The following is a 71,655-nucleotide window of genomic DNA, read 5'->3' on the forward strand; positions in this document are numbered from 1 at the left end:
ATAGTATGGAAGCTTGTTAGTTGGTAGAGACTAATATCTTGCATCAATCATTGTTGTGACCATAGCCGTCGTCTTCATTCTCATGACGCTCACTCCTTCGAACGAGTGGTGCCCAGTGAAAGGAAAAGCGGGTATTTGTGGATTCCATTCTTTGTTGTGAAGGAGCTCGATCCTGGTAAGGTATTGCTGGGGAAGTGTCTTGCCAACTCGAGTGGGACAAGGAAGCAGCTCGGAGCTCGCGAGGATGTTAGTGACGGCTCCCTAGATGGTACCAATGACGACACCGGAGACATGAAAGAGTCATGGGACGTTGCAGAAGTGACGAATTTTGCCCGACGGTGATAGTGTGTGGTGTCTCTTGTGAAAGAAAGAGTCATGGCACGTTGCAAAAGCCATGTGCGAGCCGGCTGTACTAATGTGTTTTCCAGTGACTCCCAATTCTATAGAACCCGGCACAACAATGTAATGGCCCGCAACTTCCTCTTAACATTACAAATATTTTACTTGATCTTATATATCCATACAAATAATTTATACTATATGAACATCATTTAGGTGTCTCCACTTCTTTACTCAGCCAACGTCAATATATAGAGTTCAGCTATGTTGGTATTCGAAAGCACTCTCATCCCCAACCTACACTAGAGGCTCACCAACCAAATCTAGTTAGTTGACTGCATAAAGAACCATGTCCAAAAGTGGGCCACAGGTTATCAAACAAATTAAGTTTGTGCACTTACGCAGCTATTATAAAACATAATTTGCATTCCATGTATATTTATCTAGTATTGATGTCACGTACCATGGGTATTTTTGGATATATTTGGAAGATATATTCAACCAAATACTCACCTAAATATGCCAACAAGTTGGATGGACAACTTATTCATTTTGGTAGGAGTATTCATAAATTGTCTTGAAGATACGGGGTTAAGTAGTATTGTTTCTGTAAAGAAATATAAGAGTGTCTAGATTACTACTTTAGTGATCTAAACGCTTATATTTCTTTATGAAGGGAGTAGATCTAGTGATGCTCATGATTCTTACTATTATTGTTATTGTTGTTATTATTATTACAAAAATAATATTACTTTTTATATTATGTATTGGAGGCTTTCAAAAAATTGCCAAGTAAACTGGAGACAAAAAGGAAAATCATGGTCACACAATCTACATAACTAACAAAGTCTACCGCCATGAAAAAAATGTAGTCTACGATTTCCATTTATTCTGCAAACAAAAAAGTGACACCTGAATTAAAGTCATGTAGCCGAAAGAATTTAAGGATCCATATGATTGTAATCAGTCTAGTGCGGAGAATAAGATTTCATCTCAAAACAAGACAATGCTACTTTCCTGGATCACCATCTATTTCTTGCATATATGATTCCAGATTAGTTAGACTCTAGTCTTTGCTTCTCTACTCTAAAATATGTATACACTGTTCTAACACATAACGCACACGAAAGCAAAGTCCAATGCAAGAATGCTTATGTAGACACTTAAACAAATAACAATACTACATAAGGGTCACAACCTCCGCTACAAAATAAAATATTAACGGAACTTAGAAAACTAAAGGGCACTAATAGTTCACTTACTTGTCGGGCTACAATTTAAAAGTTGGCGCGGGTCTTTGAGATACGAACTAAATCCCACACAAACAAACCAACCTCATGTTTTCCTCATCACCCGCTTTTAGCACATGCATTGGAGACGGTCTTATCGATTACTGTTTTGTGATGCAAGCTTGATTACTTCTACAATAGACGAGTTGATACTCCTCACCAAGAAAAAAACGCTTCAGCCTCATGTGCTCCAGCGAGCATGACCATCCCTTTCCTCAGCTCCCTCATCCTCCCCGTCACAGTATTCTTTCTCTCATGTGCTGCGCCAAGTGGTGCTGGATGCTCAGCTGCACGGGAAGATGGATCTCGTCAGACAAGTGGCTGCTTTGGTGTCACGCGTGCCATGGCACCCAGCTTGGTGGCACGGCCGCGCCAGTCATGGCTGGTGCGTTGGGTGTGCTTCGTCGCAACATCTCGCGTGGCAGTCCAGTGAGACCGGGTGGATGAGGTGGATCGTGTGGTGATGTTGGGGTGACATTGCATTTGCGGTGTATCTCGCCGACTTGATACTCACCATCATTTTCGCTGCAGCTTGGGGCAGGACGAATCAAGCCTGCTCTGATGTTTGGTGACATCACTATGGAGGTGCGATCTATGTACTACAGCTTGAGGCAGAACGTGTAGATGTGCAGCGGCGGCGGTATATTTTCTAGTCAGGTCGGGAGTCTCTGGTGGTGGGACGCGACGGCCATCATCCCATCTACATTTACGTGGGCGGCAGCATTGGCCTGCTGTGTTCTGATATAGTGATATGGTGATTTTCTAGTCAGGACAGGCAGCTGACCACATGGTTCCGATTGACCGGCGTCCTGGAAAAGAGGGTCCGGCCTAATTCATCTAGTCCATTGGCCGGACGAATGGCCCACTACCAAAAAAAGGACTCCGGAGGCCTCAAACATATGGTGTGGGAACATCAGGCTTCTCTAAGGACATGGCGTGCACTCCAAGATTATTGATAAATTCGGCATGTATCCTGTAGATGGCAATTAACCATGTGTAACCCTAGAAACCCCGATGCCTTTATAAGCCGGAGAGTTTAGTTCGTAGAGACATAGATTCATTCAACATCATCGTTAGGGTTTAGACCACAACTCACGAATCTCAATGTAGGTCAACTATGTACTTCAATACACTCATAATACAAACAAGAGCAAGACGTAGGGTTTTACCTCCTTTAAAAGGGATCGAACATGGGTAAAAAACATTGTGTCCCTTGTTTCATGTTAGCCATCGATCTGATCTAACAGCTCGTTCCCCCTACCCGAGGTCTGCCAGCTTTCACACCCACACCCGCATTGTTGGGTGATTGCCGAGACATGGTCGGCCGGGGTCTTGGATCTTCAAATCCAGTAGCAAGGACCAGTATGTTTTGCTGGTTGGTTCTACTGCCATGGACGAGAACAATGGAGCATGACGACGGTGAGAGAATACTGGAGGGTCCCGACTCGTGAGTTGGTGGTGTCATTGTCATTCCTCCTTCAATCTCTGTTGCAATGTGCGACGGCGACATTTGTTGTTCGAAGCTATTGGTGGTGGCCGACCCTCATCTTGCTTCAACTGCCTGCTTGTGCAAGAATAGTATTTAATTTCGTGACATCTCACCTCAATATTGTGTTACGCATGTAGCTTCTGGGATCATGTAAAGTGGTGGTGACATCACATGATGACTTGGCTTTGGTGGTCCTTCTCAAGCACGGTCTCGAGCTCCGAGTGAAAACCCGAGGTCTGGCCTTTTTTATTATACCTGGCAACAACGATGTTTCTTGTGTCATTAAGTTGTTGAAGGTATTGTGCGGATCTGCTGTGGCTGGATCCAGCATGGCGATGCTTCAACGTTGTTTCCTTTTTGGAGACATTGTTGTATCTTTCACGTTGTACTGGTACTGTCAAGAGATGGTCGGTGTTGATATGGTTGTTGATGTTGAATTTTTATCATTATTGTGATCACTTTGCAGTTTTTCTTTTCTTTTTAGTCCACCAGGGTGTGACTTCAGTCTTGTTTGACTTTTTAGTTGCAGGCGTGTGTTGATGTTGGATGTGTGCTCAATGATTTTGTGTCTCCTTCATGTTCATTTTTTAGACAATAAAAAACCACCCTTTGTCTAAGAAAAACTTCTACTCCCTTCTTTTACAAATATAAGATGTTCTAAATATTTTTCTAATAATTGGATGTAGGTAGACGTATTTTGGTGTGTTTGTTCACTCATTTTAGTTCGTATGTAGTTCATATAAAAGTATTTTTCTAATTTGGATTATGCTATGACTGGTATGGAAGGAGTGATTCCAAAATGAAACGAAAAACAAAAATAAAATAACTACTTATTGTAATTAAAATTTAGGGACTCATATTTTTGGAGCCATAATCTCCAACTAGGAGTTTCTTGCTGAAGTTTATGTAAGATATTTTGAAATACTCGAACATCAGTAAAACTTTGAAACATTCTTCAAGAAAAATTCTAAAGGAAAAATAGTGTGTGTGGTTTTAACAGGTTGATGACAAGATAATGAGGGATTAATCAATATGTAAAGTAGGATTCAAGCAACAACGGCTCGGATAGGTGGCTCATTCCCCGTTCAAGTATTATCTAAAGTGGGATCTTGGTAATCACGGATTGAACATTTTTTCCAAAAAAGGAAAGAAACTCAGTACAGTTACAATAAGGATGTTATGCATATTATTTCTCCTTTAAACTATCGTCTATGTTGAAGAGGTAGAGTGTTGTCTTGTACTGCTAACCGAATGAGAGGATCTCATAGCACATATGCAATACTAGATCTTACAATTTTAGGATTAGAAGTTATGGCACATGTTTCTTGTGTCGTTACATTGTTGAAGGCATTGTTTGGATTTGCTTGGACTTGTTCTTCAAGGTGAAAACTCATGACTTTTGTCTAGGTTCGGATTTTAGTATTTTAGACTTTTGTCTACATGAAATAAGTTCCATCTTCCTTCATGTTCAACTGATGGATTTTAGGAATTTTTAACTGAAAAAGATGAGAGTCCAAGACGAGCGGAGGGGATAGGTCGGTGAGAAAATCTCATAGCACATATATATGCAAGTAGACTACATGTTTGCATGACAAAGTATGAACGAACTTCTAGCTTAATGTTATACTCTATGTTTATGTACCATACCAATGAGGAAGGATGTGTGATCTGTATTTTATAGGAGGTAAGGCACATGCCCAAGTTATCATCAGGCACTCGGTACGGTACTTTGGTGATTATAATCACGTACTACTCCCTCCGTTCCAAAATATAAGACCTTTTAGGGATTTCACTAGAAGACTACATACGGAGCAAAATGAGTGAATCTATACTCTAAAATATGTCTATGTACATCCGTATGTAATTTATAGTACAATCTTTAAAAGGTCTTATATTTAGGAACGGAGGGAGTACAAGTTATGGCTTTTCTCTTATATATAAAGAAGGACGAGATGGGCAACGGAGTCAAGTGTACCACCGTATTTAATATCACAGAATTCAACTTGGTTGAAATGAAGTATAAGCCTAAAATATTCAGTGGATCACCTCTTTGCAAGATATTAAAGATTATTCACTCCTTGCACATGTTCGAGAAACCTGACGCAAAATATCTCACAGAAGTTGGATTGGGAGGTGTTGGGAAATGTAGCAAAACGGCCAGCTGATGTGAACCTCTCCGATGGGTAGACACATGCATGGTTACTTCCCACCAGCCCACGGGTCTCTGCTTTATGTTAAGCCTTTATCTCTTTACATGGCGCTTGACCCTCCTCCTTCTTACCCCACGATCCACTCAGCTGCTCCATCTTGTGATAGCTAGAGAGATATGGAGTAGTGTGGCGATCTTTATTTTAATGGCCAGATGAATATAAACTTGTTTCCCTATGGTGTGGTTTTAATTATCTAATGTCTCTTCGTAAATAGTAAATGAGCGTCGTTCGATCAGGATTCCTAAAATGTACCCCTTTGACACCCAGTGTTAGTCACCTTATTATTTCCGGCTGCTGTTGACTCCTTCGAGGTTGAGAAGCCACCATAGTTCATGTATACTCCCTGTGGTAGCCAAGTGGCTGGCTCCATCGGCCGCATGATGAGATACCACTGTGCTGGTTGTTCTGAACATACGGGGCAGGCGTGGCAGCGCCGGTAGTTCGCAGCTGTGACGTGCATGCATGTGGTCAAACATGTAAGTACATTTTCTAATCTGTTTCTACCTTTTTTAACTAAACATGTAAGTACTTCCTTCGTTTTTAAATATAAGCTTTTTTAGAATTTTTACTAGAAAACTACATATGGATGTACATAGACATACATTAGAGTATAGATTCATTCATTTTGCTTCGTATGTAGTCCTTTAATGAAATTTCTAAAAAAGACTTATATTTAGTAACGGAGGTAGTATACTGTAGTATGCGGAGATATCATGAGTTCAATTACTATCATACAACTTCGTACAAGCACCGTATCTCTCTATCCATCTCCTATTTTAACACGTACATGACACTATATATACCACCAAGTACCATCCATCAAACCAGACCAAAGTACAGAGACTTGCCACCCTAGGTTGCATTTGTCTCTGCAGTACTATCATTGCAGTCCAGTGCCTAAACGAAGATGGCCATCCACAAGGTTTCTCTTCTTGCCATCCTCGGTTTCATCTGCCTCTCTGGCACTGTCATTGCAGCTCGTGAGCTGAACGATGACTTGTTGATGGTGGCGAAACATGAGGACTGGATGGCTCAGTACGGTCGTCTGTACAAGGACACCACTGAGAAGGCCCGTCGATTTGAGGTTTTCGAAGCCAACGTCCAATTCATTGAAGCATTCAATGCCAAGAATCACAAGTTCTGGCTCGGCGTCAACCAGTTCGCTGATATCAGCAATGACGAGTTCAAGACAACCAAAACAAACAAGGGGTTCAAAGCAAACCCCATGCGAGTCCTTTCTACAGGATTCAGGTATGAGAACTTGAGTTTTGATGCCCTTCCAACAACGATGGACTGGAGGGCCAAGGGAGCCGTCACTCCTATCAAGGATCAAGGCCAGTGTGGTAAGTCAGAAACCCATTGTGATGCATTGCATATATGTGATAGTATTTTCTTGGATAACACTATAACAACACAATTATTTCTAGGTTGTTGCTGGGCATTTTCTGCTGTTGCTGCGACAGAGGGCATTGTAAAACTAAAAACCGGGAAGTTGATCTCATTGTCAGAGCAAGAGTTGGTTGACTGTGATGTTCATGGTGAAGATCAAGGCTGCGAGGGAGGACTCATGGATGATGCCTTCAAATTCATTATCAAGAACGGAGGCCTTACTATGGAGTCCAGCTACCCATATACAGCAGCTGACGGCAAGTGCAAGGCTGGATCCAACAGTGCAGCAACCATCAGTGGCTTTGAAGATGTGCCTGCCAATAACGAGGGCGCCCTTATGAAGGCTGTGGCAAACCAGCCAGTATCTGTAGCTGTGGACGGAGGTGACATGACGTTCCAATTCTACTCTGGTGGGGTGATGACTGGGTCATGTGGCACTGACTTGGACCATGGAATTGCAGCCATTGGATATGGAAAGACTAGTGATGGCACAAGCTATTGGTTGTTGAAGAATTCATGGGGCACAACTTGGGGTGAAGATGGATACTTGAGAATGGAGAAAGACATTGCAAACAAGAAGGGCATGTGTGGTCTTGCCATGGAGCCCTCTTACCCCACAAAATAGGAAGATTGTCAAATGCCACATAGTCATGCATATGTACAGTTCTCAAATAACTAAGGTTCCCATATCCTATGTATAGTTCATATGTGTTCGTAAATTCTGTATGATGATGTATCTTATGTACAGGAATCACGTGCATAAGTGTGCATATATTCTTATACTTTGTAAATTAATTCCAAGTGAGATATATTGTACGTGAGAAGTTGACAAAGAATTATGTTGAGTGCAGCATTTCGGTGGCTAGGCTCATCTGCATCTGGTAAAAAAATCAAAACAAATACTACAAAAGTTTAAAGAATTCCAGATATTTTCCCATGGTAGATAAGTTCTCGCATGAGGTCCGTTCCAATTTTCAAATCATTTGGACATCTGTGTCTTCATGCAAAAGGGGGGATGGCACAAGATCCTCACATAAATGCTCTAAATTTACGAGCCTCACATAAATGCAAAAGGGGGGATGGCACAAGAAAATTTACGAGTTGGAGTTGGAGATGCCCTAATAGACAAGGAAACATAATTATTATAAAAATTAAGAAGAAAGAACATGTTGCGGCATTTGATTTAACACTTTGCAAAACAGTTTGAAATTTGAACGAGGCGTTGTAGACCGGTCAATAACCAAAATACTCCGTACTTATCTTGCCCAAAACGGGACTGTGGGTCTGTCTGCCATAGAGAAAGTTAAGAGGCAAGCCTATACTGACTGGTTCGGGGCTCACTTTGTCCTTTGGTATCGCCGGAGTATTCCCCCCTCCCCCTCCTCCTCTTTCTTCTCCGGCCGAGCGCATCCGCAGCTCCAAGGATGGCCGACGCCCCCGACCCTCTGGAACCCCTGGAGCCAGATCCCGTAACAGGTAAAGCACATGTACCAACTTTTTCCAGTATTTGCATCGCGCTGCCGCGCCGTCCATCACCCGCCGCGGCCGGCCACCAACAGCGTGCCATAGCCGAGCGATGGCAAAGAGATGCAGGGCAGGGGACAAGGGGTGAGGTCGACGCCACGAGGGAGCGCACGGTCAACATGTGGTGGTGAACCGGCCGGCCAGCCGATGGCCGACTGGTGCCCTTCACGGCATTGTCTCTTTTCCGATGCTGCGGCGCCGGCCATTGGTGGCCGATTACCTAAGGTTTTGGTCTTTACGACCCCGAACATTAGCAATCGCTCGCCGCCGGTCTCATGAGGTGGGGAACCGACGGCAATTTTCTTACTTTAAAGCTGACGCCTTTACGACCCCGGACATCAGCAACTGCTCGCCGCCAGCCGGTCTCTCTCATCGCCACCGCGCGCCGAGTTAAGTGACGTTTGGACCGAGCATCATGTCAGGTCGGCCGTCTACAGAGCAGCAAAGGGCCTTGATCTAGGCAAAGGCCCATGCCCAACAGCAGGATTAGCGAGGGTGAGGGGGAGAGGTGTTAGAGGGACATCGACCGGCAAGCATCGCCATTGCTGCCATCAGGATGAGCCATTCCTGCCTTCTGATGCTGGAAATATCAGCTACTTCATGTCCCTCTGGTAGTCATGAGCAGAGTCCCCTGTTTGTACTAGTACAAACAGAAAACCATAGGTATGTATGAAATCATACGTACCTATGGTTTTCCAGCATCAGCATCTACTGGGTCAGCAAACTAGCGTGGTTGTATATGTATGTTATGTATGTATTTACATATAAAATGAAGAATGGAGTAAACTCAAGAGCTAGTAATACTGATGCCCCAAGATCTAAGTGTTGTTTGTTTGTTTGTTGCAGACTTGCAGTAGTCTTTCATAATTGAGTTCCTAATTGACAATTCACTTTGTTTCCAACAGTTCAAGCCATTAGGGATTGCTATCGTTTTCTGGGGACAATCAAAGGCAACGTTAAACTACAACCCTGTGATAATGATGAGGTCCTTGATTTTGATGGCACGAAAATGGAGTTCCAGAAGTGCAATTACCAAGTTGGTACATTGAAATTAACAAGATTTGTCAAGAGGGGGGTCAGAAATTCAAAGGATTGGGCTATGAACTACCATTTTGTCAGTGCTTTGCAACATCCAGCAGCTATGCAAGTGGAAAATTACTTCCATTCAGAGTGTGTGGTCGTTTCTGCAGTGGATGGCTCATTGGACAAATGGCTGGATACCAAGAAAAGCATAGAACTGTTCGATGAAGGCGATATGCGCCCTATCCTAAGAAATATGCTCAGGTGAGTTTTGCCTTAAACTCTGCTATATATGCCTTCCGTTTTCTACACAGTTGTTAAATTTCTTGTTGTTGCCCTATGTAGCCAACTTGTAGGTCTTGTGCAAAGCATAATTGCCCAGAAAAAGTGTCCCACGGATCTTTCAATGGAAGACTTGTATATCAAGCGGCTTTCTGGTGATATACCTAAGCTACAGGTGTTGATACTTAATGGTAGGTGTCTTCTTAAAACAGGAAAACTTTATATGCATGGATGTTTGGCACTGATTTCACTACACATTAAAATTGACATAAAAAGTTGGTTTTCAGTTTTTGAACAGATATATGATGAAACAATTTAATCATGTGCACCTTGTTATAAAAGGTCATGAATTTATGTTTGAAACAAGCATGGTTGTTAAGAACAACTATAAGATGTATGCCTTAATATTTTGTGCTACGCAAAATAATTAAATTGGTTCAACCTAAACGATGCTATTCAAAACATGTGCATTTTGGTCTTTTTGTTAGGACACATATGGTCATTTTGATGGTAGCCTGGCTTGCAGCAGGCTCTGTAACTTAGCTTTGGGCATTTACATGTTTTAGCACCAAACCGTGTACGAGTACATTACATTTTGTAGCATTGCCACAATCCATATTTCTTTTTTTACAGTTCCTGCACATTTCTTGTAGTGGAAAAGAGAGGGAGGGGGGGTAAAGATTATTGGAGTATATCCAAATAAATGCAGATGTGCATTTGCCATGTGCAAGTACTATATGCACTTGCATTGGGTTTGTACAGATAAATGTTGTCCTATGCAGAAAAAGACAAGGATGAACAGATAAAAATAATAACTCCCAGTTTGTTTGCACACAACATAATGCAGATATTTGCACAAAAACGAGTAATGCGCATAGCACCCAAACTATCTCGACGATTGTGAGGTTTTGTTACGATGCAAAAGAAGAAAAGGAAAATCATGTGGGTGTGGTGTTTGTTCAAGTGCCGTTTTAGTATGTTCTTTTTCTTTTGGTATTCTACGATGATACATGTACTAGTAAAATTCATAATTTTTGCTTCTTGATTTTTTTGGTTTATCGTAGTTGAAAACTTGAGCACTATAGCCGAGGAGCAGGCTTGGAAAAATGTAAGGGGGATTGTTAAAGAGTGGTTTCTCAGGCATGATGTCGATCCAAGCTCGGGCAGTGCAGACTTCATCTCATGTATTAGGATTCGGACAAGAAACACACAAGCTCTCTTGGAGGACCACCCGGTGGAGTAGGATAACATGAAAAAAGGCCTATTTCTCGCGGAAACTTACTCGTACTCCCAGCAAGTGTCTCGTAGGATCAATTCATCAGAACTGAAGTGGCCTGTGGAAGCAGATGGAGCAACTACTCCACGGTTGCTGTCGGATTTACTTTTTCATGGAAGGAAATACGCGATGTACAACAAGGAATATGCAAATGACTACGTGAGGCTGCTGAGGAACAGCTACAAGCACTTCAACCCGCTGCCAAAACATATTAAGGTGCGTGATTTAAACTGCCTTCATTTCAGCTGAAGTAGAGTAGTGTTTATAGTGTTAATTGTAGAATCCAAATGGTGAACGGAGTCATCCTAAGTTGGAGGAGGAGCTTGAGTGACAAGAGATTGGATATTAGAAATTCAGCTGAATGTTGTTTTGTTGCAGGAATTGCTTGGAGGCAATACAGATGGACTCCTACGTCAGATCGAAGAGTGGTCGCCTCGTATCTGGCACATCCTGTATGTGGCACTTCACATGCCCTGAGCTCGCTGTAAGTAGAAGACCATGAATATCATACAACATACTGTACTAAAAATTTCTGTATCTATCTGATCACAAGCCCTGAAATGTATGTACTCACTCTGTTTTTATCCATATACACAGGATGTGTGGTTGCTGACCAAGAAGCCGAGTTGGTGCATGGAATGGAGATGAAATTAAGAGTAGCTTAACTAATTATATAGACTAGATCGCACTGGTTATTGTAATCCTATCTATCTATCTATCAATAGATCTAGTACTTTGTCTTTATTTCGCGGGCTGGTAAACAGACAAACACACAAACGACCAAACAAACAAACTAGAGGAGGATTCTGCTGCCCAGCTTGACGCGACCAACACCAATGTCTTGTACTGGGATATCTCCATCTCCTGGCAATCTTTCCTTGATTGATGGTGCGACATCGTACCGGGGCATCTTCTAAGGAACGATGAATGAATGTATTGGTGTTGGGGGGTTGAAAATGAAACCAGGAATTGTGTTTGTTTCGTGTCTCAGTTTGAATCAACCTGCAACTGTCTGTCGCAAACACCTGCTCCTGCTCACTCTTGAGGTTCCAACGCAACGGGCACAAGTAGGGAGGGAGATATTCAGCGTAACAGCTACCTACACTGCTGCTGAGATCCGATTAGGCGCTTATGGAAGTTGGAACTGAAATTTTTTGAACTAAAGCAGCCACGACACATATTTTGGGACGGAGAGAGTACTTCAATGCTTGTTCTGCTGTCTAAGTCTACATACATATACTACCACTTGAGCATTGTGTGCTGCGTTCAGAGGTACTATTTGGTAAACAGGCATGGAGGAATACTCCCTCTGTTCAAAGCTCACATTCTCATTTCTCAAGCATGGAAGATACTCCCCCTGTAAACTAATATAAAACCGTGTAGATCAAGCATGGAAGGTAGTACTCCCTCCGTCCCAAAATTCTTGTCTTAGGTTTGTTTAGAAATGGATGTATCAAAATACTAAAACGTGACTAGATACATTCATATCTAGACAAATCTAAGACAAGAATTTTGGGATGGAGGAAGTACTATTTTGGTACTTGCCTGGCTGGCTTGCTGTTTGGGACAGCAAGTGACTTTTCAACATGAACCAAGTGATTGATCCTTTCGCTCTGTCGAGTCAAACATCATGAATCATGTTTGCAGCTAAGCATATTTTTTACCACAATCAAAATATAGTCTTTCACTCCAACATACATCCATTGCATAATACTAGTATATTGCTACTCAGACAGGTCCTAAAAAGACCTGCTCATTATGTGACCACTATCTTACTATTATTGATGGCAAGTACAGAAAACAAACCAAGCATCACGCATACGTACTAGTGAATAACATTACAACAGGGGATGTCCACTAATTTAAAAACATGAGCCAATCATCATCCACAATGTCAGACTGCTGAGCTGGGCTAGTTATGTATGTAATACAATCTTCGTAATACTTCCGTCTTGCTGTTATATAAGAAAACAACGGCTCATTTCAGGCCAAAAGGGACAAATCTAGTTTTTTCCTTGCTCAATCGTAGGGTCTAAAGGGAACAAATCCACCCTGCAAAGTGGCACGCACATAAGTTACTGGGTTTTTTTATCTCGGGAGAGAATTAACCTTACTTTAACAATAAATACATTTATTAGCATACCTTTTTGTCCAACTTCAACTGATCTGCTATCTCCACCTTCTTCTTAGCATAGTCAGCCATGTTCATTGATTTATGCTGAAACAAGGGATCCAATTATATAACAACAACAATCATGACCACATATAAATTCATAGAGAATTTTTTTCAAAACGAAAATAAAACAAAATCATAGAGGATTCATTGAGACAATACCCTAGTGAAAGATAACTCATTAAACACAGCCCGAGCCTTTTCCTCTTCATCCTACACAAAGGTCTTATCAATGTCAACAACCTATTGCAGTTAGGTATGTATCACCATGTCAAACATACATGTACAATATCCTACTTACAGTCCGCTTAATGCCACCCTCCAGGACAATAGAGTAAATCTACAAAGGAAAACAGATGAAATTAAACATTTGGCTATATGTTGCACATTCCATTTGGCTATATAAAGGTGCTGGTGAAGGTCAAAGAAAGAGATGAGAGCGGGGTGAAAGATCATTAATGGAGGTGATGGAGAAGAAAAGAAGAGAGAGGGGGGAGGGGAGCATTGAAGGAAGAAGAGGAGGTGGGGAAGACGAAAGGGAAAAGAAGAGAAGTGGGGAGAAGGTGACAGATATTTTGTGGCTGGCGATCATAGTAGTAGAGCGAGTGCTGCTTGAGAAACGCTCTACTACTAGATACACTAGCAATAGCGTCATTTCCTACCATGCGCTGCTATTAACTAAGGCCCACCAGTGTAACCATAGGAAATTAGTAGTGGATCCCTTTTCAAGAAACGCATTACTGCTAGTGTAACTAGCAGTAGCACTTCTCGTAGACAAGCGCTGCTGATAAGGGATACCCACTAGCTTACCAGTAGAAACATATATGTAGCGCCCTTTCAAGGAAACGCGCTACACATACACTAGTAGTCGTAGCCCATGTTTTTATTGGAGCACTACTAACTTATGTTGATCCTCGTGCACCCTTTGGCCCACTTAGAAGTAGTGTGTTCATGCCTACCAAGTGCTACTTCTAATTAGTACTAGTAGGGCCTTTTTTTCTACGCGCTAATGATACTTAGCAGTAGCGTTTAGCCCATAACTAGCGCTATTAGTAACATTTTACCTATAAGTTTTTCCCTAGTAATGCTTTCTTCGGAAGGATAGCGGTTTGATGATGAAGGCGGCTTCTAAATCGTGTGCATGTGGTGTACGCTTTAGGTCTGCTGCATCGCCGTTGGTTTTGATACGTTATATGAATGGATCGACGACGACATCGGTTTTAGATATGGAAAGCGAGAGCATCCCACATTATCAAGTTTGTAGGTGTGAGTGATGGATTCGAATGGCTTGATATATGCTCTTGTCAGAATAATTAATAAATGGTTTTCATACTTTATCAATGGTATGGCTCTTGGCAATACAAAATCATGAATAGTTTTTCAGCGTCAAGAATGTCAACGGCGTTAGACATTTATGTTTGTCCATAGAGCCATTTGAAGAAGAAAAAACTAAGCAGGTGGAATTGTAAGTTTATGTCTTATGGTGGAAGGCTTGTTCTGATCAACTCGGTGTTGACAAGCATGCCAATGTTTCTACTTTCTTTTTTTGAAATGCCTGTACGGGTACGAAAAAGAATAGATTTCTATCGATTGCATTTTTTCTGGCAATGAGATAAAAACAATACAAAATATAGGCTTTCCAAATGGGATATTATTTGTAGACCGAAGGACCAGGGTGGCCTAGGGATTGAAAACTTAGAAGTCGAGAATAGATGCCTGCTTAGCAAGTGGCTATATAGGTTGTGTATTGTGACTGAAGGTATGTGGGTATAAATTTTATAGAATAAGTACATACGTTCGAAACCTCTAGCTTAGGTTGTTGTTAGACCTAATGACTCTCCTCTCTAGAAAGAGCTAATAAGGACCAGAGTTGCTTTTTTCCAAAGAACAAAGATTATCATTGGGAATGGTAACACAATTGAATTCTGGGAGGATACTTAATTAGGGGAGACGTCACTGGCCACACAATATCCTTTTTTATATAATATTGTGCAACATAAGGAAGCTTATGTTGCCACACTATTGTGCTCTGTCCCTCTCAATATCGAGTTTAGAAGGTCTCTAGTACGAGACCAATGAGAGCTGATTATATCTCGTGCGGAGGTTGATGGATGTTCACCTCTCTGATGAGCAGACATGATTTACTCGAAACTATCCGTCACGAGGATATTTTTCGTTGGTCTACATATCTAGACTTAATAAACTCTGGTCCAATTCCAAAATCAAGTCTATTTGGAAGACTAAAGTTCCTTTGAGAATCAAGATATTGATGTCGTTTGTTCACAAGGAAGCGATTCTTACAAAGGATAAGTTACTCAAGCAAAGATGGGAGGGTAGTTATAGTATGGAAGCTTGTTAGTTGGTAGACACTAATATCTTGCATCAATCATTGTTGTGACCATAGTCGTCGTCTTCATTCTCATGACGCTCACTCCTTCGAACGAGTGGTGGCCAGCGAAAGGAAAAGCGGGTATTTGTGGATTCCATTCTTTGTTGTGAAGGAGCTCGATCCTGGTAAGGTATTGCTCGGGAAGTATCTTGCCAACTCGAGTGGGACAAGGAAGCAGCTCGGAGCTTGCGAGGATGTTAGTGACGGCTCCCTAGATGGTACCAATGACGACACTTGAGATAGGAAAGAGTCATGGGACGTTGCAGAAGTGATGAATTTTGCCCGACGGTGATAGTGTGTGGTGTCTCTTGTGAAAGAAAGAGTCATGGAACATTGCAAAAGCCATGTGCGAGCCGGCTGTACTAATGTGTTTTCCAGTGACTCCCAATTCTATAGAACCCGGCACAACAATGTAATGGCCCGCAACTTCCTCTTAACATTACAAATATTTTGCTTGATCTTATATATCCATACAAATAATTTATACTATATGAACATCATTTAGGTGTCTCCACTTCTTTACCCAGCCAACGTCAATATATAGAGTTTAGCTATGTTGGTATTCTAAAGCACTCTCATCCCCAACCTACACTAGAGGCTCACCAACCAAATCTAGTTAGTTGAGTGCATAAAGAACCATGTCCAAAAGCTCTTTTGTGTTTGCGCAAGTACTCTGAACTTGACGTGATTCTCTTACTGGATTGATACATTGGTTCTCAAACTGAGGGAAATACTTACTGCTCCTGTGTTGCATCGCCCTTTCCTCTTCAAGGGAAAAACCAACGCAAGCTCAAGAGATGACAGAAGATTTATATCGCCGTAGCAGTGGGCCACAGGTTATCAAACAAATTAAGTTTGTGCACTAACACAACTATTATAAAACATAATTTGCATCCCATGTAATCTAGTTAGTTGAGTGCATCCCATGGGTATTTTTGGATATATTTGGAAGATATATTCAACCAAATACTCACCTAAATATGCCAACAACTTGGATGGACAACTTATTCATTTTGGTAGGAGTATTCATAAATTGTCTTGAAGTTACGGGGTTAAGTAGTATTTTTTCTGTAAAGAAATATAAGAGTGTCTAGATCACTACTTTAGTGATCTAAACGCTTATATTTCTTTATGAAGGGAGTAGATCTAGTGATGCTCATGATTCTTACTATTATTGTTATTGTTGTTATTATTATTACAAAAATAATATTACTTTTTATATTATGTATTGGAGGCTTTTAAAAAATTAAAAAATAGTAAACTGTGACGGAGGGAGTAGTATCATAGGTGTTCTCATTTATTGACATGCATGACACATAGTAGCATAGCATTTAACATGATACGGTATTTACCTATGTTACTATAAGGGCATCTCCAATGGTTGTATGATCATCGTTGGTAATATTGCCACATAGATGATTTTGATGACATGGCGCATAATAAAAGAAGAAAGAGAATGAAATCGTATGAACTTGAAGCAACGGTTCACGCACAAGCTCCGAGGCAAGCATGGTTATTTCTTTCATGTTTAGTGGACCCGCTTAGTTATTTTACATACGATTAACATACACTCCATTGAAGAGCTTGTATGATGTGTTGTTGATTGTTGATGTGGACACTTATACCAACGATTGAACATACGGACTGTTGAAGATGCTCTAACCCTCTATCTCTCTTCTTTAATTACTTGCCACATCACCATGTTTGCTAGTCCCAAGACTATGTTACTAGTTATGATACCTCCACTATGGCCAGCCTGATACCACCACTATGGTCAGCCTGGCCAGCCTAAGCCTAAAATATTTAGTGGATCACCTCTTTGCAAGATATTAAAGACTATTCACTCCTTGCGCATGTTCGAGAAACCCGACGCAAAATATCTACAGAAGTAGGATTGGGAGGTGTTGAGAAATGTAGCAAAACGGGTTACTTCACACCAGCCCATGGGTATCTGTTAAGCCTTTATCTCTTTCCATGGCGCTTGACCCTCCTCCTTCTTACCCCACGATCCACTCAGTTGCTCCATCTTGTGATAGCTAGAGAGATATGGAGTAGTGTGGAGATCTTTATTTTAATGACCAGATGAATATAAACTTGTTTCCCTATGGTGTGGTTTTAATTACTTCCTCCGTTACGGTTTAGAAGGCACGCTTGGAAATCTCTGGAATCAAGGTAGTCACTGATTGGTTGTGAGATGTAGCAGGTGTACATGCTAATGCGCCTAATCAACTGAGAAAATATTAGTACTAATGCGTGAGCAGCAAATTGGGAAGGCGCATGCATGAGTAGTACTAGTACTAATTAATAGAAGTAATTTGCTTTTGCGCCTTAAACCTTGTCTATTTTGAAAACGCATGTGAGTTTAAATGTGTCTTCTAAACCGTGACGGAGGGAGTATCTAATGTCTCTTCGTAAATAGTAAATGAGCGTCCTTCTATAAATATTCCTAAAATGTACCCCTTTGACACCCAGTGTTAGTCACCTTATTATTTCCGGCTGCTGTTGACAGTCTTGTTGTGGGTTACGTAAATATACTCCTTCGAGGTTGAGAAGCCACCATAGTTCGTGTACCACCTGTCGTAGCCAAGCGGCCGGCTCGACCGGCCGCACGATGAGATACCACTGTCCAGGTTGTTCTGAACATACGGGGTAGGCGCTGGTAGCTCGCAGCTGTGACATGCATGCATGTGGCGAAACATGTAAGTACATTTTCTAATCTCTCTCTACCTTTTTAAACTTGTACTCCTTTTGTTTCTAAATATAAGTCTTTTTAGAATTTTCACTAGAAAACTACATATGGATGTACATAGACATACATTATAGTATAGATTCATTCATGTTGCTTTGTATGTACTCCCTTAGTGAAATTTCTAAAAAGACTTTTATTTAGTAACGGATGGAGTATATTGTAGTATGCGGAGATATCATGAGTTCAATTAAAGTGCATGCTTTGTTTTATTTCATAACGGATCAAGTTCGGCATGACCAATTAATTAACCGAGCACATTGTGGATCATATAGGTTACTTATTTTATGGTGAGACCAGCAGATCTCACAGTAGTGTAAAAATAACAAGTAACACTGCCGAACTAAATGTGATTGCCATTAGATTTCACCGGTTCCCAGCTGAACACATGTCCATTTCTCCGGTGTTTTGTACTTACCCTTTTTCCTTCTAGGCTATTAGCAAAATGCAACTTAGTCAACTCTTGTTGAATAACAAGTCACATTATATAGGCGCGATATTCCTGTCCACACTAGCAAGCAGTTACTTCCGCCATTTCTAAATATAAGTTTTCTTAAAGGTTTCACTAGAGAACTACATACGAAGGGAGTAGATTACTCATTTTAGTCCTCTAGTAAAATCTCTAAAAAGACTTTTATTTAGGTACAGAGGGAGTAGTTGATTCTTTTATACAAACTGGACGTCATTTCCACGGTCCTCTTCAGCAAATTTATTTCAAACAACTCGCTATTCTTTACGTCAATAATAAATCTCTCAAATCAGGGATCACTATCCGATGTGCACTCCTAAAATAAACAAGAAGGGGTCACTATCACATGTACACCAAGCGTACTTCTTTGTTCGGCCATATCATTTTTGTACAATCTGGCTGGCCAATCAGATGTGTGTCTCATTTTATACTATCTGGCCGGCCACCATAATCCACGGCAATGCAAAAGCCCATATTCACAAACAACTTCGTACAAGCACCGTATCTCTCTATCTATCTCCTATTTTAACACGTACATTACACTATATATACCGCCAAGTACCATCCAGCAAACCAGACCAAAGTACAGAGACTTGCCACCCTAGGTTGCATCCGTCTCTCTAGTACTATCAGTGTAGTCCACTGCCTAACCGAAGATGGCCATCCACAAGGTTTCTCTTCTTGCCATCCTCGGTTTCATCTGCCTCTATGGCACTGTCATTGCAGCTCGTGAGCTGAACGATGACTTGTTGATGGTGGTGAAACATGAGGACTGGATGGCTTAGTACGGTCGTCTGTACAAGGACACCGCTGAGAAGGCCCGTCGATTTGAGGTTTTCAAAGCCAACGTCCAATTCATTGAGACATTCAATGCCAAGAATCACAAGTTCTGGCTCAGCGTCAACCAGTTCGCTGATATCAGCAATGACGAGTTCAGGACAACCAAAACAAACAAGGGGTTCAAAGCAAACCCCATGCGAGTCCTTTCTACAGGATTCAGGTATGAGAACTTGAGTTTTGATGCCCTTCCAACAACGATGGACTGGAGGGCCAAGGGAGCCGTCACTCCTATCAAGTATCAAGGCCAGTGCGGTAAGTCAAAAAACATTGTGATGCATTGCATATATTTGGTAATATTTTCTGGGATAACACTATAACAACATAATTATTTCTAGGCTGTTGTTGGGCATTTTCTGTTGTTGCCGCGACTGAGGGCATTGTAAAACTGAAAACCGGGAAGTTGATCTCACTGTCGGAGCAAGAGTTAGTTGACTGTGATGTTCATGGTGAAGACCAAGGCTGCGAGGGAGGACTCATGGATGATGCCTTCAAATTCATTGTCAAGAATGGGGGCCTTACTACGGAGTCCAGCTACCCATATACAGCAGCTGACGATAAGTACAAGGCTGGATCCAACAGTGCAGCAACCATCACCGGCTTTGAAGATGTGCCTGCCAATAACTAGGGCGCCCTTATGAAGGCTATGGCAAACCAGCCAGTATCTGTAGCTGTGGACGGAGGTGACATGACGTTCCAATTCTACTCTGGTGGGGTGATGACTGGGTCATGTGGCACTGACTTGGACCATGGAATTGCAGCCATTGGATATGGAAAGACTAGTGATGGCACAAGCTATTGGTTGTTGAAGAATTCATGGGGCACAACTTGGGGTGAAGATGGATACTTGAGAATGGAGAAAGACATTGCAAACAAGAAGGGCATGTGTGGTCTTGCCATGGAGCCCTCTTACCCCACAAAATAGGAAGATTGTCAAATGCCACATAGTCATGCATATGTACAGTTCTCAAATAACTAAGGTTCCCATATCCTATGTATAGTTCATATGTGTTCGTAAATTCTGTATGATGATGTATCTTATGTACAGGAATCACGTGCATAAGTGTGCATATATTCTTATACTTTGTAAATTAATTCCAAGTGAGATATATTGTACGTGAGAAGTTGACAAAGAATTATGTTGAGTGCAGCATTTCGGTGGCTAGGCTCATCTGCATCTGGTAAAAAAATCAAAACAAATACTACAAAAGTTTAAAGAATTCCAGATATTTTCCCATGGTAGATAAGTTCTCGCATGAGGTCCGTTCCAATTTTCAAATCATTTGGACATCTGTGTCTTCATGCAAAAGGGGGGATGGCACAAGATCCTCACATAAATGCTCTAAAGCTCCCAACCCCGGTGCATTTATATCAGAATCATTCATAGGTTTTACGGCTGCAATAAGAGTGCATGTTGTATATGCACATCAATAAGAGTGCATGTTGTATATGCAGGCAAAATCCAATGTGAAATTGACGCATCACATCAAAGGATTCATACACAAAGTAATGGATACTTGAGGCCAAAAAAATTACACATCACATCGGTCCACTTCTTCTTTGCCGAGTCAAGAAGCAATGCAATGTGGAGAAAGGTGTAACAGCACCCGGGTGCCTATACACCTTCTACGAACAGTAAAATCAAAAAAAAAGGAAAAATGTTTAAAAAACTGAAACTTTGCAACATATTAGATGGTCAAACTTTGTAGGTTCTAACAAGTTTTCATGCCAAAATATCATGTAAAGAAAGGTGTACAAACAAGTTTCAGATTTCAGTGCTAAAAGTGCTCAAAATTTGAAGTACTAAAATGTTTTTCCTCTGTAGAACTCCTCAAATGTTTTTTTTGGAATTAAAAGATGCAAGCACCTAGAAAGTTTGATTATCTTTGATCTTGCAAAGTTTCAGATTTTTTCGATTTTTTTTCTATTTGTTTTGGTGTTACTGTTCATAGAGGGTGCTTAGGCACTCGGATGCTGAAAATCCTCTCTCATGCAATGTGAAAACACAGACCAAAGAAAATTTCTAACCGAATGATAAAAAAGATATGAGTACCACAGGTAACAACATATTTAGAGAAACTAATATAACCTACAGTAATAGGATTGACAATCTCAATGAGATATGCAGGCAAAATGCCTGAAATGAAATGGTACCTCCTGGTGTATTAAGCCATATTGATCAAAGATATTTAGCCATGCAGTGCAAAGGTATATATCTGATCATAACAATGCATGCCTAAAGATAATTGGAATGTTTCGTTGATAATTGATCTGCATGACAATCAGAACAACAGGATGCACAAAAGGCGGTTGAAACATGTTGCTGCTGCACTCAAAAGTTGCAAGGAGTATATACTGTAGGAAACTGATGATACAGGTTACACGGCAAGCAAACTATCATCACTGCATAGTATTTCTGATTTTGCAACCGAACATCGGACCACGAATTTCACGCAAGTCTTAAATATGATAGTAATACCAACAAGTCAGGACACAGGTTAGCAGAAGAAGCAGATACAAGGCAGGCTTTCATAGGTCACATCCGAAAAACTTCCATTGCTCCACAGATATTAAGCATTGTGGCGAATATGCACCACTGAGAAAGGGTCCTCAAAGGAGTAATCGGTACCTGTCTTGAAGCTCCAGGGCTTGCCTCCTTCAGGGCCTGTGCTCCCGAGAAGCACCACTTCGCAGTAACTACTAGCCATCTTCTTAGAAGCTTCTTGCGCTTTATGAGTCGCCTCATCCATCGAGAATGACGTGAAGCTCGGGTTAGCCATGGAGACGGACGCAGTGCTCAGCACCCTCGCGTTCCGGAAGAAGAACTTGAGGAAGGCAACCTCCCCGAGCTCCCCTCGGAATTCTTTGTAAGAGAACACCTTGATGCACGACTTGATGTTTTCAGTGGGCTTGACCAGCTTCCAAAAGTTGAGATTCAGCCTGGCACTGCCAGCTTCATAATCACCTTTTTCAGACTGCATGAAAAAAATCAATTAGATCACTCAACAGTTCAGCTATGATAACTCATGCTGAGTATATAATGCAAATTAATAGCATGCAGTGCCTCATATTAATTGGGAAAGCATCTGATGAAGGTGACAGATATTGTGCTCAAAGGAAGCCCCAACCTATGTCGTGAATCACATAATGTACATTATACTACCAGGCATACCTAGATGCTACCCCATATGCCGTAACACACAGTAGCTTGATTTCACTGATATGTGGTAGATATGCCGTAGAGGCTACAGATTACCATGTGTAGGGATAAACAAAGTACCAAGTAGTCCATTACTACAGAAAACCGCAACTAAGGTTGCCTCGTTATTACAGTTCATGTATAACAAATTGAGAAGTGAGGCTACAGATTAGAGCTGCAGTGTAGCTCTCCTAACACATGCACGACTTTCCAAATATATTCTTCAAGAAGAATTTTCAGATATAAGTCATTACACCTTCTTTGTAATTAGTTAATCAGACACAACTGCCTGATCTGATGCAACATCGAAGCAAAGCTTCGATATGGCATAATGGCGTGCTATACAGACCTCCAGATAACTGTAATGCAGCAATAATACAGGCCCTGATATGCCATAACAGGTGTTGGGTGTCACTTGTAAAATTCACAACAGAAATACAGGCCCTGAAGGTGGGGATTGCTTTCCCAAAGTTGGTGTAGTGTGAGTAGAGAAAACCTGATGGCTGATAATAAATAGAATGCTTGACATTTAAGCTGTAATTGATGAAAGAAGTTATATATCATATTTGCCAATTATGCCTAGTCATGTACTCATGTTATCATGACCTTATGCATGGCCAAATTACTTATGATAGCCTCCCTAGATAAAGAAAGAAATCACATTTCACAAAATTGACTCGACAAAGCTATCCAAATCAGTGATCAATACTTTCACATGTGAAATTAGCAGAAAGTAACAACTACCAAGTAGCCTAGTACTGCAAAGACCAGAGAAAGGTCAAAAATTGAGATGGTGTATGCGCTACGCAGCCTCTCTCAGAGTCTGAATGATGCCATGACAAGTTGCACAGTATTGCCAGAGATGGCAGTGGACTATTCATGTGCTTGCTACCATTGTCGACCGTAACTAAAACATGGTCCCAAGCAATCAAGGCTGCCGCTGAAGAAACCAAATGCATATTCCACATTGACGGAGGTCCTAACCATGTGTGCATATATTACCCTCAAAAAACATGTGCATATATTGTGAGATTTACTCTTTAAAATAAAGTTCCAGAAGTGAGCCATGTCAAACAACTTACTATTAATCCATGGAGAAGTGCCCGACAATTTTAGAGTATTATGGTAAAATTCCACACAGACCTCCAAAAAACTGTAGGTTGCATCATGTGTAAATTAAATACAGTAAGTCAGAAACGAGCACCGCATTCAACTTGCAACATCCACAGCAAGAATACTGCTAACTACTCCCTCCGTTCCTAAATATAAGTCTTTTTAGAGGTTTCACTAATGGACTACATATGGATGTATATAGACATACTTTAGAGTGTAGATTCATTCATTTTGCTCCGTATGTAGACACTTAGTGAAATCTCTTAAAGGACTTATATTTAGGAACGGAGGGAGTAGTAGAGTGTGATATATGACCACGATGTGAGATGCGAAAACAAGAAAGTATGGGTTTGCATCAAGTAAATAAGCAAAGCAATCGACATCAGGATAAGTGCATAGTACGTTATCTGCTGCAAATAATCAATCAGAATTCAGAAGTTGAAAACACACCATCTGAAGTGAACAAAAGCTACAAAGATTCTACACATAAGAAGACATAGTGGAAACCGGCCGGTATGAATGTAAGGAAAACATGAAATGAAAAGAAAAGAATCACCATGATGTGCAGTGCCTCCAAATTGGGAAAGCAGGCGAGGAAGGAGGGAACCATCTTGGCATTGCTGTGGTTTCCGAAACGCACATTCAGACTCAGGAACTTGACGCTGGTGGCCATGCTGCCTGGGCTCGCCTTGATGAACCCAATTGAATTTGAACAAAGAAAAAAAGGTCACACATTTAGTCATCACGCTCGTCCATCCATCAGCAGGACATTTTGCTAACTGAACAAATTGTTAGACTGCATGCAGGCCAGAGATGTATGTACAGACCATGCCGATGGTGTCTCCGATCTCTAGGATGGTGTTCCCTGGCTCCAGCATTCCTAATGCTTGCAGCTTGGGAGCATCGCCGATCGTGACCCTGGTGCACAAGCCGCCGGCGTTGCTCCGGAACCCCTCCAGGATGAGCCGCTCGAGGCGAGGAGCCTCCACCACGGCAATGTCCTCAAGAGCAGAGCCGCAAATTTGGACGCACCGGAGGCTCTGACTGACGAGGCCAAGTCTCAGCCCCTTGCTGGATCCATGGATGTTCAGTGTCTCCAGGACGGGGCTCTGGGCGACGACGAAGTCGATGTCGCCGTCCTCCACGACGACGCTGCAGAGGCCGAGCTCCCGGAGACGGGGGAAGGAGGCGCTGCGCGGCGACCCGGCCACGTCCGGGAACTTCCAGAGGCCGATGTAGAGGCAGGCGAGGCTGGCGATGCCGAAGAGCGCGGCCGGGAGGGGCACGTCGAGCGGCCACGGGCGGTTGACGAGGACGAGCTCCTGGACGCCCCTGGTGGCGAGGAGCTGGAGCCAGCGCGCGAGCTGGGCCTGGTACGCGCCCGTGTGGCTGCTGGTGAGACGGACGTGGGGGATGGGCCCCGTGTGCGCCTCGAGGATGGTGGAGACGGCGGCGACGATGGCCGGAGAGTCGGCGGGCGTGGGGGGAAAGACGCTGCCTTTGGGGCGGAGGTGGGCGTCGTTGAGGATGACGCCGTCGGAGGCGGGGAGGGCGGGGACGAGCTCGGTGCAGATGTAGGTGAGTAGCTGCTCCGTGGATCGGTCCACCTCCTGCGGGTCCAAGCCCTTCCTCCGCAGATCGTCCTCCGTCGAGGGGTCGACGTTGGTGAACGGCGAATGCCGGGGACCGGCCATGGTCGGCGGCGGATGCGCCGGCGAGGGTTTGGGGATTTGGGGGTGGCCAATGAGTGAAGCGGGGCGTGCTCTGTGAGTGTGAGTGACTGAGGGAGTGAAGCGGATGGTGGGCCTTAAATAGGGCTTTCTTTTTTTACTTGGGCCGAATTACAACGTAGAGAACATACAAGGTCTATTTAAAATACGATTGAAGTTGGAGAGCATCCACATTGATGAAGTCGTCGTAGGTAACTCGTCATCGACAGGGAAACGTCAAAGCTGGGATTTGAACTTGCTATCAACCATTGTTGCGACCACCGGCGAAGCGTTGGCGGGACAAGGAGGGTCGTGGCCCCCCTTCCAAGTAAAAAATTGCAAGGATATACTCCTCCGAAGCCTAAACTCCCTAATAACCTTCCGACCACCTTAATCTCTCTAGCTCTTTTGGCCCCTGCTTATATTTGGATCATGCTCCGCCACTGGCTGCGACCATAGTCATCGTCTTTGTTCTCACAACCCTCGCTCCTTCGGACTTGTGGTGGTCATCGGAAGAAAAGTGGGGATGTGTGTATTCCATTCTTTGTCGGGAAGGAGCTCGATCCTGCAACGGCATGGCTCGGGAGGCGGTTTGCTAGCTAGAGCAGGCCGATGAGGCGGCTCGGAGCTCGCGAGGATGGTAACAGCGGCTTTTTAGATGGTTCCAATGACGGCATTGGGGACAGGGAAAGAGCCATGAAACGTTGCAGAAGTGACGAATTTTGCAAGATGAGGAGTGAACAAGATAAAGATGGCACGGCTTTTTGGAGGCCCTAATAGGGCAAGGTGTTTTTTTGTTGGAAGACGACACAGAAGTATTGTAGGAAGAGGTGATGGTTGGGAGAGGAAAGTGGGCCCGACAATAAAAATGGTATTGAGAGCGGGGTTGAGGGAATGCAAAACTTTCATTTTTTTTATTGAGATGAATGGGCTATTTTTGGAAATTAAATGGTTTTAGTGGTTCTGCTCTAATCCACATATTGTACTCTTCCGACTACTTAATGTTTTTGTTATTTATACGCTCGTTATTAGTGTTTTTACTTTGGTTTTTTTATTTGATTCATTGAGTATTTCATTTTTTTAAGCTATATGATTATTTCTATTTTGTGCAAATGGAATTAACTCAGATTTCACGTTTTACATAGATTTCAAATAGAATTAACTGAGAAAGGTTGCATTTAGTTTTTCTTCTTTTTTCTTTACTTTCCATGTTTTAGTTTCGTGTTCACTTATATATATTTTTTGAATGTTTTTCAAATTTATTTATAATTTTGAAGATAGTGAAAATAATTTAAATTCTTGAGAATTTTTTAAAAATCTTAAATGTTCTATTCAAAATTGTGAACATTTTTAAAAATATGTGAATACTTTTTAATATTTGTGAACATTTATGAAATTACAATCTGTTTTAGTTACGTGAATAATTTTAAAAATTTGTGCCATTTTATAAAAATCATAGATGATTATAAAACTCATGAACATTTTTTGGAATACTTGAATATTGTCGTATCCATGAAGAATTTCTAAATTTACGAACATTGTTAAATACATGAATTTTGAGAGCCGCATTGTGTCTTCTAACCTGTATTAAAGTTATGGTCGGGGATGACACTGTAACTCTGGTCTTAGATCGCAGACGATCTGAAAATAAGGTGATCACTCTAAGTCTGAGAGCATCTTCAGCCGTTCGGCCCTATAGGGGGCTTGAAATAGAGCCGTTTGGGGCGCTTTGGCGAAAAAATCAACGTGGAGGGGCTCGGGTTCCCAATCGCCCCCCTCCCCCCAAGGTCGCCCCCAGCCGCCGATTTCGGCTCATTTTCGATGTAAGTTGGCCTAATTTCAACCTAAATTTGTACCAATTTCGGTACATATTCGACGTACTTCGGCAATAATTCAATAAATGCTTATTTTCTATCACATAGTTCATCATAGAGATCAATACAAATCAAAATAATTCAACAAATCAATATAAATAAAAAAATCAACAAATAAAAACTCATAATTCATCACACATCGAGCTAGGCATTGTCCTAGAGCCTCCATAGATGCTCCACCAAATCGTGCTGCAGTTGTTTATACACTTGTGTGTCTCGGATCTCCTAACGCATGTTAAGTAAGGCAGTCCAGGTTGCTGACAGCTGGTGATCAACTTCAGTACAATCCTGAGGAAGAGCTTCCGGCTCATCCGATAATGGCGCTGAAATACTTTGTCGCCGTGCAGAGGAGCATCGGCGAAGTAGTCAGTGTAGAGCAAGCAATAGCCTTCCAATCGATGCCTCTGCTTTACCTTCAACCGGCCCGGCGCCGAGCCACCTCGCCGCGGCTTTGCATTGCTCGCGAACAGGCCGACCAGAGCGGCGAGGATCGTGAGGTCCTCTTCGCCCTAGGTGTCAGCATCGCTTCCTCCTCCAGCAGCGCCACGAACGCCTCCTCGTCGTCGGAGTCCATCACCAAGACAAATTGCCAAACACCAGATGGGCGTGGCAGACGCGCAGCCGTTTGCGTGGCCGAAGCGCCGGAGAAGCTCGCCCAGAAGCAGGGACAAAATCACGGCGAACCCCTTCCTTTCTCAGCGTGGAGATGGCCTTTCCAGCGGTGGTAGGACGGTGGGCGGCGCCGGGATCGGCACGGCGGCGAAAGGTGTGTTGCGCGCGCGTGGATGGGGGGTAATCTGGTGGTGAGGAAATGTTTTCCGCCTGACTGTGGGGCCCACACATCGTTTTTCCTTCCGCCGGATCCTGCAAGCGCCCCAGCACACTGGGTTCGGTCTGGGAACGCCGGACCTAAAAATGGGCCCAATCGGCGAAAATCGGCGTCCTCGAAACGCGACTAGGGGGTTTTCAGCGCCGGCGGAAAGAAACACGCCCGAAGGGGCCTGTTGGGGGCGCGGCTGGAGATGATCTAAGTCGGGCGATGTCAATGTGTTTTTTGTTTTAACTTTCATGTTTTGTATTTTTTTTCCTCATTTATGTTCGTCATTTTTTCTCTTATTTCTATGATCTGAAAATAGTTAGCACTACTTGAGCCAAGTCTTGTTTCTCTTAACTTTCAATTATTTGTGTTTTACTTGACCATGGACCAAATCTATAGGTTAGAAGACATCAGGCTCGGAGTCATTACTTTACTTATTCTCAATATGGTATTTTGAGGAAACAAGATTCAAATAAACTCTAGAAACAAAGTAAAAAAAAAAAACTTTTAGTAAATAATTCAGCAATAACCAAAAAAAGGAAGATTTGCACAAATAAAAAGTAAAAAAAGGATAAGAGAACTTTAAGTGTTAAGAGAATCCGCCGCCATAGCAAACACTTCATTTACTCATGTTTGAACAGACACTCCAAAATAACAGTACGAAACTATGAACCTGACGGCTCGTTCTTACCAGCAGTATTCGCAGAACTTGGCCCGCAGTAATCGCCAAAAAATTCAGATACGACGTGACAAATCAAACTGCAACAACTATGGTATTACTCTTATTGCAAACTGTTTTTCACAAGTTGTGCATTATGTCTCAACACAAATAAACATGCAGGAAAAAAGATGTTAAGCTTTGTAGTTGATCACATGATAAACATGAGCAATATATAAATATATCATCACCAAATCACAATCAGCAACTCCAAGCAATGGAACATTTCAAGGAGCATACGAAACTGATCGACACGGGTTACATTACATGGCAAGTCACGAATATCAGCTGATTAGTCTGCTGCTTACCAGGCACCAAGCCTCAAATTTGACAGACCGTCGCAAGGGTAGCACAGCGAGCAACAGATACCGCCGCACTTCACAGTTTGCATAAAAAAACTGATCCACTTCTCCACAGAAACTATAAGCTCAGCTGTCCTCCTCCCTCACCGTAAACGGGTCCTCGAAGGAGAAATCTGCCCCGATTTTGAGGCTCCAAGCCACTGCAGGATGGCTACTCCAGATGATGCACTTTTTGCAGGATTTACATGCAATGTTTCTAGCGCTGTATTGCGCCTTGACAAACGCCTCGTCCTCCGAGAACGGCGTGGAGCTTGGATTGGCCATGAAAATAGCTACCATCTCCATCACCCGCGCACTCCGAAAGACGTACTCCAGGAAGCCAACCTCGCCACGGTCCCCTTTGAACTCACGGAAAGTCATCACGTTGACGCGCGAGACGACGTTCTCAATGGGACCAGACTCCTCCCAGAACTTGACGGTGAGGTGTTCACCAGTTGATTTATCACATTTATCACTCTGCAAACAAATAGATAAATCGATCAACAGTTGGAAAAGCATCTGAGGAAGACTGACATGACGAATAAAATTAGTTATGTTCTTGCAGAAATGACAGATCAATAATACTTCCATGCATTAAACCAGCACAAAGCAGCAAGTAGCATACTGGAACAGGAAAAAAACTCTGCTGGTGTTGTCAGCATATATACAGCCTCTCACGTACAACAAATTTTAAAATAAGCCAGCAAATTCCATTCTACCGTGGAGGTCTTAAACTGTTTGCCAGATGTGAGCCATGACAACCAGTTCAGAATTGATTACTTAATCGAAGACAAGTGCCAAACACATTTTGCAATTACCGAGTGGCATTACAGCACAAACCTCCAGTCTCCAGGAAACTGTATGCAGAACAGATGCTAGTTTAATCAGTTTGCTATAATAAGCATTGCGTGCCATTCGCATCATCCACATTCCACAGCACAAATACTTCTAGCTAGCTAGTATGAGGAACATGAGAAAAACTGAAAAAGAAAATCTGGACATGCCAGAAAATCAAGCAAAGCAATAGAAATCACTGTGCCGCGTACGATGATTTGCATCCGATTTTGATACGACACTGTTCAAAAAGTTATGTGTGGCAGAGAATGCAGCAATGAGGCCGGATTGAGCGATGTACAAAGATCAGACCCCATATTGTCGTATGTATAGTGGTTTCACAACCAAAATAATGACACGATGAAGTGTGGCACAGCAAAACTTCGGTAATAAATGTCTTTACAATAAAGAGATGAACAAGCAAGGCCATAGTTCTAATTTCTAAATGTGTACTCTAGTCTGCGTGCATACAGACGACCTGATGGCTGAGAACAAATAGCAATGCTTGGCAAGGCAATTGAACACCATAAGCAACAAAATCTGCTGCAAGATGGGAAAAACTTTCAAGTCACGCGTAGAGGAAATTATCAATATTGTAAGCAGAGCAAGAAAAGTATAAGCTGAAATAAATTCGTCCGTACACTGTTTACATTCGCTGTCTGGAAAGAAAAGGTTTGACAAGGCAATTGCATTATTATACTATTATGAAAGTCCTTTTTTGAGAGCGCATAGAGAATTTTTGCAGCTAAGACTCAGAATGTACACCGTATACAGAGCTAACTGCTCAGTACAAAATACTGCAAATTATACCGGTCCATAACTAAATGCTAGATCCAATTGTGGGAGATGTCACAACTAGGAACCTCGACAACAACTCTATACTTCAACGGATGAAAGTACCCGAATGTAATAATTACTAAGGCCATGTTTGTTTGGGCTTGAGCTTTGGCTTCTGGAGCATAAATAGCCTAGTAGTGCGGAGAGAGAGAAAAGAAAGAATGGTAAGATCTGAGCATAATTCATGGACAGCAAATTAAGATCTACGTGAGGCTGCAAACTTTAGTCTTAACAGCAGTTTATCAGACTTTGATAAGAATTTCCAGATGTGAGTCACACTAGCCTCTTTCTATAATAAATTAATCGGAGATAAATTCCTAAGATCCTGATATGATAAAACTAGCGTACTAGCATCAATATAGCGATTGTGGTAATATCTATACCAGAAAAGACTCGGGAAACTGTCTACTTGAATGTGCTAGTTTACCATGTGAAACTTACATACAAGTCTATAATAAGCATGGCATCTGTTACAGTACCATAGCACAGATACAAGTAACTTGTAAGAAGACTGTGAGAAACACTAGAACAAGAAAATATGAACATACGTAAAGAAGTAAAGCACTATAAATCAAGGTATCAGTATATATATCTAGATTGTCGAAAAGACTAGACGGTGGCTGAGAATAAATGGCAAGGCATGAAAGTTAACCTATAACTGGTCAAATATGTTATGCGTCATACTCACTCCGCTCCTAAGTCCTAAATATAAGTCTTTGTAGAGATTTCACTAGTGGACTACATACGGATGTATATAGACATACTTTAGAGTGTACATTCAATCATTTTGCTCCGTATGTAGACATCTAGTGAAATCACTTAAAAGACTTATATTTAGGAACGGAGGGAGTACATTACAGTGGACAATACCAAGAAGACCATGTAAACTAAAGAGCTAGCTATCACAACGACTGACTTGAAATATGCAATCAATCATAAACTGCAGTCTCTCCGCGACCACATATAAAGAGCTTATCAGCCTAACACAACCAGCAACAAGGAGCGAAAAATCATACAAGTATAAGCAGAACAGGGACTCGTAACGCATACCACAATATGCAGTCTCTCAGCATTGGGAAAACATTTGAGGAAGGTGGGCACCATCTTCACGTCATTGCGAACCCCGAAACGCACATTCAAAGTCAGAATCTTCACGCTTGTGAGCATGGCACTTGCGCTCGCCTTTATCCCAGGCTGAAATTTGACGAATTCAAGAAGGAACATCACACAATTGAGTGAGTCGTCAGTTGATAATATTTGGTAACTGAACCAATGGAGAGACTGGAGATGTACCATGATGACTGTTTCTCCGACCTCAAGGACCTGTCCTGGCTCTAAGTATCCAAAAATGTGCAGCTTGGGAGCATCGACAATCCTGAGCCTGGTGCACAAGCCACGGGCGATTTTGCAAGATTCAATCAGGATGAGCCTCTCGAGGCGCGGAGCCTTCACCACGGCGATGTCCTCCAGAACAGAGCCGCAGATTTGCACGCACCGGAGGCTCTGGCTGACGAGACGTAGACGCAACCCGCCATTGATGCATCCCACAATGTTGAGGATCTCCAGGACGGGGCTCCTGGCGACGAGGGAGTCGACGAGTCCCTGCTCCATTTCGACGAAGTAGAGGCCGAGCTCGCGGAGGCGGGGAAAGGAGGCGCCACGCAGTGCGGCCGTGCCCGGCAGCTTCCAGACGCCGACGTGGAGGCGGGTGAGGGTGGTGATGGTGAAGAGCGTGGCCGGGAGGGGCACGTCGAGTGGCCACGGGCGGTTGACGAGGACGAGGTCCTGGGCGCCCTTGGCGGCGAGGAGCTGGAGCCAGCGCGCGAGGCGGGCGCGGTACCCGTCCATCTGGCTGCAGATGAGGTGGACGCAGGCGAAGGGCCCCGGGTGCGCCTCGAGGATGCGGGAGACGGCGGCGGTGACGGCCGGCGAGTTGGACGGCTTGGGGCGCAAGGCCTGGGCTTTGGGGAGGAGGTGGATGTCGGCGAGGACGAGGGGCGTGGAGCGCCAGAGCGCGCGCCAGCGGGAGGAGAGCACGGCGGTGCGCGCGGCGTCCTTGACGGGGAGGCGGGCGAGGACGTTGCGTAGGACGTCGCGCGGGAGGCGGCGAGGGCGGTGAAGCGCGTGCCGTCGTAGAGGGGGCAGTTGGGGAGGTTGCTGTAGATGTAGGCTAGCATCAGCTCCGCGCATCGCTCCCTCTCGCGCGGGTCGGCCGCCGTGGCTGGGTCGGCGTTGTTGAACGGTGGCTGCAGCTGCTCGGCCATGCCCGGCGGCGGCGGCGACGGTGAGGGTTTCTGGACTTGGGTGTCGGCCGTCGGCTGTGTGACTGTGGTGTTTGGCTGGGCCGGCTTCCGACACAGATTTCCTAACGGGCCCATGATTATAGACCCCACTGGTCAGCCGCTGATTTGATACCTCTGTTAAGCATCTCTTACGTGGAAATTGCTAATGGAGCCTGAATTTTGAGAAGAAGAAAAAAAAATGAAAACATTACACCTTACATAGGGATCTTTTCCACAAGTGTGAAAAGTTTCATGATGTGTTTGCAATTTTTGTTGATAGCTTGATGTGAGCTACACAAAAAATCTTTATTTTTAGCACATGCACTACTCACTCTGAAGTTCATGATTTTGTTATTTTTTTTAGATTGCATGCCAACTTCATTCATAATGAAAAAAAGTACAGACTTGTAGACACCATCCCTATGTACATTTGTTTTCATATGTGATATGTTACCACCATCATGCATGTTAGCCTAGTTATACTGGGGCTAATTTAGACTATCATGCATTGGAAGAGTGGAGAGGGAGTGGACGTGCTCGCATGCTTGACCGAGTGTATCCCTCTTGGGTGCATCGACCGTGTTGTTTGCAAATGTCGACGATCCACCAACACTTGAAGCCTTGGCAAATAGAGAGGCATTGTCACTCGCGCGGGATCTCTACATTCACCATGTTTTTGTTGCTTCTTATTGGCAGGTGATAGTCGAAGCAATTAATGGAGGCATTGCAGCACCATACCGGGTGACGATACATGAAATACTGGAGCGACCATCTTCCTTTCCTTTTTATAAATTTAGTCATGAATTTAGAAGCTCGAATGTCGAGGCTCAAAACTTATTTGGTAGGTGAGAACCCGATGAACGAGTTTACGTCCGAGGGTGGCCCGATCTTCACGTCGTATGATCGGATCAGGAGGGGGGGATAACTACTAGATGCAAGAAGGAGGGATAATTAATTTTATACCTGCCAAGGTTGGATGCAACCTGTACGTAGGGATGGCTGACCGAAGCTACAAGAACTTCAACCCACTGTCCGAACAATCGCAGAACCACAAATCAGGACTAACCCACACAACACGGTCGGAACCGTAAAGCACGAATTAGGAGGAACCAGAGTCTCCTTCTCGCGAATCCGGATGAACTCACAAGAGCAAAGGTAGCTAGCAAGGATCTCTCTAGCAGTCTTGTTGCATAAGCTTGTAGCTGGATGGTTTGACAAAAGGTTCTTTAGAGGATGGGGGAAATGTGGTTTTATAGCAGGGACAACCCGCTTAGCTAGGTGTAGAAATGGTTTCAAAAGTAAGCAGGTTTGCATGGCTTCCTTGGGGGAATAAGTAGTCAACTTTGGGAGTTGTTGGAGAGCTCCTCGAAAATTCGTGAAGCCTTGACAGCCTCGACACTCTTCCACGAGAATGCTACAGCTTTTGACTCACAACTCCAAATGATGTGAGGTTTTTTGCATTGGAAATATAATTTGATGGGGCTTCTGGTGATGTAACCCTATGTCCCCGTCTCTCAACCACATGGGTATGGAACTACAAAACATCAGAGGTAAAAAAACTGATAGCATCAGCTTCACTTGAAACTTGTTTTCTCCAAACTTGTTCCTCCAAACCGGTTGCTTCAAGAGCTCATAGGTTGTTGGATTTCTTCCATGTGATACCTAAGTTCAACCAACAACAATGGGGATGAAAGCATAGTTGTGTAATCAAGATTACAAGGTAAACTTAAGTTAACGTTCACCTGGTCACTTATTAGTTTGGCGCGACTTCTTGTGATTGGACCTATAATTGTGGGAGACTTGTCGATGGTTGTGGTGTCCTCATCATCCTCTCCCTCTTGAAAAGGAGTCGTCCTCGACTCTTATGGTCCAAACTATGGAGAGAGGTCGGACACGTTGAAACTTGGACTAACACCATAATTCATCAAAAAGGTCAATCTTGTAGGCATTGTCATTGATCTTCGCAAGCACTTTGAATGGACCATCTCCACGTGGCTGCAACTTGCATTTGTGTTGATCAGGGAAACGATCCTTCTGCAGGTGTACCCACACAAGATCACCTTCTTCAAACAAAACCTTCTTTCTTCCCTTGTTTGCTCGTTTTGCATATTGTTCAGTCATCTTCTCAATATTTTCCTTGGTCTTCTCATGAATTTTCTTCACGAAGTCAGCACGCTAACTTGCATCAAGGTTAGTTCGCTCCTGCAATGGTAAAGGCAAAAGATCTATGGGAGCAGCAGGTTTGAAACCATAAACAATTTTAAAAGGACAAAATTTAGTGGCCAAATGTACCGCCATGTTGTATGCAAACTCACGTGAGGAAGACAGTCTTCCCACATCTTCATATTTTTCTTTAAAATTGCTCTCAACATTATGGACAGTGTGTGGTTCACAACTTCAGTTTGTCCATCCGTTTGTGAATGGCATGTAGTGGAAAAGAGAAGCTTTGTTCCTAGCTTTTCCCACAACGTTTTCCAAAAATAGCTCAGAAACTTGGTGTCGTGATCTGACACAATAGTGTGTGGTACTCCATGTAGCCGCACGACTTTCCTGAAAAACAAATCAGCAATGTGTGAAGCATCATCGCTCTTATGACACGGGATAAAATGAGTCATCTTGCTAACCCTATCAACCACCAAAAAAATGAATCACTCCCCCTCTTAGTGCGTGGTAATCCAAGAACAAAATCCATAGAAATATCTTCCCAAGGTGTACTAGGAATTGATAAAGGCGTATAAAGTTCATGAGGGTTTAAACATGACTTAGCTTTGCGGCAAAGCTCACAACGTAGCACGTAGCGCTCAACATCACGCCTCATCCTTGGCCAAAAGAAATGGTCAATCAACACACTCTCAGTTTTATTTGCTCCAAAATGTCCCATGAGACCACCTGCATGAGCCTCCTGCAAAAGCAACAAATGAACAGAACAATCTGGGATGCACAATTTGTTAGCTCGAAACAAGAATCCATCATGCAAGTGAAACTTTTTACAACCTTTCCCCTCACTACATTTTGAGTGTGGCTGAGCAAAATATGGGTCATTGGCATACAATTCTTTGATGCTTTGCAACCCAAGAATTTTAGTATCAAGTTGTGAGAGTAAAATATGGCGTCTAGACAAAGCATCGGCAACAACATTATCCTTTCCTTTCTTGTACTTGACAATGTAGGGAAAAGATTCTATGAATTCGCTCCATTTTGCATGTCTACGGTTCAGTTTTTCTTGACCCCTAAGGTGTTTAAAGATTCATGGTCGGAATGTATCACAAATTCTTTAGGCCACAAATAATGTTGCTATGTTTCCAAAGATTTCACAAGTGCATATAATTCTTTGTCATAAACTGGTTAATTTTGAGGTGGGCCACTTAGCTTCTCACTAAAATATACAATAGTCCTACTTTCTTGCAATAGTACTGCTAAGACGGAAGTAATCAGGAGAGGGATAAGCGCGTTATATCCTCCAGTAGGCCATGCAGAAGCCTCCGCGGCGGTGGCAGCAGCAGCGGCGTCCTCGGTGTCCTTCTTGTCAGCCTCGACCTTCTCGGCGGCAGCACGGTCGGCATCGGTGGACATGGTGATGACGGAGACGACGCGGGCGTAGAGGAAGTAGACGGACGGAGGCGAGCAGTCGCGTGATCGCTCCCCAAAAACCTAATCGCCCCTCTTCCCCGTAAAGGAACCGGAGAGGCGGGGTTTCGGAGGCCTGCTCTCCCGTCGACCGTGTATGCAGCGGACGGGATGGAGTCGCCGGCGGTAGCAGCAGCAAGGGAACGAGCGCGTGAGGCAGATGTGATCTGATTCTCGTGTCGTCTAGGGTTGGCGTTAGCCCTGTTTAAATAGGCGGCTTGGTGGAGAGACGTGGGCCGAACCCACGTCCGAGTCGGTAACAGCCCACGATCCTACGTCTCGGATCGTGCCATGTCCGTTACGTATTCTCCGTTCCTGACCGACAAAAATAAGCGCGTAGGTATGAGCTCGGCTCGGCTCATTCCCGCGTCGCGTCGTGACGAGGCGAGGCGGGCGGCGGAGGAGTGCGCGAGGGCATCTTCTCTTCTCACTCTCCAATAGCATGTGGAAGAGAGACCCTTATAAAGGGGTCCAACTTCTTCTCCACTAGCGGGGTGGGACTAAACTTCCCACCACCACCTTGTCATGCCACCACCTACATGGGCCCTTGGAGATTTTTTCTGAAATTCTCTTATGGTACTAAGGCCCACTACTAATTTCAACACAAAACAGTACATACACCTCCCACCTTCTACTGGAAAAACAGAGGAGATGGTGGGCAGGGGCGAGTATATATAGGCATCTCTTTGGTCTCGGATGGTGGCCAGAACCGGGACAGAAGACTGACCTTTAGTCCCGGTTCCAGCCGCCGACCAGGATTAAAGGTGCTGCGCCAGGAGCGAAGACCATTGGTCCCAGTTCGTGTCTGGAACCGGGACCAAAGGGGTGAGACGAACCGGGACCCTAGCCCAGCCGACGCCCTGGCCTCACGAACCGGGACTAATGCACCCATTGATCCCGGTTCGTATCAGAACCGGGATTAAAGCCCTTTCCTCGCCTCGGCCAAAGCCCTGTTTTCTACTAGTACTTCTAAGTTAAGATTTCCTTACTGTTTTGAATGCAGTGACACTTCTAGCAATAAAAGTCAGATAAACCTGCATCACTAATTGATTGTTTTCACTTGTCCATGTCATTTATAGACCACCAAGGTGGATGATGTAGGTAATTTTTTTAAATCTTAGTATGCCTGATTATTCATGAGCCATTGTATTTGTATGGTACTGCGCATGTGAGTAATAATGAAGACATAGATCGGTACTGTTGATTATCCTTTTTCAGAGAAAGATTGAGATCAAACGAAGGGAAAGACCATTGGCTTGTGTTTCCAATCTAAACCAATTCTGATAATCATGTTGTTTGGTTGCATTAGTCATTAAATTTCTTCTCTTGTAATAGCATTTTAGGTGGATGAGGATGTAAAAAATATGAAGAGATGATACAAAGCATCATTTAATGTTCTGTCATATTTTTTGTGTACCAGCATAATTTACATGGTAAGCTGAATAAAATTTCTCTTTAAAAGTGTCATCTGTAATGCCATTATGAATTTATATGAGAGAAAATTAGGTAGAATTAGTTGACGCCACGTTTGAGTTAGAATAATAACTCGTGAGCTATTTTTTGGGCTTCCTGACAAGGAGGGAATATGTGTTCGGGGACCTGGGTGAGTACGATGTCCATATCTAGAGAGTGAAGTTGAAATAGGTTATAAGTTATAACCGACGGAAGTCATCGGACCACACCATAGTCAGCATCCCACTAGGTAAACAGAAGGCCACTTGGGCATGTTCTTGCTCCATTTTGTTATCCGGAAGGGTTCAAACAGCGTAGAGATTGATTTAGCTTCAATGTGATCTAAAGTTGAGCTTAGTTTTTGTGAGGAGGTTGGAAACATTATGTCTTGCTGTAGCAACTTGAATTTGTCTCTTCTAGCTGCTATTTCATTTTCCAGACCATCTATGCTACACCAGTGTGCATAATATTTTGTCGACTTCCAACTCATGTATGAATTCAGTGCTTACTGTAGGAGCAAACTTTACGAAAAAGAACAAACCCCCAAAAATGGGGCGCGGCGTGCTGCGGCGCACTACATGTTTGATTAGACAAAAAAAATCTGAATTTTCCCATATGACTTTCCAAAACACTTACTGTGTCACTTACAAGAATTGCCACATTATTTAGAATATTTCTCTTAATTTCAAGGTGGCCCAATACTAATATTTCCAGAATTTTTCTATGTTTTGGAGATAACATGGCAAACCTGTATAAGAAATCTGGGATACACATGGCAAACTTTAACCATTTTGTCCTACACTAGCGGGGACAGGGCCTATAGCCCCGGCCCGTAAGGAGCTTTAGTCCCGGTTCACCAACCGGGACTAAAGGGGCGGGACTAAAGGCCTAACATTTAGTCCCGGCCCTGTTCCAAGCCGGGACCAAAGGTGCTCCACGTGGGCGCCTCGGAGCGCCCTCAGGGGCAGGCCCTTTAGTCCCGGTTCTTAACACGGACCGGGACTAAAGAGTTTCAGATTTTGTTTATTTTTTGGTTTTAGGGTTTAGGTGTTCGGAAGATTAACGTGATGCCTCGTTTGGTGTTCGGGAATTAGTTTTGATATAATTCTAAATAGAAATAATTATGCATATATATATAAGATTAACGTATCTTACAAGCGAGCATATATATACAATTATATGGAGATCTGAATTATTGGGACTAAAGCCCGTCTATTCGATTACATGGACCAACGTCAGTAATGACCCCTAGCTACACTAAATCGTCCTTTGTCATCTATAGCTTTCGTCCTCAGAAAGGTCGCAAGCTCCTCTGCAACAGCAATCGCGCGTTGCTCTGGTAGGACCTTCTCCCTCATGGCCGTGTACTATATAAGAAGAGGAGATGAATATGAATATCAATCATGATAACAAAGAATGACGGGTAAAAATAGAGGTGTGAATGTTCATTGCTTACGTCGAATCTGTGATCCTTGAGCTCAGAGGTAAACGTGCGAATGGTCTCGCAAACATAGTATCCGCATAGATGCGTCCCCCGTGGCTGCTGGTCGCACTTTACGAGAATAGAATATATATAATCAAAATAATAATCTAGCATCATAAATGTATTGAAAATAGAAGTATATCATACTACTACTTACCTGGGTCGCTCTAAAGGTCAGCTTCTCAGGCTCGATACCGGGAGTCACGCACTTGAACCGCTTCCAAACCCTGCCCAACAAGGATAATGATTTGCTAAGTTTTTCATTAATTGATATATCAGAAAATCATCTAAAGAGACCGATAGAGCGCAAGAATGATTGAAATTACCCTTGGAGCATGTCCTGCAGGCTTTGGAACTGTTCCAAGGGTCTCGATAATGGGTCGAAGGCATCAACTCTTCCCTTATCAATTTGAATGTCCAACAGAATCCAATGGAAGCTGCACATGTATATATATATATATGTGTGTGTGTGTGTGTGTGTGTCAGTAAATTATCAATTACACTTATAAGTGAATAGACACAACAGAGTAAAGACCCTCACCTGAAGTTGTATGGAAACAGTATGTGGTCACAGAAATTTTGATCTGTTAGAAACCTTAGAAGGTTTTCCTCCGTCTCCTTGGGTTTATCAGTTAGCGTCGCTATATGTATTTTATCTGGGTCAATAAACCCAATATTTAGGATGTTCCTATTTTTACAATCCAGAATCTTCATTCTGCATAATAGAGTACAAGTTATATATAGACAATGAATTGAAATAACTAAACAAGTTATATGTAGACAACGAATTGAAAAACTTACAGACAATAGCAACTCATAAGCGATTTGTCGAGGGCGTCGCCATTGTACATCTGGAAGAGTTCATCAAAGTCGATATGGATTTCTTCGGGCCGGCCGTAGTACTCCCGTGGGACACTCACCACGATCATCGTTCTCCCATTCTTTGATTCACTTAAGTACCATGTATGCAAGTAACGCATATTTGTTGGGAGATCATCTTTGCTGACCAAAGGCGCTCCCATGACAAACTGTGGCTTAGGGGCTACCACAGCCTTGGGTAACCTGTCGTCTTGGGAAGCCAGAATGTCTTCAACCGGGATACCCCATTCATTCGCCCACTTCTTTGCTAATTCCAAATCTTGCCCCTGCACCAGAGGGGGGACATTCTCGGGTAACACCCTGAGGGGTGGGATCGACTGTTTGGCCTGTTGTCCAAGCTGAGGAACGTCTGATTTTTTTTCCTTGTAGTTGAACTTGATTTGCTCCCACTTGCACTTGCACGTGATCTGCTCTTTTTCACTTCCTTCTGCAATGTGCGTGTATAGTCATCAGGCTTATGGTGTAAGTCATACTATGATGGAAGGTTCGTGAAGTATTTTGCAAATGCTATTTGCTTCTCGGTGTATTCTGGGCGGGGCTCGGGTTTCTTCTTTTTCATCTGCGCATCATGATGTTCCTTTGCTATCCTGGCGTTTTCCTCGGGGGTACGATCATAAGGTCTGATAGGAAGATTAGCATGAGGTACCTTTGGGAGGGGCGACAGTTTGCGCTTCGGGGGGCTCCGTCGCTTAGAAATCATTGGCGGAGCGTTCTTGCTGGCACGCTTCCGCTTAGTATCCGGAGCGGGCGGCGGCGGAGACGGACGATCCAAGTCCGGCGGCGGTGATCGAGATGGACTCGTGTTGTGCTGGCCGACGTCATGTGGAGGGCTTGGAGATGATGGAGGTGTAGGTGACCTGCGACGACTCGGAGGCGGTGTTGTCCTTGGGGCCGAGCGTGGAAGCTTGATGTAGTTCTTGTCCCATAGGATGACTCCACCCAGTACTTCTCCGAGTGTCCTCTCATCTTCGGGTCCAGCTATGTCGAGCTCCATATCATGAAACCCCGCCATGATTTCATCCACCCCGACTTTAGCAAAGCCAGCTGGAATCTCAGGGCCATGCCAGCGTGCATCAGGGCCAGAAGGTAAAGCTTGTCCGACGGCCACCTTCATGGATATGTTCTTGAATTTCTGATGGAGTTCACATGATGTTGACTCCTTGATTCCATCCACGGGGTAGCCGGGACCGCCCTCTATCATTCTTCATGCATCGTCGGGCGGGGCCTCAGATTCAGCCACGCTGCTTTTCCGCTTAGATGGGGCGCCGGTAATATCGAGTGCAGGATCTTCCTGGCGTGCTACTCCTCTAAGCTCATCAATCTGCTTCTGTTGCTTGTTAATCCTGGCAAGCAACTGGTTGAACTTGTCATTCTCCTCATCCTGCTGCCGCTTCTTTGCTCTCGCTCGGCTTCTGTAAGTGTCTTGATCTCTCGCAATCCCAAGCCACCACGGGTAAGAAGGACCGAAGCCTCGCGTTCGTCCTCCATGTTTGTCATTGCCGAGGACCAGTGTGAGCAAATCTTTCTCTCTATCTGCAGTGAACTGTCTTTTTCCCTCCTTAATTTCTTTCACTATATTTTTCCAATTCTCCATAGGTATTGTCGGGACCCCGATCCTAAGCCATAGGAATCCAGCCTGTAACACATCGCATCCCTTTGTGGTCTCACGCACGGTTAACTCCACGGCTGCAGCCTTACCTTGGCCGGGACCGTTTGCGTCTTTTGACTCACGTATGCGATAGTGTCGCTAGCAATCCAATGTCAAAGAACCCGGATCGACATGTCTAGTCATAAACCAAAGTGGCAGTACCGCACAAGGACAGGCATACATGACCCAACAAAGCAGGTGTCGGTCATCAGCGAACGTAGACGAGTCGTAGCAAGCTACAAGGACTCCATTACGTCGCGTGACATTTCCTCAAAGAGGACAGACACAGCAGCTAAGAAGGACACATGCCGGTCAACCAATGTGTCCGGAGCAGTAGCGGACTACCAAGGCTCATTGGATCACAAAGGGGCATTTCCTTGTAAGGAGTGCTACCAAAGTTCACGATTAGGTAATCGAACCCCATACATATCAAGTACAACACACGTACGCATGGCATACCGATATGTATAGATACATTGATGGCATCACAACATAATCATAAACATACAACCTTTATTTAAGAGGCTCGGAAGAGCCACACACATAATATTACACATTAAGGTCTCCCGACCCATAATAGCAGTCATACAAATACAAGTCAGCGGAAGAGTTATAAACTGTCTGGGAACAGACAGGGCAACTAGAAGGCACATGGCCTGACTATACTACAGAGCCGATGTAGGGCCAGATCGTAGCTGGGACACCAGCTACTCGTCGTCGTCGATGTCTACGAAGAACCCTCCATTAGGGTCATTAGCAACCTCTGCAACATTTATTAAGCAAACATGAGTACGAAGGTACTCAGCAAGACTTTAGGAGAACTAACTACTCATGCAAGGTATCAAAAGATATTGTGGGGTTTCATGCGGGAAGCCAGCATTTGACTCGTGGCTAGACAACTTGCATTTTGAAATTAGTTTTGACAACTTGATTTCTCGCACACGAGTCCACTAACACCACAACAATACACTATCGTGGAATCATTCCGTCTCCATACGGAAATGCCGTCCACGACACTCACGCTTATCTTGACAATTTTATGAGTAGCCATTGAAGTTATCTATGAACAACATATGTCTCCAAGTAGTCCATATCCGCGGACGCGGCTATTCGAATAGATCATAACCCTGCAGGGGTGTACTTCGTCACACACGCTCTCGCCACTTATCGCTATGTGCACGTCATGCACCTCGGCAACCTTCAAGCGGAAGCCCAGCGAGGGAGTCGGCCACGACCGTTAACCACACTAGTACCTAGTCCAGGTTTATCGCCTATCTGAGAGTAACCCGTATGGAAGTCCGACCGAGGTTTCCGCCACGGCCTCAAACGATGTGCGCAGGGTTCCCAAGCCCACCATCCGGGTGCCACTTGGTACACCGTGCCACTGCCTACCGCATCACGGCCCACCTCTCAGGTCAGCACCATGCACGGCCTCCAGCATTACTATAAACACCAGAAACTATTTGCAACTCCTGGATCGGGCACTACGCGATTAATAGGTCGAGCGGGGTCATATTTCAGGGCCCAGCATGTGGTAGTATCTAGTCTTGGAATACATACACGGAACTCAGTTCCTAAGGACGGTTCCAATGAAACAACCCGCCATGTACTCCTACACAGCCTTTCACCGGTACCTTTACCAAATCAAGTTCAACACACCACCTTTGCTCGCCGAACACATTCCACATTTCTGTTCATCTCCCAGATGACAGACCATACACAACTCTAAGCATAGCATGCATAGCAGGATAGGGCACATCATAGCTCAAGCAACTACCAGGTATGCTAGGTTGCAAGGTTTGGCTATTTACTGTGACAAGGTTAAGTCATGCAAAGGAAGTGGGTTCAACTATGGCGGCAAAAGCAGTTGAAGCATTTGATCTTAAATGCAATAATTAGGTGCAGGAGCAAGAACATGGGAGTTATCGGAATGATCAAAGGGGTTGCTTGCCTTGTTGCTCAGAGGAGGAACGATATCCGTCAGACGGATATTCGGTGGAATCCGGGGGTGCGGAGCCTACCGAAATGAATGGCAACATTCAGTAACAATCATATGCACTCAAAATGATGCATGAGCATGGCATGAGAATGCAAGGTGATAAGTTATTATTTTCGACATGTATTAGGTTTAGAGTTGATTTGAAACACATTCGAATAGCAATTCAAACGGGTATTCTCGGATACCGGTTTAATTGATTCGACCTGATGCTCAGATCAACTTGATGTTAACATGCATGAAATGTCATGTTATGGTACTGATTTGTAATTAGGACAGTGGTGAACATTGTATATATAATGGAATTTGAATATTTTTGCAAATTCCATTTATAAAGTGATTATAAGAATTGAATTATTCCTTATTCCACAATTTAGGGTTCTGGAACTTTTTTAAACATGGTTGAAAATAGCATAATCAGAATCCTTGAATTTTTCTGATACTTTTTCATATATAAATTATTTTCATTGGAGTTACAGATTAATTTCTATGATTTTTACAATTTTTAGCAATTTCCTGAATTAGTTTTATACTGGAAATTCTATTTATTGCATCAGACTGACGTCAGCAGGTCAGCCGACCTGTTCAGGTCAAACCTGACAGGGGGGCCCCACTGGTCAGCCTCTCTGGGACTAATCCCGCGCTGACCAGCCCTAACTGAGGTTTGACTTGGCCTTGGTCCCACTTGTGAGCGAGTGATTAGGTGCTGAGCTGCTGGGTTAGCTTTGCCACGTCGACATCCACCGGCGGCGAGGTCGTCCTCGCCGGCGGGGAGCCTCCGGCGACCACCACCACGGCGGAGGGGCTCGGAAACGGCGCACAGGGGGCCAAATGCTGCACGGAGAGCACCAGAGGAATGGCACGTCTCCCGCAGCTTCATTTCTGCACTTAGCCGGGGCTGATCTGGCCGGAGATGACGCCGGCGACGAGCTTGGCGGCGGCCAAGGCTCGGGCGTCATCGGGGTCTTTGAATCAGAGGGATCTACACTCGGTTCTTAGCTGCTACAGCATCTACGCGTCGACCTGGAGCTGCTGGTGCCCTTGGAAGGACGAGCTGATCATCGGAGGGCTACCCGCGACGAGCGGCAGCGGCGGTCCTCGTCGGGCTCCGGTGAAACTAGAGCTAGAGGAGGGGATCGACGGGGGAAACTTAGGGGAAACGATCGCATGCTCACGGGGAGTGCAGAGCAGAGCTTAGACGGCTCGGGGAAGGCCTGGGGGCGACGAATCGACGGGAGAGGTCCAACGGCCGGAGGTGGAAGACGACGGCATTGCGGGCGTTGCAGGGCTCGAGGAAGCTTCGGCTTCTGCAGAGATGACCAGGGCGACGAGGCGGAGCTAGTGGCGTGCTCTGGGAGGGAATCCTATGGCCAGGGGCACGGGCAGCTCGAGCTCGAGCTCGGCTCTAATGGCGGCAGCAAGGAGGAGGAGGAGATCCGGGAGGAGGAAGAGAACCGAGGCGGGGAATGGATAGGGGAGGCCCTGGGGAGCTTATCCCCGTCGTCGCCAGCGCGAGGCGGCGGCCAGGCAGGCACGCAGGTGCGTGGCCGCGCCGGAAGGGGCGGCGGCAACCTCGTGCTGCCTACTAGCGCGAGGGAGGGGACGAGCCAGGGATGGGCCGGGCCAGGCTTAGGCGACAGGTAAGGTTTTTCCATTTTTTTTCTGTTTTTGTTTTTCTGTTTTGCTAATTATTGTTTTGCTAATTAATTCAGATCCAAAACAAAAAGTAAAAACTATTTTAGACCTCCGGAAATATTTGTTATAATATCCCCAACCATTTCCAAGGTTTTCAACATTTTTGGAAATTTATAGTTTCTGATTTCAAATTTAAAACTTGAAACCAGTAGCCTTTTTCATTTAATCAAAAAGCTTAAAGTGTCAAGAAAATAGTTTTCTCCAATGCTCATTTACTTTCATGATTTATCAGAAAGTTTGAACATTTCTTGAGGCCATTTTGGGTTCATTGATTTTGAACTAGTTTGAGATTTCCTTTAATTGAAATGGTGGCTAGGGTTTTGAGTTTTTCCTTTGCCACTTTGTTGTTTTCGTTGAAACTTCTTAGATGCAAATGCAAAGAAGACATGAGCACAATGCTATCTTGCTTAAGGGTTAGGGATGTGACAGGTATCCTAAGACCGTCACTGCAGATGAGGTCCCCTGTTTCTTCGTCGTACGAACCACCATGCGCAAGGAACCAATTTCTTGCTCTCAATTCCCACTCATCACGAACTGGTTCATGTATGATGCCTTTAGCTAGGAGATCTTGCTCTTTCTTATCCCACTTTGGGATGGCAGTCTCATAGCCCCTGGCCCCAGCTTGTGGTGATATTTCTTCTTGTCGGCATTTTTCTTGTTCTTTTCTGATAATGCCTGGGCATCTTCTGACTCCTTGTACTCTTGAAATGCCTTTCAGTGATTCGCCTGCTTGGCTAGATACCCCTCGAATACTGACACTTTCTTTGTCTTCAGATAGTTTTTCCATAGCTTCTTCTTCCAGCTACGGAACAGTTCGACCATCTTCTTTAGAGTCCACTGCTTGACTTTGGCCCTCAGTTTGTCTGCGGCGTCTTCATTCTCACATTCTGGCAGGTTGAAATGTGACATGAGATCATTCCAAAGATTATCTTTGTACCTTTCGGCGACATAGTCACTATCGGCTGCGCCTTTGCGCTTGTTCCACCCCCGAACGCTGATCGGGACGTGATCCCTAACGAGAACTCTGCATTGCTTCTTGAATGTGTTAGCAGCATTCTTAGGAAGCTTGGGTTCGCCCGTAGGCAATATCACCTCAAAGGTGTAATGCGTCCGTGCATCCAACTTTCTAGTCGGGCCTCGTTTCATAGCTTTGCTCGATATGGAGGCCTAAGAGGGAGAAACATTCGTCAAATGAATGTATATGTATACAATATAGAGCTATCTCCAATATTTTTCACATATTACAAGTGATTGTCGAACTTCATATGTATACCTCGCCGGACTTTATTATTTCTTCACCGGCTTCTCCATCAGTGGAGCTATCACCTTCTCCGTCATTGGACCTATCTCCTGCCCCATTGGCTTCATCTTCGTGTCGGTCGACCTCCATTCCATATCCGGAGGGGTTTAGATATGACGACGGAGATTCAGCTGGTTCAACGTCGGGGCCGTCTTTGATTATATCTTCGAGAAGTTCTTCCTCTTCGAGGTTCCTGATATGTGGATCCATAGTTCTGCAAAAAAACAGACATTTGATTAACTAATAAACTAACAAACTATATAAGAGGGGTTGGAAACTTCGAAGTGTCGTTTTATATAGGAGGACCTTTAGTCCCGGGTCTTGGCTAGAACCTAAACTCTAAAATATGTCTAACGGATTCTCTTAACCTTTAAGGATTTAACAAAATGGCGACATTCTAGATGTGTAGAAAATGATCCTATTTTTCATGATCTGATCTACCCTTCTATATGTCACATTGTCTAGTGTCAAAGGACTTTGTTGAACTTTGTACCAAAAAAGAATTATTCTATCAGGAACTCCGTTACAAAACAACTTTAGTCTCGGGTCGTGGCTCCACCCGGGACTCCTAGATTTCTACATAGTATTCAAAGTAGGAGTACTTTTCCAATTTGAGCATTCAATAAGCAAAACCAAATCGTAAAATAAAGTAGTATTCAAATTAGCATGCATTCAATTATAAGCAAAACTACATCATCTCTTTTGTTCGTACATCGTCGAATATTATCACTAATACTCCTCGAATACTATCATACATATAGCATCACTGATACAGCTAGAACCGTAGCGCCCGACGGGTATCGTCGCGGGCGGTGGACACCCAAAGAGAAGGAACCATCACAGGATCATAGCTCCAGTGAGATCCCCGAAGAACCTGCCAGGTATGCTCGAACCTGCCCTCCAACGCAACCATGTAGCGACGGACGTGCTCATCCTCCTCGCTGACACGGTGACGTACCACCTCCGCGGTGTCCGGAAGCCTCGGCACCGTCACTGGCCCATGCGACCGCCACCAAACAAGGATCGGGTCAACAACGGGCTGGCTCCTTACCAACCTACACCCCCGGGAAGGTAGCACCTCCCAATACCAGCCGGGCGGAGCCCAGTCCCGGACAGGGCCCCTCTGATCAAGCAGGTGTCCTCCGCCGAGTCGACGACGAGGATGCGGGATAGGCATCGTAAAATGAACTAAAAAAATAAACAAGTTCTATTAATTTTCTTGCTAAAAATAAACCATTAACACTTAAGCATATACTATAACAAAATTAAACTATTAACACTTAAGCATATACAATAGCAAAATTAAGCAATAATCTAAGAAACACTATTAACACTTAAGCATATACACTATACAATAGCAAAATTAAGCATATACAATAGCATCTATATACGTAGAAATGTCTTCTTCTTATTCTTCTTCTTCTTCTTCTTCTTCTTTCTTATTTTCTTCTCCGCTTCTTCTTCAACTTCTCTTCTTCTACTTCTCCTCTTCTTCTATTTTTCCTCTTCTTCTCCTCTCCTCCTCTTCTTATTCTCCTTTTTCTTCTTTTCTTCTCCTCCTCTTCTTATTTTCCTTTTTCCTAATCTTATTTTCTTATTTTTGTTCATATTTCTTCTTCTTGTAACCCTAACCTAATTCTAAATATTAGTAACCCTAATAATCTAGCACAAACCTAATAACAATAGGAATTAAATGACAAAAAAATCTTTTCTTTTTCTTCTTTTCTTCCCTTTTTCTTCTTTTCTTCTCCTTTTTCTTCCTTTCTTCTCCTTTTTCTTCCTTTCTTCCCTTTTTCTTCCTTTCTTCTCCTTTTTCTTCCTTTCTTCTCCTTTTTCTTCCTTTCTTCCCTTTTTCTTCCTTTCTTCTTCTTTTCTTCTCTTTTTTCTTATTTTCTTCTCCTTTTTCTTCTTTTCTTCCCTTTTTCTTCTTTTCTTCTCCTTTTTCTTCCTTTTTCAACTTTTTCTTCCTTTCTTCTCCTTTTTCTTCCTTTCTTCTCCTTTTTCTTCCTTTCTTCTCCTTTTTCTCCCTTTCTTCTCCTTTTTATTCCTTTCTTCTCCTTTTTCTTCCTTCCTTCTCCTTTTTCTTCCTTTCTTCCCTTTTCTTCTTTTCTTCTCCTTTTTCTTCTTATCTTCTCCTTTTTCTTCTTTTCTTCTCCTTTTTCTTCTTTTCTTCTACCGGCCGGAGTGTTGGGGAGGACGGGGCGGGGGGCTTACCGGCCGGAGGCGTCGACGGCGGCGAGGAGGACGGCGGCGCGCGGCGAGGAGGACGGCGGCGGCGAGGAGGACGACGGCGATGGCGAGGAGGACGACAGGCGGCGGCGAGGAGGACGGCGGGCAGCCTGACGACGTCGTCGAGTTCATCGGTGTGCCGCGTCGGGCAGGAGAACGAGAGGAAGAAGAAGAGAAACGAAATGCGATTTGGGTTGGAAATTTTCTAACTCCCGCTTATATAGGTGGATCTTTATTCCCGGTTCGGGGCTCGAACCGGGACTAAAGACCCCCTTTAGTCCCGGGTGGAGCCACGACCCGGGACTAAAGGCCCTTTTTCGACAAACCAAAAGGCGGGAAGCAGGGGCCTTTAGTCCCGGTGCGGAGCTCCAACCGGGACTAAAGCGTTTCGAACGAGAACTCATCTCTTACGAAGGGATTTCATTTTTTGAACTTATTTGAACTCCATACTTTTTGTGTGTTCAAAATGCACCATGCAAAGGCACATCACAAAATTTCAACAATTTCTGACTTCATTTGGTATATTTCGTGCATTTACTTTTTTTTGAGCTAGTTGACCCTGAAATTGAAAAGCACTACAAATGAACTCTGAAAATATTGAAAGTTGGCATGCTATCATAATTTCACCCACATAGCATGTGTTAAAAAGTTGAGAGGGCTACGACAAAAACTGGATGCACTTCGTGCACAAAACGGACAATCTCTCTCGAAGTATCACGGTTTCGAACGAGAACTCATCTCTTACAAAGGGATTTCATTTTTTTGAACTTATTTGAACTCCATACTTTTTGTGTGTTCAAAATGCACCATTCAAAGGAACATCACAAAATTTCAATAATTTCTGACTTCATTTGGTATTCTTCATGCATTTACTTATTTGTTTTTGAGCTAGTTGACCCTGAAATTGAAAAGCACTACAAATGAACTCTGAAAATGTTGAAAGTCGGCATGCTATCATCATTTCACCCACATAGCATGTGTTAAAAAGTTGAGAGGGCTACGACAAAAACTGTATGCACTTCGTGTACAAAACGGACAATCTGTCTCGAAGTATGAGCGTTTTGAACGAGAACTCATCTCTTACAAAGGGATTTCATTTTTTTGAACTTTTTTGAACTCCATACTTTTTGTGTGTTCAAAATGCACCATTCAAAGGCACATCACAAAATTTCAACAATTTCTGACTTCATTTGGTATTCTTCGTGCATTTACTTATTTTTTTGAGCTAGTTGACCCTGAAATTGAAAAGCACTACAAATGAACTCTGAAAATGTTGAAAGTTGGCATGCTATCATCATTTCACCCACATAGCATGTGTTAAAAATTTGAGAGGGCTACGACAAAAACTGGATGCACTTCGTGTACAAAACGGACAATCTCTCTCGAAGTATGAGGGTTTCGAACCAGAACTCATCTCTTACAAAGGGATTTCATTTTTTTGAACTTATTTGAACTCCATACTTTTTGTGTGTTCAAAATGCACCATTCAAAGGCACATCACAAAATTTTAACTATTTCTGACTTCATTTGGTATTCTTCATGCATTTACTTTTTTTTTGAGCCAGTTGACCCTGAAATTGGAAAGCACTACAAATGAACTCTGAAAATGTTGAAAGTTGACATGCTATCATCATTTCACCCACATAGCATGTGTTAAAAAGTTGAGAGGGCTACGACAAAAACTGGATGCACTTTGTGTACAAAACGAACAATCTCTCTCGAAGTATCAGAGTTTCGAACGAGAACTCATCTCTTACAAAGGGATTTCATTTTTTTCAACTTATTTAAACTCCATAATTTTTGTGCGTTCAAAATGCACCATTCAAAGGCACATCACAAATTTTCAACAATTTCTGACTTCATTTGGTATTCTTCGTGCATTTACTTATTTTTTTTGAGCTAGTTGACCCTGAAATTGAAAAGCACTACAAATGAACTCTGAAAATGTTGAAAGTTGGCATGCTATCATCATTTCACCCACATAGCATGTGTTAAAAATTTGAGAGGGCTACGACAAAAACTGGATGCACTTCGTGTACAAAACGGACAATCTCTCTCGAAGTATCAGAGTTTCGAACGAGAACTCATCTCTTACAAAGGGATTTCAGTTTTTTGAACTTATTTGAACTCCATGCTTTTTGTGTGTTCAAAATGCACCATTCAAAGGCACATCACAAAATTTCAACAATTTCTGACTTCATTTGGTATTCTTCGTGCGTTTACTTATTTTTTTTGTGAGCTAGTTGACCCTGAAATAAAAAAGCACTACAAATGAACTCTGAAAATGTTGAAAGTTAGCATGCTATCATCATTTCACCCACATAGCATGTGTTAAAAAGTTGAGAGGGCTACGACAAAAATTGGATGCACTTCGTGTACAAAACGGACAATCTGTCTCGAAGTATCAGCGTTTCGAACGAGAACTCATCTCTTACAAATGTTTATTAAAATTCTTTTTGCATATTTGAGAATTTGACAAAACTATGAAAATGAAAAGTGTTTGAAATTTAGTACATTCCATACATGCATTACATAAAAGGTTTAATACATTATTACATTATTGCACTAATATTCCTATCTATTATTTCTGTTTTCTTCTGGGTCGTAGCCATGGAGAATCTTCATCATTCAGTAGGATGCTTGGGTCAGTTTTTCACTTGGAAGGGCGGAATTTTATGAAACTTATTATAATCTTCTGACATGTCTGTCGTGTCATCTACTCCCACGTTGTTTCTTTTCCCTGAAAGAACTATGTGGAGTTTTGGCTCATCGGACGATATCTTCTTTTGCTGATTTCTTTTTCTCGTTTTTGTAGACATGTCCTTCACATAGAAAACCTAAGCGACATCATTGGCTAGGACAAATGGTTCGTCCATGTACGCAAGATTGTTGAGATCCACTGTTGTCATGTCGTACTTTTGGTCTACAACTACCCCGCCTCCTGTCAGCTTCATCCATTTGCACCGAAACAAAGGGATCTTAAAAGTAGGTCCATAGTCAAGTTCCCATATCTCCTCTATGTACCCGTAATATGTTTCCAAACAGTGCCCCTTCTCGTCTGTTGCATCAAAGCGAACACCACTATTTTGGTTGGTGCTCTTTTTATCTTGGGGAACCGTGTAAAATGTATTCCCATTTATCTCATACCCTTGGAAAGTACATATAGTCGAAGATGGTGGCCTGGCCAAACAGTAAAGCTGATCTCCAACGGTGTCGTCATTCATGAGATGTGTCTGCAACCAACTGCCGAAAGTCTTCTCGTGTTCCCCTTTAATCCAAGAGTCAGCCTTCCCCGGGTTTTCGGAGCGTAGAATATTCTTGTGTCTCATGATATACGGAGCCACCACGGTGGAATTGTGTAGAACTGTGTAGTGTGCTTGAGAGAAAGAATGCCCGTCCATACATACTTTTGCTTTCCTTCCTAATGTGCCTTTTCCTGTCAGCCTACCCTCATACCGAGATTCAGGAACACCAATCGGCTTAAGGTCAGGAAGAAAGTCCACACAAAACTCAATGACCTCCTCTGTTCCATAGCCCTTGGAGATGCTTCCTTCTGGCCTAGCACGGTTACAAACATATTTCTTTAAGACTCCCATGAACCTCTCGAAGGGGAACGTATTGTGTAGAAACACAGGACCGAGAATTCTAATCTCTTCGACTAGGTGAACTAGGAGGTGTGTCATTATATTGAAGAAGGATGGCGGGAACAACAACTCAAAGCTGACCAGACATTGGACCACATCAATATGTAACCCTGATAGACTTTCTCGATCGATTGATCTTGTGAGCAATTGCATTGAGGAATGCACATACCTTCACAATTGCCAGGCGAACATTTTCCGGTAGAATTCCCCTCAATGCAACCGAAAGCAATTGCGTCATAAGCACGTGGCAGTCATGAGACTTTAGGTTTTGGAATTTTTTGTCTTTCATATTTACGATTCCCTTTATATTCGATGAGAAGCCAGTCGGAACCTTGATACTGAAAAGGACTTCAAAGAAGATTTCCTTCTCTTCCTTAGTAAGAGCGTAGCTGGCACGCCCTTGAAACTGTCCTGGATGCATGCCATCTCTTCCTTTATGACGTTCCTGGTCCTCCCGTGCTTCCGGTTTATCTTTTGACTTCCCATACAAGCCCAGGAAGCCTAGAATATTCACGCAGAGATTCTTCGTCAGGTGCATCACGTCAATTGCCGAGCGGACCTCATGGACTTCCCAGTAGGGTAGCTCCCAAAATATAGATTTCTTCTTCCACATGGGTACGCGCTTATCAGGGCCGTTAGGAATAGGTTGGCTGCCAGGACCCTTTCTAAAGATTACTTTTAAATCTTTGACCATATCAAATACTTCAGCACCAGTACGGATGACAGGCTTCCCCCGGATTCTGCCTTGCCACTGAAATGCTTGCCTTTTTTTTCTTTAAGGGATGCTTGGGCGGAAGAAAACGACGATTGTACGGGTACACATTCTTCCTACATTTGTCCATATATATACTTTCTGTCTGATCCAAACAGTGCGTGCATGCATTGTATCCCTTGTTTGACTGTCCTAAAATGTTACTAAGAGCAGGCCAATCATTGATGGTTACGAAAAGCAACGCTCGAAGGTCAAATTCCTCTTGTTTGTGCTCGTCCCACACACGTACACCTGGTTCGGCCCACAGCTGTAAAAGTTCATCAACTAATGGCCTTAGGTACACATCAATATCGTTGCCGGGTTGCTTTCGACCTTGGATAAGCACTGGCATCATAATGACTTCCGCTTCATGCACAACCAAGGAGGACGGTTGTAGATACATAGAGTAACGGGCCAGGTGATGTGACTGCAACTCTGCTCCCCAAAAGGATTCATACCATCTGTACTCAGACCTAACCATAAGTTCCTTGCGTCAGCTGCAAATCTCGGGAACTCTCTCTCGATTTTTCTCCACTGCCGACCATCAGCGGTGTGCCTCAACTTATCATCTTTCATACGATCTTCCATGTGCCATCGCAACAACTTCACATGATCTTTATTTCTGAACAGACGTTTCAACCGTGGTATTATAGGAGCATACCACATCACCTTGGCAGGAACCCTCTTCCTGGGTGGCATCTTTTCTGATCTTATACCACAATGCAGTGCATACCGAGCATTTATCCATATTCTCGTACTTCTCACGCGGTAGAGGATGCAGTCATTAGGGCATGCATGTATCTTCTGCACGTCTAATCCTAGAGGGCAGACAAGCTTCTTTGCTTCGTACGTGCTGGCGGGCAATCCGTTCTTTCTGGGAAGCATCTTCTTCATCAGTACGAGCAACTTTTCGAATGATGAGTCAGTCACACCGGTCTCTGCCTTCCACTTCAGCAATTCCAGTGTGCTACCCAGCTTCTTCTGGCCATCTTCACAAGTTGGGTACAACAATTTGTTGTGGTCCTGTAACATCTGCTCGAACTGCAACCTCTCCTTTTCTATGTCGCAACCTCGCCGTGCATCAGAAATGACCCAGCCAATCATCAGCGGGCTCATCTGGTTCCCGTTCTTCATCCTGATCTTCTTCTTCATTGTCTTCCATTGCGGTATCAGCATACTCAGGGAACATAGATCGGTAGTTGTCATCATCGTTCTCTTCTTCTTCATCGTCGTCTTCCATCATAACCCCTCTTTCTCCGTGCTTGGTCCAAACATTATAGCCCGACATAAAACCGGACCGAAGCAGGTGGCTCTGAATGACTCTTGAGGAAGTGTAATCCTTCTCATTCCGACATTCAACACATGGACAAAACATAAAGCCACCACCATGCTTGTTCGCATCGGCTGCATCGCAAAAAGAATGCACGCCTTCTCTGTAAGCGGTTGTGTGTCGATCACTGTACATCCATGGATGGCTCATGTGCGTTATACGACAGTATATCAGATACAATCACGATCCTAAAAATTAGTACCGCACGGTCTAAACGAGGAAATATAGTTGCTCACCTTTTAGAATAAGTAGAAATAAAGAGGAAGAGGTTTAAGCGTGGCTCAGGCATCTCATATCGTAGTTGTCTTCGGTGAACTGAAGCGGCATCGCTCTACCACACATTTCAACAAACACCTCTAGTGCATGAAAAAAAAAATGGAGAGCTAGCACACACCCACACTCTTCCATCCAAGAAAAATGCAAGGAAGAGGGGAGAGGGGGGCTGTGCTATATATAGGCAGAGGACTTTAGTTCCGGTTTGAGACACAAACCGGGACTAAAGGTGGCGCACATGTGGGCTGCACACCGTGTAGCCCTTTAGTCCCGGTTTGGGACACAAACCGGGACGAAAGGCTCCTTATGGGCCGGGACCAAAGCCTCGTGGGAGGCAATGCGATTTGGGGCGACGTGGTCGGGCCTTTAGTCCCGGCCCAGAGGCAGGCCGGGACTAAAGGGTCTAGGCCAAAAGCCCATTTTCCACAAGTGCTATAAAGGCTAACGTCCAACAAATCACGTCCCAAATAACATGTTAATACTAGTTGGAGCACTAACAATAAAGGCTAATGGACTCATACGCCATAAAAGTTTGGCGATAGGACATTTGAGAAATAGGTGTTTCATATTTTTCATCTTGATCACAAAACAACATCATTTACTACACTACCATCTTCGCTTGGCTAAGTTATCCTTAGTTAGACTCACTTCTTTGTGCACAAACCACATTAATATTTTGATTCTCAAAGGTACTTTAATCTTTTGAATATGAATTGATTTCGGAATTGTCTAGAGTTTATTAGATATAAATACATAGACTCGATGGAGAATATTCTATTGACGGATAATTTACAGTGAATCATATCTGGCGCATTAGAGAGGTGAACATACATAAACCACTTCATGAGATGTAATCAGCTGTCCCATCGATCACGTACTAGGGACCTTCTGAACTGAATATTCAAAGGGACAGACTATAATATTATAGCAACATAAGCATTCTTATGTTGCACAATATTATTATACAAAGAAGGATATTGTGTGGCTACTGACGTCTCTTCTAACTAAGTATCTTCCCAGAATCTAGTTGTGTTATCATTTTCAATAATAAATTTGGTTATATGGAAGAAGACGGCTCTTGTTCCCATTAGTCCCTTCCAGAAAGGAGAGTCATTGGGTCAATAGAAAGCATGTACAATCATTTGATGAGCAAGCATCTACTCTTGGCCTATAAGTTCTCAATCCCTGACCCACCCATGGTCCTTCAGTGTGCAGATAATCCCACTTAGAAAGCCTGTATTTAGTATTTTTTTTCATTGTATTGTCAGAAAAAATCATGATTGGTAGAAGTTTAATCTTTTCCGTACCCTTACATGTGTTGGGGAACGTCGCATGGGAAACAAAATTTTCCTACGCGCACGAAGACCTATCATGGTGATGTCCATCTACAACAGGGGATGAGTGATCTATGTACCCTTGTAGACCGTACAGCAGAAGCGTTAGTGAACGCGGTTGATGTAGTGGAACGTCCTCACGTCCCTCGATCCGCCCCGCGAACAATCCCGCGATCAGTCCCACGATCTAGTACCGAACGGACGGCACCTCCGCGTTCAGCACACGTACAGCTCGACGATGATCTCGGCCTTCTTGATCCAGCAAGAGAGACGGAGAGGTAGAAGAGTTCTCCGGCAGCGTGACGGTGCTCCGGAGGTTGGTGATGACCTCGTCTCAGCAGGGCTCCGCCCGAGCTCCGCAGAAACGCGATCTAGAGGAAAAACCGTGGAGGTATGTGGTCGGGCTGCCGTGGAAAAGTCATCTCAAATCAGCCCTAAAACCTCCGTATATATAGGTGGGAGGGAGGGGACCATGCCTTGGGGCTCAAGGAGCCCCAAGGGGGTCGGCCGAGTCCAAGGGGGAAGGCTCCCCCCCAAATCAAGTTGGACTTGGTTTGGTGGGTGGGAGTCCTTCCTTCCCTTCCCACCTCCTTTTTTTTTTCTTTTCTCTTTGATTTTCTTTCCTAGGCGCATAGGGCCCTTTTGGGCTGTCCCACCAGCCCACTAAGGGCTGGTGTGCCACCCTCAAGGCCTATGGGCTTCCCCGGGGTGGGTTGCCCCCCCCCCCCCCCGGTGAACTCCCGGAACCCATCCGTCATTCCTGGTACATTCCCGGTAACTCCGAAAACCTTCCGGTAATCAAATGAGGTCATCCTATATATCAATCTTCATTTCCGGACCATTCTGGAAACCCTCGTGACGTCCGTGATCTCATCCGAGACTCCGAACAACATTCGGTAACCAACCATATAACTCAAATACGCATAAAACAACGTCGAACCTTAAGTGTGCAGACCCTGCGGGTTCGAGAACTATGTAGACATGACCCGAGTGACTCCTCGGTCAATATCCAATAGCGGGACCTGGATGCCCATATTGGATCCTACATATTCTACGAAGATCTTATCGTTTGAACCTCAGTGCCAAGGATTCATATAATCCCGTATGTCATTCCCTTTGTCCTTCGATATGTTACTTGCCCGAGATTCGATCGTCAGCATCCGCATACCTATTTCAATCTCGTTTACCGGCAAGTCTCTTTACTCGTTCTGTAATACAAGATCCCGCAACTTACACTAAGTTACATTGCTTGCAAGGCTTGTGTGTGATGTTGTATTACCGAGTGGGCCCCGAGATACCTCTCCGTCACACGGAGTGACAAATCCCAGTCTTGATCCATACTAACTCAACTAACACCTTCGGAGATACCTGTAGAACATCTTTATAGTCACCCAGTTACGTTGCGACGTTCGATACACACAAAGCATTCCTCCGGTGTCAGTGAGTTATATGATCTCATGGTCATAGGAATAAATACTTGACACGCAGAAAACAGTAGCAACAAAATGACACGATCAACATGCTACGTCTATTAGTTTGGGTCTAGTCCATCACGTGATTCTCCTAATGACGTGACCCAGTTATCAAGCAACAACACTTTGTTCATAATCAGAAGACACTGACTATCTTTGATCAACTGGCTAGCCAACTAGAGGCTTGCTAGGGACGGTGTTTTGTCTATGTATCCACACATGTAAATGAGTCTTCATTCAATACAATTATAGCATGGATAATAAATGATTATCTTGATACAGGAATTATAATAATAACTATATTTATTATTGCCTCTAGGGCATAATTCCAACAGTCTCCCACTTGCACTAGAGTCAATAATCTAGCCCTCACATCATCATGTGAATTACATTGTAATAAATCTAACACCCATACAGTTCTGGTGTTGATCATGCTTTGGCCGTGGAAGAGGTTTAGTCAGCGGGTCTGCTACATTCAGATCCGTGTACACTTTGTATATATTTACGTCCTCCTCCTCGACGTAGTCGCGGATGAGGTTGAAGCGTCGTTTGATGTGTCTGGTTTTCTTGTGAAACCTTGGCTCCTTTGCTAAGGCAATGGCACCAGTGTTGTCACAGAACAAGGTTATTGGATCCAGTGCACTTGGCACCACTCCAAGATCCGTCATGAACTGCTTCATCCAGACACCCTCCTTAGCCGCCTCCGAGGCAGCCATGTACTCCGCTTCACATGTAGAATCTGCTACGACGTTTTGCTTGGAACTGCACCAGCTTACCGCACCCCCATTAAGAATAAATACGTATCCGGTTTGCGACTTAGAGTCGTCAGGATCTGTGTCAAAGCTTGCATCGACGTAACCTTTTACGACGAGCTCTTCGTCACCTCCATACACGAGAAACATCTCCTTAGTCCTTTTCAGGTACTTCAGGATATTCTTGACCGCTGTCCAGTGATCCACTCCTGGATTACTCTGGAACCTACCCGCCATACTTATGGCCAGGCTAACATCCGGTCTAGTGCACAACATTGCATACATGATAGAACCTATGGCTGAAGCATAGGGGACGGAGCGCATATGGTCTCTATCTTCATCAGTTGCTGGGCACTCAGTCTTACTCAATTTCGTACCTTGTAAAACTGGCAAGAACCCTTTCTTGGACTGTTCCATTTTGAACCTCTTCAAAACTTTAACAAGGTATGTGCTTTGTGAAAGTCCTATCAAGCGTTTTGATCTATCCCTATAGATCTTAATGCCTAGAATGTAAGCAGCTTCTCCTAGGTCCTTCATAGAGAAACTTTTATTCAAGTAACCCTTTATGCTCTCCAAAAACTCCACGTTGTTTCCAATCAGCAATATGTCATCCACATATAATATTAGAAACGCCACAGAGCTCCCACTCACTTTCTTGTAAATACAAGATTCTCCAACCACTTGTATAAACCCAAATGCTTTGATCACCTCATCAAAGCGTTTGTTCCAACTCCGAGATGCTTGCACCAGTCCATAAATGGATCGCTGGAGCTTGCACACCTTGTTAGCATTCTTAGGATCGACAAAACCTTCGGGTTGTATCATATACAACTCTTCCTTAAGGAAACCGTTAAGGAACGCCGTTTTGACATCCATCTGCCAGATTTCATAATCGAAAAATGCAGCTATTGCTAACATGATTCTGACAGACTTAAGCATCGCTACGGGTGAGAATGTCTCATCATAGTCAACTCCTTGAACTTGTGAAAAACCCTTTGCCACAAGTCGAGCTTTATAAACGGTCACATTACCGTCAGCGTCCGTCTTCCTCTTAAAGATCCATTTGTTCTGAATAGCCTTGCGGCCCTCAGGTAGTACTTCCAAAGTCCACACTTTGTTCTCATACATGGAATCTGGGCCCACCATTGCTTCTTCATAATTTGCAGGTTCATCGTTGTCCAACAACATGATTGATAAGACGGGATTACCGTACCACTCTGGAGCAGCACGTGGTCTCGTCGACCTGCGTGGTTCGACAGAAACTTGAACCGGAGTTTCATGATCATCATCATTAACTTCCTCCTCAACCGGCGTGCAACGACAGAGGTTTCCCCTTGCGCTGCGCCACCATCCAGAGGGATGAGAGGTTCGACAACCTCGTAAAGTTCTATCTTCCTCCCACTCAATTCTCTCGAGAGAAACTCCTTCTCGAGAAAAGCTCCGTTTTTAGCAACAAACACTTTGCCCTCGGATTTGAGATAGAAGGTGTACCCAACTGTCTCTTTTGGGTAACCTATGAAGACGCACTTTTCCGCTTTGGGTTCCAGCTTTTTAGGCTGAAGCTTTTTGACATAAGCATCACATCCCCAAACTTTAAGAAACGACAACTTTGGCCTTTTGCCATACCACAGTTCGTATGGTGTCATCTCAACGGATTTTGATGGTGCCCTATTTAAAGTGAATGCAGCTGTTTCTAATGCATAACCCCAAAACGATAACGACAAATCGGTAAGAGACATCATAGATCGCACCATCTCTAATAAAGTACGATTACGACGTTCGGACACACCATTACGTTGTGGTGCTCCAGGCGGTGTTAACTGTGAAACAATTCCACATTGTCTTAAGTGAGCACCAAACTCGAAACTCAGATATTCACCCCCACGATCAGACCGTAGGAACTTGATCTTCTTGTTACGATGATTTTCCACTTCACTCTGAAATTGCTTGAACTTTTCAAATGTTTCAGACTTGTGCTTCATCAAGTAGACATAACCATATCTACTCAAATCGTTAGTGAAGGTGAGAAAATAACGATATCCGCCGCGCGCCTCTACGCTCATCGGACCACACACATCGGTATGTATGATTTCCAACAAGTCACTTGCACGCTCCATTGTTCCGGAGAACGGAGTCTTAGTCATCTTGCCCATGAGGCATGGTTCGCACGTGTCAAGTGAATCAAAGTCAAGTGACTCCAAAAGTCCATCAGCATGGAGTTTCTTCATGCGCTTTACACCAATATGACCTAAGCGGCAGTGCCACAAAAATATGGCGCTATCATTGTTAACTCTAACTCTTTTGGTCTCAATGTTATGTATATGCGTATCGCTATCAAGATTCAATATGAACAATCCTCTCACATTAGGTGCATGACCATAAAAGATGTTACTCATAGAAATAGAACAACCATTATTCTCTGACTTAAAAGAGTAACCGTCTCGCAATAAACAAGATCCAGATATAATGTTCATGCTCAACGCAGGCACTAAATAACAATGATTTAAGTTCATCACTAATCCTGATGGTAACTGAAGTGAAACTGTGCCGACGGCGATTGCATCAACCTTGGAACCATTTCCTACGCGCATCGTCACTTCATCTTTCGCCAGCCTTCGTCTATTCCGCAGTTCCTGTTTCGAGTTGCAAATATGAGCAACAGAACCGGTATCGAATACCCAGGCACTACTACGAGAGCCGGTTAAGTACACATCTATAACATGTATATCAAATATACCTGATTTTTCTTTGGCCGCCTTCTTATCTGCCAGATACTTGGGGCAATTGCGCTTCCAGTGACCCATACCCTCCGTTTCAGGCTTAGGTCCAACTTTGGGTTTCTTCGTCGGATTGGCAACAGGCTTGCCGCTCTTCTTCGAATTACCCTTCTTGCCTTTGCCGTTTCTCTTGAAACTAGTGGTCTTATTCACCATCAACACTTGATGTTCTTTACGGAGTTCAGACTCTGCGACTTTCAGCATCACAAACAACTCGCCGGGTGACTTGTTCATCCCTTGCATGTTGTAGTTCAACACAAAGCCTTTATAGCTTGGCGGCAGTGATTGAAGGATTCTGTCAGTGATAGCCTCTTGCGGGAGTTCAATCCCCAGCTCAGCTAGACGGTTTGAGTACCCAGACATTTTGAGCACATGTTCACTGACAGACGAGTTCTCCTCCATTTTGCAAGCATAGAATTTATCGGAGGTCTCATACCTCTCGATCCGGGCGTTCTTCTGAAAGATGAACTTCAACTCCTGGAACATCTCAAATGCTCCATGACGCTCAAAGCGACGTTGAAGTCCCGGTTCTAAGCCATACAAAACTGCACATTGAACTACTGAGTAGTCCTCCTTACGTGCTAACCAAGCGTTCTTAACATCCTAATCAGCCGTAGCGGGTGGTTCATCTCCTAGCGCAGCATTAAGGACATAATCCTTCTTCCCAGCTTGTAAGATTAGCTTAAGATTACGAGCCCAGTCTACAAAGTTGCTTCCATCATCTTTCGACTTAGCTTTCTCTAGGAACGTATTAAAATTCAGGGTGATAGTCGCGTGAGCCATGATCTACAACACAAATATATTCAAAGTGGACTTAGACTATGTTCAAGATAATTAGAGTTTAACTTAATCAAATTATTTGCTAAACTCCCACTCAAAAAGTACATCTCTCTAGTCATTTGAGTGGTTCATGATCCACTTACACTAGCTCAAGTCCGATCATCACGTGAGTTGAGTACAGTTTCAGTGGTAAGCATCCCTATGATAATCATATCATCTATATGATTCATGATCGACCTTTCGGTCTCATGTGTTCCGAGGCCATGTCTGCACATGCTAGGCTCGTCAAGCTTAACCCGAGTGTTCCGCGTGCGCAACTGTTTTGCACTCGTTGTATGTGAACGTTGAGTCTATCACACCCGATCATCACGTGGTGTCTCGAAACGACGAACTGTAGCAACGGTGCACAGTCGGGGAGAACACAATTTCGTCTTGATATTTTAGTGAGAGATCACCTCATAATGCTACCGTCGTTCTAAGCAAAATAAGGTGCATAAAAGGATTAACATCACATGCAATTCATAAGTGACATGATATGACCATCATCACGTGCTTCTTGATCTCCATCACCAAAGCACCGGCACGATCTTCTTGTCACCGGCGCCACACCATGATCTCCATCAACGTGTTGCCATCGGGGTTGTCGTGCTACTCATGCTATTACTACTAAAGCTACATCCTAGCAAAATAGTAAACGCATCTGCAAGGACAAACGTTAGTATAAAGACAACCCTATGGCTCCTGCCGGTTGCCGTACCATCGACGTGCAAGTCGATATTTTCTATTACAACATGATCATCTCATACATCCAATATATCACATCACATCGTTGGCCATATCACATCACAAGCATACCCTGCAAAAACAAGTTAGACATCCTCTAATTTTGTTGTTGCATGTTTTACGTGGTGACCATGGGTATCTAGTAGGATCGCATCTTACTTACGCAAACACCACAACGGAGATATATGAGTTGCTATTTAACCTCATCCAAGGACCTCCTCGGTCAAATCCGATTCAACTAAAGTTGGAGAAACCGACACTTGCCAGTCATCTTTGAGCAACGGGGTTACTCGTAGCGATGAAACCAGTCTCTCGTAAGCGTACGAGTAATGTCGGTCCAAGCTGCTTCAATCCAATAATACCGCGGAATCAAGAAAAGACTAAGGAGGGCAGCAAAACGCACATCACCGCCCACAAAAACGTTTGTGTTCTACTCAAGAAGACATCTACGCATGAACCTAGCTCATGATGCCACTGTTGAGGAATGTCGCATGGGAAACAAAATTTTCCTACGCGCACGAAGACCTATCATGGTGATGTCCATCTACGAGAGGGGATGAGTGATCTACGTACCCTTGTAGACCGTACAGCAGAAGCGTTAGTGAACGCGGTTGATGTAGTGGAACATCCTCACGTCCCTCGATCCGCCCCGCGAACAATCCCGCGATCAGTCCCACGATCTAGTACCGAACGGACGACACCTCCGCGTTCAGCACACGTACAGCTCGACGATGATCTCGGCCTTCTTGATCCAGCAAGAGAGACGGAGAGGTAGAAGAGTTCTCCGGCAGCGTGACGGCGCTCCGGAGGTTGGTGATGACCTCGTCTCAGCAGCGCTCCGCCCAAGCTCCGCAGAAACGCGATCTAGAGGAAAAACCGTGGAGGTATGTGGTCGGGCTGCCGTGGAAAAGTCGTCTCAAATCAGCCATAAAACCTCCGTATATATAGGTGGGAGGGAGGGGGCCTTGCCTTGGGGCTCAAAGGGGGTCGGCCGAGTCCAAGGGGGAAGGATCCCCCCCCCAAACCGAGTTGGACTTGGTTTGGTGGGTGGGAGTCCTTCCTTCCCTTCCCACCTCCTCTTTTTTTTTCTCTTTGATTTTCTTTCCTAGGCGCATAGGGCCCTTTTGGGCTGTCCCACCAGCCCACTAAGGGCTGGTGTGCCACCCTCAAGGCCTATGGGCTTCCCCGGGGTGGGTTGCCCCCCCCCCCCGGTGAACTCCCGGAACCCATTCGTCATTCCCGGTACATTCCCGGTAACTCCAAAAACCTTCCGGTAATCAAATGAGGTCATCCTATATATTAATCTTCGTTTCCGGACCATTCCGGAAACCCTCGTGACGTCCGTGATCTCATCCGGGACTCCGAACAACATTCGATAACCAACCATATAACTCAAATACGCATAAAACAACGTCGAACCTTAAGTGTGCAGACCCTGCGGGTTCGAGAACTATGTAGACATGACCCGAGTGACTCCTCGGTCAATATCCAATAGCGGGACCTAGATGCCCATATTGGATCCTACATATTCTACGAAGATCTTATCGTTTGAACCTCAGTGCTAAGGATTCATATAATCCCGTATGTCATTCCCTTTGTCCTTCGGTATGTTACTTGCCCGAGATTCGATCGTCAGCATCCGCATACCTATTTCAATCTCGTTTACCGGCAAGTCTCTTTACTCGTTCTGTAATACAAGATCCGGCAACTTACACTAAGTTACATTGCTTGCAAGGCTTGTGTGTGATGTTGTATTACCGAGTGGGCCCCGAGATACCTCTCCGTCACACGGAGTGACAAATCCCAGTCTTGATCCATACTAACTCAGCTAACACCTTCGGAGATACCTGTAGAACATCTTTATAGTCACGCAGTTACGTTGCGACGTTTGATACACACAAAGCATTCCTCCGGTGTCAGTGAGTTATATGATCTCATGGTCATAGGAATAAATACTTGACACGCAGAAAACAGTAGCAACAAAATGACACGATCAACATGCTACGTCTATTAGTTTGGGTCTAGTCCATCACGTGATTCTCCTAATGACGTGACCCAGTTATCAAGCAACAACACTTTGTTCATAATCAGAAGACACTGACTATCTTTGATCAACTGGCTAGCCAACTAGAGGCTTGCTAGGGATGGTGTTTTGTCTATGTATCCACACATGTAAATGAGTCTTCATTCAATACAATTATAGCATGGATAATAAACGATTATCTTGATATAGGAATTATAATAATAACTATATTTATTATTGCCTCTAGGGCATAATTCCAACAACATGCACTTCAAAGAAAGACAATATGAGCATCGACAATATTTGTCACTAAGTTGATCAGAACAAGCCGTCCACCATAAGACATAAGCTTACCCCTCCAACGGCTTAGTTTTTTTAAATCGATTTTCAAAGCGTTCACACTCCTTATTGAACAACTTATGATAATGAATTGGTATACCTAAATAAGTAAATGGCAGGAGACAAATTCACATCAAAACAATTGTATGTAAGCATCCTGTTCTTCTTTGACTCTTTTCAAAACAGAACAATTCACTTTTGTTATAATCGATCTTCAATCCCGACAATTGCTCAAAAGGGCATATGACTAGCTCCATGTTTTTAGCCTTTGCCCTATCATGTTCCATGAAATAATTGTGTCGTGTGCGTATTAATTATAGAATGGACACACCACCATCCACTAGATGGGATACTAGTCCTCCTTGGCCCGACCGATAAGAATTGTCAAGATGGCTACTATTATGTTGAACAAAATAGGAGACATCGGATGATCGGATCCCCTTGTCTTAGGCCCTTTTGTGTCTAAAAATAATGACTTGTGTCATCATTTACCTTAATCTCAACGCCGTATTTTTAAACAAAGGATTCGATCTCATCTGCGCACATGTATTGTAGGTGTTTGATGAATTGTGTGAGCCAAATATATACTTCCTCCGTTCCAAATTTTTTTGTCTTAGCTTTGGCTAAAAATGAATGCATCTAAATACTAGAACTTGATTAGATACATTCATATCTAAAGAAATCTAAGATAAGAATATTGAAACGGAGGGAGTGGTTTGTTCGGAATCAAGCTTTGGATGATGGGGTACGATGGATAAAAGTTTAATTCAATAGGAAAAACTGAAGAATTTAAGGATGGGAAATTAAATTATCGGACGGTGGGGTGGAGATGCCCTTGCATTCAATACGAAGGAAGGATCCAAGCTCATGGGCCCGTTTGCAACCACGTATTGAAATTTGGCCCAACCAAACATCGGAACCACCACTCTACTGTCTACTCCACACACTACGCTCAGAACAGAAACCCAAATCCACAAACCCTCGCTCATCCGCCGGCGCCGCCGTTGCCGTTGGCATCCGCAGAGCAGGCGACGGCGGCCGACCCGCACAAGATGGAGGAAGCCGCGGAGATGATGCTGTCCTACATCTACGACAACCTCCCCGACTTCCCCCTCTACAACGGCGCGCGCCTCGCCGCCCTCCCCGCCGCCCGCCGCGCCGACCGCATCAGCCGTCTCCCCCGCGACGTCCTGCGCAACATCGTCGCCCGCCTCCCCGTCAAGGAGGCCGCGCGCACCGCCGCGCTCTCCTCCCGCTGGCGCGCGCTCTGGCGCTCCACGCCCCTCGTCCTCGTCGACATCCACCTCCCCCTAAAGCCCGAGCCTTTCGTCCCACGCCGGCCGACTCGCCGACCGTCACCGCCGCCGTCTCCCGCATCCTCGAGGCTCACCCGGGCCCCTTCAGCTGCGTCCACCTCATCTGCAGCCGCATGAAAGCCTACAAGCCCCAGCTCGCGCGCTGGCTCCAGCTCCTCGCCGCCAAGGGCGTCCAGGACCTCGTCCTCGTCAACCGCCCGTGGCCGCTCGACGTGCCCCTCCCCGCCTCGCTCTTCACAATCGCCACCCTCACCCGCCTCTACGTCGGCGTCTGGAAGCTGCCGGGCATGGCCGCACTGCGTGGCGCCTCCTTCCCCCACCTCCGCGAGCTCGGCCTCTATTTCGTCGAAATGGAGCACGGCGTCGTCGACTCCCTCGTCGCCAGGAGCCCCGTCCTGGAGGTCCTCAACATCATGGGATGCATCAATGGCGGGTTGCGTCTGCGTGTGGTCAGCAAGACGCTCCGGTGCGTGCAAATCTGCGGCTCTGTTCTGGAGGACATCGCCCTGGTGAAGGCTCCATGCCTCGAGCGGCTCATCCTGTCATCACCTATTAAACCCGATCATGGGTTGTGCACCAGGCTCAGGATTGGAGATGCCCCCAGCCTGCACACGCTTGGATACTTAGAGCCAGGGCAGGTCCTAGAGCTCCAAGGCACCGTCATCATGGTACATCTCCCGTACGTCTCCATTTATTCAGTTAGCAGATATTATTAACTGATCGATGACTCAATTGTGTGATGTTCCTTGTCGAATTCGTTGAATTTCAGCCCGGGATAAGGCCGAGCCAAAGTGCCATGCTCACGGGTGTGAACATTCTGAGTTTGGATGTCCGTTTCGGGGTTCGCAATGACGTGAAGATGGTGCCCACCTTCTTCAAATGCTTCCCCAACGCCGAGAGACTGCATATTGTGGTATGTGTTGCGATAGGATGTGAGAGGTTTTATACGTGATCGCTCTTTATATGTGGTTGCGGCGAGACTGCATATTATTGCATACTTCAAGTCATTCATATTGTTGTATGTCTTTATATGATCTTTTTTGTTTTGTGCACTGTAATGTTAATGTATGATGCGTAGCATATGTGACCAGTTATAGGTTAAATTCCCAGCCTTGCCATTTATTCTCAGCCACCATCTGGTCTTCTTGACAATCTACATACGTAGACTATACTATACAGTTAGAATTATTAAGGGTTTCATGCTGATCATTTTATATCGACACTTGGTAAGAATTTGTTTTCTTGTGGTACAATGATTACTATTCCGATACCTTGATTTGTGGTGCTTTGCTTCTTTACCTATGTCCAAGTTTTCTTGTTCTGTTGTTTCTTGCTGTATTAATAGGAGTTACTGTAACAGATGCAATATTATTCCTTATTTCAGACTTTTGAAAGGTACACAACTACACATTAGTAAACTAGCACATTGAAGTAGACAGTTTCCTGAGGATTTCTGGTATTGGTACTACCATAATCGCTGTATTGATGCTAGTACACTAGTTTTACCATATCAGGATCTTAGGGATTTATATCCTGGTAATTTGTTATAGAAAGAGGCTATGGTAGTTCACATCCTGAAATTCGGATTGAAAAACATATCTGATTAAATGTTGTTAATGCGAAAGTCATACATTGCGGACTGGAGTTTGCAGCCTCACATATATCTTAATTTGCTGTCCATGAATCATTTTGTTTTTTTCTCTCTGCACTACTAGTTTTTTTTTTAATTTGACTACTAGGTTATTTAGTAGTTAGTACATTCTGCTACTTTCACGCATTGAAGTATAGAGTTGTCATTAAGGCTGTAGTTGCCACATCTCCTACATATCTGATCCTGCATTTAGGTATGGACCAGTATAATTTGCAGTATTTGGTGTACACTCTGAAGTCTTTGCCCGCATAAATGCTCTATTTGCTCACAAAAAGGACTTCCATAATAGTATAATACACTTTCCTTTGCAAACCTTTCCTTTCCAGACAGCTAATGGAACTATGTACGTACCAATTTATCTCAGCTTATTCATGCTCTGGTTACTAATAATTTCTCTGCATGTCGCTTGAAAATAATTCCCATCTCGCAGCAGATGCAGATTTTGTTGTTTGCAGTGTTCTCACCGATTAGCATAGATCTTTTTAGGCAATTATCATTCGAGTTCTTTATGGTCCTTTTATTTTCTTCTACTGTGAAATGTGAGCCATATATATAGTTACTCACGCTAGGCTAAATAATTTGCCCGTGAAGAACGGAATAAGACGATGATAACATCATCAACATTGTTACAGTATATGTGGATTGCACTGACCCTTTGACTGATATAGCTGAAAAAGTCTAAGCATTACCATTTTTTCATAGCCATCAGGTTGTCTCTACGCACACAGACTAGATTTGTTAAGATATTTGTTGCCGATGTTTTGTTGTGCCACTGTTTATAACTATTTTGATTTCTATTGCCCTGTTTCTTCATTTTCTGTTTTTTCTAGATTTTTTTGTTCTAGTTTTTCTCATTGTCTTCATGCGAGCTAGCAGTGTCTTCGATTAAGTAAGAAATGTTAACTGCACAATATCTGGCACTCGTCTTCAATTAAGTCATAAATACTAACTGGTTTTCATGGATCACATCTGGAAGTTTGTGTTGAAGAATATTTCTGGTAAACCGTAATTAACCTGTTTAAGACCTCCACGGTAGATTTCTGTTCTCGCAAAAAAAAAGACCTCCACGGTAGACTGAAATCTGCTGCCCCACTTTTTAATCTGTTATGTACGTGAGATGACAACACCAGCAGAGTTGTTTTTCTTTTCCAGTTGTCTGTTAGGTGCTAGTTTAATGCATGGCAGTATTGATGTGCCATTTCTCCCAACAACATAACTAATTTGAGGCATCCTTTATTCGCCATATACGCAGCCTACCTTTCCCAACTGTTGACTGATTTAATCTAATTTTGTGCAGAGTAAAAAATGCGATGAACCCACTGGTGAGCCCCTCGCCGTCAAGTTCTGGGAGGAGTCTGGTCCCATTGAGAACGTCGTCTCGCGCATCAACCTGTTGACTTTCCGTGAGTTCAAAGGGGACCGAGGCGAGGCTGGCTTCCTGGAGTACGTCTTTCAGAGTGCGCGGGCGCTGGAGGTGGCAGCTATTTTCATGGCCAATCCAAGCTTCACGCGGTTCTCGACAGACGAGGCACTTGTCCGGGTGCAATACAGCGCTAGGAACCTGGCGAGCACATCCTGCAAAAAGTGCGTCATCTGGAGTAGCCGTCCTGAAGGCGGCGATCCTTGGAGCCTCAGAGTCGGGGCAGATTTCTCCTTGGAGGACCCGTTTATGGTGAGGTCGCTGAGGGAGGAGGACAGCTGAGCTTACCGGAGAAGTGGACTGCTTTTTCATGCAAACTATGAGGTGTGGTGGTATTTGTTGCTCGCTGTGCTGCCCTTGCAATGGCCTTTCAAATTTGTGGCTTGGTGCCTGGTAACTTTAAGCAGCAGACTAATAAGCTGATATTTTGACTTGCTGTGTAATGCAACCTTGAAGCGTTCCATTGCTGGTTGTGATTTGGTGATGATATACTCATATATTGCTCATCTGCATCACTTGATCAACAGCAAACCTTAACGTCTCCTTTTAGGCCCTGTTCCGGATGCTTATTTCTGAAGACATAATGCGCGACGTGTGAAAAACAGTTTGCAATAAGAGTAATACAATAGTTGTTACTTTTCGATTTTTTGGCGATTATTGCTGGCCAATTTCTACAACTGCTGATACGAACTAGCCACCAGGTTGATAGTCTCGTACTCGAATTATTTTTATCTTAATGTCTGTTTAAACTTGAGTAAATGAAGTGTTTGTTATAGTAGTGGGTTCTCTAACACTTCAAATTCTCTTATCCAAGTTTTTGACATTTTAGTTATTAATGGATGACCCCTTTCCCAATTTATGAGTAGCAAATCTTCTTCTTTTGGTTATTGCTGAATTATTTTTTAAAAGTTGTTTAATTTTTGGTTTTTTACTTTGTTTCTAGAGTTTATTTGAATCTTGTTTCCTCAAAAGAAGATTTTAAATATGCGACTCTCTGATTTTACCTTGTTTTTTCTAACTTGTAGATTCTGTCCATAGTCAAGTGCAATACCAATAATTGAAAAATAAGTGAAATAAGACTTTGCTCAAGTAGTGATAAATAGAAATAAGAGGGAAAATGGTGAACACAAATGATAAAAAAAATAAAAAAAACATAAAAGGAAAAAGGAAAACACATGCTGACATCAGTGGACTTAGAATTGTCAATGTAGGCAGAGTTAGAGTGATCACTGAGACCACTTTATTGGCAATCTTGCTTTTTTTTATAGAGGAAACTAGATTCAAATGAAACCACAATAAAAATCAAGTAAAAAAAAGAATTTAACAACTTTTAGTAGTGTCATATCCACTGGATTTTACATGGATAAATTTAGCGTGGATTTCTGCGTAAAATTAGACAGATATAGCATTGACTTAAGTTGACTTAGACTTGGCAAAATCGATGTGATACTCAGCTCAAGTAGTGTTAAAAAAATTAAAAATCATAAGAAAGAGAAAAAATGCCGAAAAAACATAAAAGAAAAAGCATGTTGACATCACCGGACT

General features: G+C 43.8%; 4 protein-coding genes, 1 long non-coding RNA gene and 3 pseudogenes across 6 annotated transcripts; 5 read left to right on the top strand and 3 right to left on the bottom strand.

Moving 5' to 3' along the window:
* The first annotated feature begins 6,234 nt into the window (after window positions 1-6,234).
* Window positions 6,235-7,341, top strand: LOC123429236 (senescence-specific cysteine protease SAG39-like). The gene is made up of 2 exons (XM_045113294.1): window positions 6,235-6,670; window positions 6,755-7,341. The coding sequence occupies exons 1-2, from the start codon at window positions 6,235-6,237 to the stop codon at window positions 7,339-7,341; spliced, it is 1,023 nt and encodes a 340-aa protein (XP_044969229.1).
* A 1,908-nt stretch (window positions 7,342-9,249) lies between these two features.
* On the top strand, window positions 9,250-10,785 carry LOC123425014. The gene is made up of 3 exons (XM_045108687.1): window positions 9,250-9,524; window positions 9,606-9,733; window positions 10,607-10,785. The coding sequence occupies exons 1-3, from the start codon at window positions 9,250-9,252 to the stop codon at window positions 10,783-10,785; spliced, it is 582 nt and encodes a 193-aa protein (XP_044964622.1).
* LOC123429237 lies at window positions 10,754-11,307 on the top strand. Its single transcript, XM_045113295.1, has 2 exons — window positions 10,754-11,034; window positions 11,197-11,307. The coding sequence occupies exons 1-2, from the start codon at window positions 10,792-10,794 to the stop codon at window positions 11,293-11,295; spliced, it is 342 nt and encodes a 113-aa protein (XP_044969230.1). The 5' UTR covers window positions 10,754-10,791; the 3' UTR covers window positions 11,296-11,307.
* Window positions 11,308-16,864: 5,557 nt separating this feature from the next.
* Window positions 16,865-18,071, bottom strand: LOC123429239. The gene is made up of 3 exons (XR_006622632.1): window positions 18,058-18,071; window positions 18,001-18,002; window positions 16,865-16,920 (listed from the first exon to the last, which is right to left on the bottom strand). It is a non-coding gene; the product is annotated as an uncharacterized LOC123429239 (long non-coding RNA).
* Window positions 18,072-19,251: 1,180 nt separating this feature from the next.
* LOC123429240 lies at window positions 19,252-20,357 on the top strand (annotated as a pseudogene).
* Window positions 20,358-21,879: 1,522 nt separating this feature from the next.
* On the bottom strand, window positions 21,880-25,515 carry LOC123424479. Its single transcript, XM_045108097.1, has 3 exons — window positions 24,572-25,515; window positions 24,301-24,432; window positions 21,880-22,407 (listed from the first exon to the last, which is right to left on the bottom strand). Exons 1-3 carry the CDS (start codon window positions 25,436-25,438, stop codon window positions 22,003-22,005), a joined length of 1,404 nt encoding a protein of 467 aa, XP_044964032.1. The 5' UTR covers window positions 25,439-25,515; the 3' UTR covers window positions 21,880-22,002.
* A 3,383-nt stretch (window positions 25,516-28,898) lies between these two features.
* On the bottom strand, window positions 28,899-33,167 carry LOC123429241 (annotated as a pseudogene). Its single transcript, XR_006622633.1, has 3 exons — window positions 32,168-33,167; window positions 31,925-32,068; window positions 28,899-29,680 (listed from the first exon to the last, which is right to left on the bottom strand). The product of XR_006622633.1 is annotated as a putative F-box protein At1g67390 (transcript).
* Window positions 33,168-66,695: 33,528 nt separating this feature from the next.
* LOC123429242 lies at window positions 66,696-70,618 on the top strand (annotated as a pseudogene).
* The last annotated feature ends 1,037 nt before the right edge of the window (window positions 70,619-71,655 follow it).

Source organism: Hordeum vulgare, chromosome 2H (genome assembly GCF_904849725.1).
Source record: "Hordeum vulgare subsp. vulgare chromosome 2H, MorexV3_pseudomolecules_assembly, whole genome shotgun sequence".
In the NCBI taxonomy this organism is placed as follows: domain Eukaryota; kingdom Viridiplantae; phylum Streptophyta; class Magnoliopsida; order Poales; family Poaceae; genus Hordeum; species Hordeum vulgare.

Excerpts from the sequence above, each read along its gene's own strand:
- LOC123429236 (XM_045113294.1), top strand. The coding sequence starts at position 6,235 with ATGGCCATCCACAAGGTTTCTCTTCTTGCCATCCTCGGTTTCATCTGC. Across the intron at positions 6,671-6,754 it reads CAAGGATCAAGGCCAGTGTG|GTTGTTGCTGGGCATTTTCT; the intron begins GTAAGTCAGAAA and ends AATTATTTCTAG.
- LOC123425014 (XM_045108687.1), top strand. The coding sequence starts at position 9,250 with ATGGAGTTCCAGAAGTGCAATTACCAAGTTGGTACATTGAAATTAACA. Across the intron at positions 9,525-9,605 it reads ATCCTAAGAAATATGCTCAG|CCAACTTGTAGGTCTTGTGC; the intron begins GTGAGTTTTGCC and ends TGCCCTATGTAG. Across the intron at positions 9,734-10,606 it reads ACAGGTGTTGATACTTAATG|TTGAAAACTTGAGCACTATA; the intron begins GTAGGTGTCTTC and ends GGTTTATCGTAG.
- LOC123429237 (XM_045113295.1), top strand. The coding sequence starts at position 10,792 with ATGAAAAAAGGCCTATTTCTCGCGGAAACTTACTCGTACTCCCAGCAA. Across the intron at positions 11,035-11,196 it reads CGCTGCCAAAACATATTAAG|GAATTGCTTGGAGGCAATAC; the intron begins GTGCGTGATTTA and ends GTTTTGTTGCAG.
- LOC123424479 (XM_045108097.1), bottom strand. The coding sequence starts at position 25,438 with ATGGCCGGTCCCCGGCATTCGCCGTTCACCAACGTCGACCCCTCGACG. Across the intron at positions 24,433-24,571 it reads TCGGAGACACCATCGGCATG|GCGAGCCCAGGCAGCATGGC; the intron begins GTCTGTACATAC and ends GGGTTCATCAAG. Across the intron at positions 22,408-24,300 it reads TGGAGGCACTGCACATCATG|TCTGAAAAAGGTGATTATGA; the intron begins GTGATTCTTTTC and ends TTTTTCATGCAG.